This window comes from Mustelus asterias, chromosome 16 (genome assembly GCF_964213995.1).
Source record: "Mustelus asterias chromosome 16, sMusAst1.hap1.1, whole genome shotgun sequence".
Classification (NCBI taxonomy): Eukaryota; Metazoa; Chordata; class Chondrichthyes; order Carcharhiniformes; family Triakidae; genus Mustelus; species Mustelus asterias.
The window spans coordinates 93,544,281-93,616,369 of NC_135816.1; positions in this window are offsets into that span (position 1 = coordinate 93,544,281).

The window sequence follows — 72,089 nt, forward strand, 5'->3', positions numbered from 1 at the left end:
CCGAGTACTATTATATGCACTGGGTGATGGCCATGCATAAGCATGGCCATCACCCAGACTTCCACCCGACACACCTGCTACATTATCCATTTCCTCCCTTAAAATGTTCACGGGGCCTGGCGTTGCCGGTTGCGCCATTTTTTTTGCCGATTCTAAATGTCCGTGGGCCAGAATTGATGACGTTCTCCGCCATTTCAGAAGGCATTTAAGGCTCAACCGATTTGATGGAGTTACCTGTAGGCCAGACCATGTAAGGATGGCAGATTTCGCCTCTCCCCCCCGCAACGGACAATACCGAAACAAACAAGTTAGAAATAAGAAAGCAATTGAGTACGTCGAAATCAAAGATTATTCTGCAAGTGTGAAAACGGAAAAGACAGATAATCTTGATTTATGTAACATTTCAGTCCTTAAAAACACAACAATAACAGGTAAGTTATGCAGGAATTCCTCAGGGTTACCTCACTTTCCAGCTGCTTTCCCATTTTGGATGCTGGTAAGCGAGATGGTACCTCAGAAGGCTATAGCAAGAGCCATGGTATTGCCGCCAGGAATGGCACAGCTTGAAAGGCGGAGAGGGGGAAGAGTGGAACAGCTATGGTAGAAGGGAATTCCTTAGCTGGGGAACAGACAGGATTTCCTGCTGATTCAGATATGGCCCGAATCGAACTGGCAACACGGGCAGGAAAAGTGATGAAGTCCTGAAAGCTATTTTAGGTGCTGGGAAATGAATGAAAACCCAAGACCTGAAGAGCCGTGAGTTTAGGATTACTGACAGTGCAACGGGCCTTATTCGGGAAAGATTGGGCACTTAAAGACGTGCCTGGAGAAATGTAGTATGCAGGAACGCTTTAGAATTCTAAATAAGCTAAGATTTACTTATTAGTTACAAGTAGGCTTACATTCACACTGCAATGAAGGTACTGTGATTCTCAGGCATTGAGAGCGGTTCTCGACCCAGTAGCACTTGTATGAGAAGAGCGATTTACATCTTAACAGGTCTGGGGGAAATGTCCTCCCGTGATTTTTTTCTCGTGCTGTTGGAAGGGGGTTAAGCTAGTTTGGCAGGGTAATAGTAATATAAATTTAGAGAAGAGGGAAGACACACGGGCAGTGGGAAGTGATGAAGTATTAACTGCTATGGTGTTTACATCAGGGAGCAATATCCCGGTGAATGGGACACTTGTAGAGCTGAATGAATCTGGAATAGACAATAGTAAGTCATTAGATGGGTTCAGGCTAAGGGGAAATGTATCAGTCCAAATTATGATTAATGTGAATACAGGGTGTGTAATTAATAACATTTCTAAACTACACAAAGTGGAAGGGATGTGGAGAGACAAGTTTACAAAGCAATTACAAAAGTCTACAAGCAGAGAATAATTATGATGCAGGAATTAAATTATCGAAATTTCGACTGGATAGGAACAGTGCAAACGGTCAAAGAGGGACTGTGCTCAGGATATGTGCGCAGGTTAATTTCCTGCAGCACTGTGTTTCCGGTCCTTGGGTACTTGGGTAGTTGCTGTTGGACCATGTTTTGGGAATGGATTTAGGCTACGTGGGTTAGATAAAAGTGGAAGAGCACGTCGGGTGCAGTGACCATTTTATTGTAAGTTTCAGGCTGTGCATAGCAAAGAACAGGGAAAAATCCAGAGTAGAATTATTTAATTGGCGGAAAGGCAAATTCGATGGGATGAGAATGCATCTAAGATGAACGACTTAGAGCGAAATGCGGACAAAAAGGTCGATAGCTGACCAAGGGCTACATTACATCTGACACTACTGTAGGAAATGTTAAGGGGAATGGCTGGTCCCTCAACAAAAATAAACGATAGTACATTGGATCACGAAACCGATCGAGGTGAAGAAGAAAATGAATAATTGTCCGGATAACATACTAGGAAATGCATTCGAATTTCGGATTTAGAAGGACGAGTTCATCCGTTCATCCCGTATTGCGCCCGAGAAGACTTCCTTAGCAAATTCGCCCCTCCCACACTATGCATTGCACATTGCCCCTGACCGTTCCGGATTGTTTGCTCATTCGTCTCCATTGATGAGAAGGATATAATTCTTCATCGTCAAAACTTATCTCTGGTCGCGGTTCCAGCCAACATTCTCTCAGTAACAGCATGATTACTCTTTCTAGGAACGGCGTGTAATATTTATCTTGCTTCAGGGTGGTCATTTTTGAATGTCTGCTGTCTTCCTGGTGTTGATTTATTTTTTCTTTGCACATTGATTAAAATAACTCACTTCAAGTTTGCATTGAAAGCTGTTGTTAACAGTATGAATATTTATTGTACATTAATATTTCGTTTTTACAATTAACTCTGTGGCAACTGTGATCCCGTGCCGTGGAAAGTGCGGTCTCTCTAAATGCCTGACTACGCAGCTCGTGGCCATGTAGCAGAGGATCTCCTCGTTCTTTTCACTGCTTTCATATTAAGGCGTATAATTGATATTGGTTTCCAAGTTTCATTCTTGAGCATCAATACTACTTGTCACCTCAATGCAGTGTTCTCTTTGAAGTCACATAATCTTCAGTCTGGTTCACATTAGCTTTTACTTTCGATCGATTTGTGGCAATTTGTAGTCGAAAGCTGAAGGCAAAATATTACACAGACAAAATGGCGGCTGCTGCTCTTTGTGTATTTAGTGCGCTGAGCTTCTTACACAGCATTCCGTGGTATTTTGTATTTGCCTCTGAATTTAAAACGGACAATGCACCACGTGGATGTGTTATGAAGCAGGTCTTTATTTCCTGAACCGGCATGTGGAATATTCGAAATTCTTCACCTAATTTTAACCCAATGTGTACCGTTTATCTTGATTCCGATGCTTCGTGCTCTCGCCGCAAGGCACATTTTGTTAATAGTAGAGTGCGCATGATATCAAGAGCCATATTAATGCAGTGAAAAGTAAGGATCCGGAGATAGAAAATGAAAATAAATCAATCGCCTTACTCTTCAGTCTATCAGGCATATTCAGCTTTTTATGGAGCGCGGAAGTCGGGTATTTTACATCTCTAATGCTCAGCATTATGCGACCAGTGATATCGAAACAGTCAGAATAGTGATTCAGTTGCTTAGTACCTGTACCAACGCATGTATTTATAGAACCTAGAACAGGCCCTTCGGCCCACGATGTTGTGCCGAGCTTTGTCTGTAACCCAGATCAAGCTATTTCCTCCCTATCGTCCCGAAGTACTCCATGTGCCTTTCCAATAGCTTCTTAAATGTTCCTAAAGTTTCTGACTCCACTATCCCTGCAGGCAGTCCATTCCACACCGCAAACACTCTCTGAGTAAAAAACCTACCTCGGACATCTTCCTATATCTCCCACCATGAACCCTATAGTTATGCCCTCTAGTTACCGCTCCATTCACCCGAGGAAATAGTCTTTGAACGTTCACTCTACCTATCCCCCTCATCATCTTATAAAACTCTATCAAGTCTCCTCTCAACCTCCTCTGCTCCAAAGAGAAAAGCCCAAGTTCCCTCAACCTTTCCTCATAAGACCTACCCTCCAAACCAGGCAGCATCCTGGCAAATCTCCTTTGCACTCTTTCCAGTGTCTCCACATCCTTCTTGTAGTGAGGTGACCAGAACTGCACACAATATTCCAAATGTGGTCTCACCAAGGTCCTGTACAGTTGCAGCATAACCCCACGGCTCGTAAACTCGAACTCCCTGTTAATGAACGCCAACACACTGTAGGCCTTCTTCACGGCTCTATCCACTTGAGTGGCAACCTTCAGGGATCTATGGGTATGAACCCCAAGATCTCTCTGTTCCTCCACATTCTTCAGAACCCTACCTTTGAGCCTGTAATCCACATTTAAATTTGTCCTACCAAAATGAATCACCTCGCATTTGTCAGCGTTAAACTCCATTTCCCATTTTTCAGCTCAGCTCTGCATCCTATCTATATCTCTTTGCAGCCTACAACAGCACTCCACCTCATCCACTACTCCACCAATCTTGGTGTCATCAGCAAATTTACTGATCCACCCTTCAGCCCCCTCCTCCAAGTCATTTATAAAAATTACAAATAGCAGAGGACCAAGCACTGATCCCTGTGGCACTCCGCTGGTAACCGGTTTCCAGTCCGAAAAATTTCCATCCACCACCACCCTCTGTATTCTGTTAGATAGCCAGTTACCTATCCAATCGGCCAAACGTCCCCCTATCCCACACATCCTTACTTTCTTCATAAGCCGACCGTGGGGGACATTATCAAACGCATTACTAAAATCCATGTATATGACATCAACTGCACTACTTTCATCTACACACTTAGTTACCTCCTCAAAAAAATCTATCAAATTTGTGAGGCAAGACTTGCCCTTCACAAATCCGTGTTGACTATCCCGGATTAAGCAGCATCTTTATAAATGGTCGTAAATCCTATCCCTAAGGACCTTTTCCATCAACTTACCGACCACCGAAGTAAGACTAACCGGCCTATAATTACCAGGGTCATTTCTATTCCCTTTCTTAAACAGAGGAACCACATACGCCACTCTCCAGTCCTCTGGCACCATCCCCGTGGAACGTGAGGAGGCAAAGATCAATGCCAAAGGCTCTGCAATCTCATCCCTCTTGTTGGCTTATCCACATATTGTGTCGGGAACCCCTCCTGCACGCACTGTACAAAAACTGCCCCATCCGAACTATTCGACCTATAAAGGTTCCAATCAATATTTGGAAGGTTAAAGTCCCCCAAAACAACTACCCTGTGACCTCCACACCTATCCATAATCTGCTTAGCAATTTCTTGCTCCACATCTCTATTATTCTTTGGGGGCCTATAGTAAACTCCTAAAAACGTGACCGCTCCTTTCCTATTCCTAACCTCAGCCCATCTTACCTCTCTAGGCAGATCCCCTTCGACATGCCTTTCCGCAGCCGTTACACTCTCCTTGATTAACAGAGCCACTCCTCCACCTCTTTTACCAGCTACCCTACACTTACTGAAACATCTTTACCCCGGAACTTCCAACAACCATTCCTGTCCTTGTTCTACCCATTTCTCCGTAATGGCCACAACATCGTAGTCCCAAGTGCCAATCCACGCCATTTATGGTGTGGCCCAGAGAAAAAATAGAGAGGAGGTGAAGAATGATGAGGTTTCCACTGCAGTTAATTACAAAACTCGATAAAATATAGAAGATGATATTGACATTCATTATGTTATCATTGGCATCCAAATCGGAAACAGGTTCGCTGAAAGGGCGCAAACACTTGAAAAACAATAAGTAATATTCTATGTGGACTCTATAATTAGATGTTCGGATACACAACGGAATTCTTCTCACTTTAGCTGCAAATCTGTAACTGAATCAGGTGTAAAACATGCTCAAACATCGGGTGGTCAGCGGACCATTGTCCATAACTGAAACAATTCCCGGTGTTACGGCATTAAGGTGAGGATCCTGATCATTTGGAGTACCTATCTCAAGAATGAATCTAAGCGAGGACCTTGTTTAACTTGTTCAATCTATGTCCTCTTAAAAAAGAGTTCAGAAGAAGTTGTCTCTGCGTCTTGTATGCAATTGTTAATGAGCTGCGGGAATAAAAATTGAGACAATGAACTGAGGCTACATACTGAGATCCATAAAAGCAAACAAAAATAAAACATGATCGGCTCTCATTGATGATATGAACACATTTCTCTTTAACATAAAAACACGCTTTATTTGTGGATCTTTTACACAAGGTTAAATTGACTCACGTAATAGAACACAAAATGATCCAATCTTTTTTGAAAGTCATTTACGAATGTTTCAAACTGATACACCAAAAGCTCTGCACAAATATTGCAACTTCTCATTGAGTGATTGCGACTTAAGTTAAAAAATTTTACCCAACCGATTGGAAAATTAACTTTTCGCATTGCATTTCTGAAAATTTGTAGGAATTTAAAAACAAAAAAAAAGGTTTCCCTCTTTAATAAAATCCATATTTTATTTACATCATGCGATAGTGTAAATACAACTGGCACACTAGTCCTGCTACTCGCTTTGCAATTGCATCCGCTCCTCCAGCCGTATAACTTCAGGTGGCTGGCGGAGAGGGGGGCTGTGGACGCCGGGGTGACCAGAATCGGGGACGTGCTCGATGGCGGAGGGGCGGGCTGGATGAGTCCCCGCGTGCTGGCTGAGCGCGCGGGGACGTCCGTCTGGCGCGCATCCAAAGCCATCCTAGACCTTAGGACGGTCGTGCTCGGCCCCGAAACTGCACGCAAACTTGAGACGGCGCAGGCGTGCGGTGGGATCCCGCCCGAGCGTTCCCCTGTTCGGGCGGAATTCCGCATTGGCCCAAAGCCTCAGCCCCCTCTCCTGGGTGAGGTGCCCCACAGCCTGAGCCGCCTCACGGAAATGCCCTCCGTGCCTTTTTCTACCGCGCGGAGGCGTTTCCTGTGCGGGCTGCTGCTGCACACCCTCCACTACTGCCTCCTCGCCTGTCGCCCGGATACACCTTGGCGGGCCTTGTTGCCGCCGGGCGGCGGAGGTCCCCGCTGGAGGTCCCTCTACGGAGGGATCTTGCCCAATTACGTCGGGGACCTGGGGTGGAGGGTGTTGCATGCAGCAGTTCCGCACAACCGTAGGATTCACTGGTTCACGGGCTCCGAAGACTGCCCTTTCTGTGGCCTTGTGGAGTCCGTGGACCATGTCTATGTTGAGTGTCTTAGGCTGCACTCCCTTTATGTTTTCCTGAAGAACCTTTTATTGATGTTTTGTTTGCACTTCAGTCCCACGCTCCTGATCTACGGACACCCGGTGCGGAGAGGGGAGGGTCGGGATGGCGACCTCCTCGTGAACCTGCTCCTGGGCCTGGCGAAACGCGCCACTTACCGGTCCAGGCAGCGGGCGATCGAGGGGGCCGTCCATCCTGACTGTCTTCCCCTCTACCGCGGCTACGTTCGCGGCCAGGTGTCCCTGGAGAGGGAGCATACGGTGTCCACGGGCGAGGTTGACGCTTTCCGCGCCCGCTGGGCACCGCAGGGGTTGGGGCGCATTATTGACCCTAATAATCACATTTTAATTTGATGTTTTTAAGTTTCCTTTGTATTTTGATTTCTGTTCGGGCTGTTCCCCCTCCTTTTTGGGGAGCTGCCCCTTTTACTTTGTCCTGATTTAATCTGAGTTTGTTTACTTGGTTTGGTTTGACCTAAAAAGAGGTCGCTTTGCAATTGCTTCTATATTGAGAGCATCTTGCGTACTTCCATTAGCAATCACAGCCTTTCTCAGAGAAGCTGATGGAAGACTGCATTGCAGATATGTCGAAGAACATTTTGCCGTTGTGGTGATTGAAAATAAATCTTCTAACTAAAAGACCTTACATATACTATGCCAAAATCCCTCGCCGAAATACTTTTACTATTTTCCTCCATCAGCATCTCCATGGAAGATACCTCATCAGTGACGATTTCAAGTTACCTCATGATTCACAACGTTATCTGTTCACATCCCACTTCTTCACCGTTAATTCGCCATCAATAAAACCAAATACTCTGCAATCCAAATGTATGGCCTCACTCGCTGTGCAATCCCACATTTTGTTATGCAATTTCAACTCCCTACTCCTATCCAACTCCACTTACATTTATGGATATGCTGTTAATTTTAGCAGAACACACCAACTCCAATTTCTTGTCCTTCCCGCTTAGAAAAACAAAAGCAGCACTTTCCAAATTCGAGTTCAAATTTTCAGTTGGCATCATTATACCCACTATTGAACAGAACACCCATGAAACTGCGCCTATGCTAAATAATTCACCTACATTCAAATATGGTGTTCATTAAATTAATTGCTCTCTGCCACTGCGGTCAGTCCCTCTTGCTGACCTCCTGCACATTGACACCAAATGACATGCCAGTCTTCCATTTCCCGCTACTCGCTTTCGCAATTGCTTCTATTTTGAGCATCTCGCGCTTTTCGAGGCCAAGTTTCTGACCAAGTCCAATGGATACAACAAGAATGTATATAAGGAAGGGGCGGGCGGGGGTCTGGTTTCGCCGGCCACAGCCAGATCCAGGTCTGCCACGGAATGCATTGTTAGGTCGTTTTTCCTCTGCAGTAATGACACTCTCAATGTCTAGTGATGGTGCTGGAATGAAACTGATCCCCTATTTAAAGGCATCCATTTAAATCCTGTTCGAAATGTGATATTTGCTCCCTCAGGCCCTGCGAGAATATCATGCAATCCGTACGTAACTATACTGAGATCTTACATGCATTTCCTGTTGCTCGCCATGCTGCCCTTCTTCATCTATCCCACGGGTACAAATTTCTACGCACTGCTGTGCCCCATATGATGTTCGTCACGAGCTCACCTTTTTCATTATATCCATCCCCTATCCCCGCCCCACTATTCAAACTGACTTGTTAACTGACCAACATTCTTTTCTGGCTCCCATGTGAGATATTATTGATGGTATTCGCTCTCTCTCTAAAATAACTTTTCCACTCACCTTCAATTCAGCTGCCATTAAATATCTTCACAAAAGCAAACCAAAAATAACCGCGCTGATAACTTTATTAATACAAATGACCAGCACATAGACATACATTATTTCGTTTCCAAATTCTTGCAATTTAATAACGTCAGACTCTCAAAAATAATGGCCAGAATTACTCGGACTTCATGGTTGACGACCTCCAATCACTTATCTCTCACCCATGGCACAACAATGGAACTGCGATTGACTTTGATATCACATTTAAATGTGTTCTTATAACTAACAGCTAAATGACTCAGATTTTCTGGACTGCCAATCATCGGGAATGGAAGACACCCTGGACGATGCGCTGTTCAAGTCCTCAGAAGTCCCATCAAGCTGAGCCAAAGAGAATTAATTGGTTAATTTCAAGTTCTTATTGGGAAGTCCCCTGGTCGCCGGGGCGCTGTAAATAATTTACGTTGCTTCGTCAAATTTTGCAAATTTCTGATTTCATTAACTTGATAATCAAGAAATAAAAGTTAGCTAAAACAATATTGGTTACTCGCCTGGTTAACTACAGAAATGAAGGTTCACAACCCTCCTTTTGCACGAACGAACACTGACTCCCAACTCAACGTTACCACAACAAAAACTTGCCTCGGCTCAGATCAACCTCGTCACTACGTAACACACCAATCCACCACTGAAACTTGAACAAACATGTCCCAATCCCAGCAAATAATTCTGCGGACCTTGATCCCCAAACACTACCAACCAGAGGCTCTTTTGGCCCGATCTGACTAAACCCAACCACTTCACTACTTCACCGAATCATGAATCCCGTCTATCACCCAGACGCCGCCGAGTCTAGCTGAATAATCCTCACCACCTGTTTAACTCGTGGACAAGCTAACTCGTACCCGACACGATCCCATCAGTAGAATCCTCCTTGCCCTACCCCCAGCCCCCCACCCCCACTGTACCACTGCATCCCGAATGGACAATAATAATGTCCACACTGCTCGAACTGGCATCCCTTAAGGAGCCAACTCACTTGCTCCATCAAATCGATCCAGTCTTTCATCTTTCACTCTACCCACTTTCTCCACTGCACCCACCTAAATCTTCATATCCATGCCACATAAATTACGTAACCACATCGCCCTCTATCCATTTCAGTCACTTGGCAAGCATGATCAATCATATGCACGTACCACCCTGTCCATTTTCCAGCCTGCCACCCTACACATCTGCCACGTTAGCATGCCTCTTTCCTTTTCATTTGTTCACGGGACTTGGGCGTCGCTGGCTGGGCAAACAATTATTGCCCACCCCTAATTGTTCTTACACTTGAATCGATGACTTGCTCGCCCATTTTCGAGGGCATGCCTGGAGTCACATGTAGGCCAGATCAGGGAAGGATCGCAGATTTTCTTCCCTTGCAGACAATAGTGAAGCTGATTGTTTTAAATGACAATCGGTAATGGTTCCATCGTCACCATTCGACTTTTAATTCCAGACTTGTATGGAATTGAAACTTCACCAGCTGCTGATGTGTGATTGGCACCCGATCCCCAGAGAATTATGTTTGCCTCCGAACTTTACTCCAGCCTCAATATCACGATGTTACCGCCTTCCCATAACACACCTGCCATTCTGCCAAACTATCCCCCTTCCCCCAGAGATTAAGACATCTGTAATAGAATTAAACAGAGTGCGATAAAATTAGGTCGTGGTATTGTGAGACACAATGTGCCACATACAGATTGAATTAGAAACTAATCCGGTGGGAACAGAGATTATTGTGCCAGAGTCAGAAGGAGGATGTCAGATAAGGAGGTATTAGGGATTCTCCAGGAATTCCGAATTGGTAATGAGGATGTGTTAGAAAGACGTATTTACTTAACATTGATAAGATACGATGAGTGGCTGAGGTACATCGAAGGATACTGAGGGAAATGAGAGTGGAAGCTGCAGACACACTGCTGATACCTTCCAATCTTCCTGAGAAACATGGGTAACAGTGCAAGACAGGAGAATTGCCTTTGTTGCGTCCTTGTTCTAAAAGCATTGCATGGATTTGATGGCAACTACGAACCAGCCAGAATGAATTTAGTTTAGAGGCAATTCTGGGAACTACAGTTCGTGACAACATCAATAGTCACTCAGATAAGTGCCGGACATTTGAGGCAGCTAGCAAGCGAAAATCATGTTTAATAACTTGCTGGATTGCTGCGAAGGCAGCAGAGAAGGTAGATGAGGGCCATGCTGTTTATCAGCGCGTTTGGATTTTCAGAATGGCATTTGAGAAACACAACAGACTTGTGAGAAAAATTCTAGGCATGCAATAAGAGGGGAAGTACGCGCTTGTATAAGAAGATGGCTGAGTGACAGCAAACAGAGTCGTGAAAAATAGTTGATTTACAGATTGGAGGAAACTTTCAAGTGCAAACAGGGTTGGGACCCTTGCTCAGCCTTACACATAAATGTGGAGTGCAGGTTATGATCTAGAAATCTGTAGATGATTCAAAGGTTGGAGGTAATGGTCAACTGTGATGAGGTCAGCCTTGGTAGAAATAATTTAAACTGAAGAGGCCGGAGGATGGCCAGTTGAGCAGTGAGAAACATGAGAGGGAAACAAAGTTAGAAATAGAAGATAGGAAAATGGGTACAAAAAAGAAACTAGAGGAAACAGAAGCTCGCAGCAAATTGGGCTATCATACTAAAAGAATACCAAAATGAGCCGTCTCCAGGAAATTTATCAGAATGTAAAGAGAATTCATAATAAAACAGAACAAAAGTTCGACATGCATGTAAGAAGGGTGTGACAGCAATCAACGCTGACTTAGTCAACCTTCATACCCTTGGGTCCTAATTAAAAAAGGAGGGACGGAGAAAGCATGGACTTAAAGAGCTGATAGACTGGGAAAAAATGCCATGGATGTCGGTTATAACGAAAGCAATAATAGGACACTTAAAAGCTATCAACTGGGTTAGACAAATTCAGCATGGATTTGTGGAAGGGAAATCTGTTTAACAAACCTACTGGAGTTTCCACGACGTAACGAGTAGAATAGGCAAGGGTGAACCTGCGGATATGATGTATTTGTGTTTTTGGAAAGCTTTTGATAACTTCTTACATAAGAGGTTAGTTGGCAAAATTAAAGCACATGGGATTGGAGTAATTTATTGGTATGAATTGAGAATTCTGGAACGGACAGGAAACAGAGAGAAAGTATAAATAAACCGTTTCGAAATGGCATGCAGCTGCTTCTGGGCTCGACCAGTGGTTGGCTGCAGCGATTCACAATGTACATCAATGATCTGGATAAAGGAACCGCAAGTAACATTTCCATCAAAACAAAAACAGAAAATGTTGTAAAAATTCAGCAGGTCAGGCAGCATTTGTGGAGAGAGAATAGAGCAAACGTTTCGAGTCGGGATGACCCTTCATTAGTAACATGCCCATGAAAATTGGCTGAAAGGCGAGTGACGAGGAGTCGCTTCAGAAGCTTCGAGGGGATTTATACAAGTTGAGTGAGTGGGCAAATACGGGTCAGGTACGCCTTATAGTGGATAAAAGTCAAGATACCCACCTGGTATGGAGAAATAAAATTGCAGAGTATTAGGCAAATAGTGATAGACTGGGAAATGTTGATGTAAAAAGGAACCGAGTTGTAATTGTCGACGAGTAACTGAAAACCATCATGCTGATGCAGCAAGCAGTTAGGAAGGCAAATGGTATGTTGCCTTCATAGTAAAAGGACTTGATTGCAGCAGCACGGGTGTCATTACTGTAACATTGGTGAGATCAAAACTGGAGTATTTGGTGCAGTTTTGGTGTCCTTACTAGGAAATGATACACTTTCCATTGAAGGAGGGCATCTCCTCATGTGTCTTTTCCTCGGTTTCCGCGGCGGGCCTGGATCCTGCATTCAGCCACTTGGTATTTTTCCACCCAATTCCCCCCGCCCCCATCAGGTTTCGAAATAGCAGGTGCAGCCGGGTGTGGAGTCATCTGCCCATGAATAGTTCGCCGGAGCTATTCATGGGCAGATGACTCCACACCAGGCTGAGCCTGCTATTCCCAAACCTGAGGATGTAGGGTTGTCCTTTAATTATATACCCACTGGGAGAGATTGGTGTCCATTGACGTCAGAGGCTGTCTTTTCAGCCCAGCTTTTAAAGCCTGGACAGCTCTCTCTGCCAGCCGATTTGATGCTGGATGGTACGGTACTGCCTTGATGTGTTGAATCCCCTTCCACTTCATGAATCTGGTGAACTCCTGGCAGGTGAAAACCGGTCCATTGTCTAAGACTAACACCTTTGGAATTCCGTGTGTCAAAAACGAAGTGCACAGATTCTCGACCGTTGTTATTGTGTTTGTGGAGTTCATTTTGTAGATGTCCAATCATTTTCAGTGGGCATCTTCTATTACTAAAAACATGGACCTCATAAACGGGCCTACAAAATCGACGTGACGTCCTGACCTTGGTCTACTTGACCATTCCCACGGGTGAAGCCAGGCTGCCGGTGGTTCTTGTTGGCATTTGTGGCACCGTCCCACCACTGTCCTATATCTGCACCAGACTCGGCCACCAGATATAGCAGCTGGCCAGCATCTTCATTTTGGACTCTCCGGGATGCCCATGGTGTAATTCGGCGAGTATAGCCCGACGGCCTTTACCTGGGACTATGACCCGTACCACTCATAGCAATATCCCGTTTTGCACGGTGATCTGCTCTCGTCTGCTCCAATGGGGGTGGAATTGCGGCTGGACTGGTCATTCTATTTCCCCTGTAGTACCAGTGGTTTTGTACCATTGCTAACACTGGGTCCTTTTCTGTCCACAGGTGTATGTCGAGCGCGACCACCAGAAGGGTGACCAAGAAGTTCAGCATCATGACCGTTTCTTCTACTCTGGGTACCAACGATGGGGTGACCGGTAATGGTAGCATGCTTAGGGCGTCGGCATTTGCCACCCGAGTTCCCGGCCGTGCTCCAGGTGGTATTGATATGTTGCCAGTAATAATGCCCAGTGCTGGATCCGGGCTGTTGCTATTGGCCCAGCAATGCTTTGTGATCAGTGATGATCGTGAATTTTTCGCGAGGCCTGGATAGATTGGACGTGGAGAGGATGTTTCCGCTCGTAGGAAAATCTAGAACCAGAGGCACAAACTCAGGCTAAAGGGACAATCCTTTAAAAGAGAGATGAGGAGGAATTTCTCCATCCAGAGAGTGGTGAATCTGTGGAACTCTTTGCCACAGAACGCTGTGGAGGCCACGTCGTTGAGTGTCTTTAAGACAGAAATAGATAGGTTTTTGATTAATAAGGGGAGCTTTGTTTCTGGGGAAAAGGCAGGAGAATGGGGATGACAAAAAAATCAGCCATGATTGAATGGCGGAGCAGACTCGCTGGACTGAGTGGCCTAATTCTGCTCCTATGTCTTATGGTCTTATGGCTTCCGAAAAGGCTCCACAGGTGCTGCTATTTCCACAAACTGGACCAGTCTTATTATGCCTTCGTGCTTCAATCTTTTGATTTCCTTTTCCCTTAATGCGAATGCTACCTGCAGGGCCTTGCAGAATTTTTGGACTGTCTTTTTTGGACTTGCGGATAACAAAGAGCATTGTCGGGCAATACAGCAGGATATAGATAGGCTGGAAAATTGGGCAGAGAGGTGGCAGATGGAGTTTAGTCCGGATAAATGCGAAGTGATGCATTTTGGAAGAAATAATGTCGGGAGGAGTTATACAATAAATGGCAGAGTCATCAGGAGTATAGAAACACAGAGGGACCCAGGTGTGCAAGTCCACAAATCCTTGAAGGTGGCAACACAGGTGGAGAAAGTGGTGAAGAAGGCATATGGTATGCTTGCCTTTACAGGACGGGGTATAGAGTATAAAAGCTGGAGACTGATGATGCAGCTGTATAGAACGCTGGTTAGGCCACATTTGGACTACTGCATCCAGTTCTGGTCGCCGCACTACCAGAAGGACGTGGAGGCGTTGGAGAGAGTGCAGAGAAGGTTTACCAGGATGTTGCCTGGTATGGAGGGTCTTAGCTATGAGGAGAGATTGGGTAAACTGGGGTTGTTCTCCCTGGAAAGACGGAGAATGAGGGGAGATCTAATGGAGGTGTACAAGATTATGAAAGGTATAGATAGGGTGAACAGTGGGAAGCTTTTTCCCAGGTCGGAGGTGACGATCACGAGGGGTCACGGGCTCAAGGTGAGAGGGGCGAAGTATAACTCAGATATCAGAGGGACGTTTTTTACACAGAGGGTGGTGGGGGCCTGGAATGCGCTGCCAAGTAGGGTGGTGGAGGCAGGCACGCTGACATCGTTTAAGACTTACCTGGATAGTCACATGAGCAGCCTGGGAATGGAGGAATACAAACGATTGGTCTCGTTGGACCAAGGAGCGGCACAGGCTTGGAGGGCCGAAGGGCCTGTTTCCTGTGCTGTACTGTTCTTTGTTCTTTGTCTTCAGATCGACATGTAATGTCGCTTTTGCTGCTTTAATCGTTCCTAGCCCTTTTCAGAGAACTGTGTGTGCTTGTACAGGACTTCGCTCAGGCGACCATGCTCTACCTGGAAAATGTTTACCCAGCCTAGCTGGATCTTCTTCAGCCAATTTCGTCCCAATATGCTTGGTCAGGTGCCTTCCACTGCCGTCAAAGTTAGCCTAACCAGTTGTTTTCTTTAAGTAAAATGCATATGGGTCCTCTCCAACACTCGCAATGGTCCATCTGTTTAAGTCCTCAGTCTTGCCGTTGTCTCGTTTAGGGATAAGGGTTGAGGTCCATTGCAAATTTTGTTGAACGCTGTTTCTCCCATCACGGATGTGGCTGCGTCTGTGTCAACCTCGAATAATATTGCATGTCCGTTCAGCCTTATTGATAATTTAAGTTTCCTATTTGGTCATTGCTATGCATATTAGTTGTTCCTCGTCGGAGGTAGTTGGGGCTTCCAGGATGTGCATTCTCCTGTACCCCGGCCTACGTGTCCTTTTCCGAAATGTCGGTTTTTGAATTTTGTTTTTCTTCTCTGACTCCGAATACTGGCAACAGCTGCAATATCTTGCCGGGCGGACTCTGCATAGACTGCTGTCTGTCTAGTCATAATTCGGCCTTGTTTACGAGTGCTTCTGCAAGTCGGCCTAGCTTCCCTAGTCTCCGAATCTTTCCTGAAGACGGCTATATTTTTGCCTGCCCCACAGTCATAGTCCCTTAACTCCATTGTAATGGTGTGGGTGTCTACATCTATGAGAATACCTTGTAATTCATGTGCTCTGTTCGCCGCTTTTTCCAGAGACAAAGCCAGCTGTAATGCTTGTTGGCAGTCCAGCTGGACTTCCGCCAACAGACGTTTTTGCATGTTCATATTATTGGATTCGCACAGCAAATGGTCTCAGAGCATTTCATTTAACATCAACCCGATTTTGCAAACCTCTGCTAATTGTCTTAATGTCGTCAGGAAATTCGTGACCGACTCCCCCCTCTCTCGGAATGCGGAGTCGAACATGTATTTTCGCAGGAGGTGGCTTAGTTTCATAGTACTCTTTTACTAAGTTCTTCAATTCCTGGAATGCTTTTGTGTCCGGTGCCTCGGGAAAAGTGAAACTGTGCATAACAGTGAAAGCTGCTGGCCCACAACCCGTAGCAGGATGAACCGTTGCTTTTCATCTGGGACCATGTCGTTGGCTCTGAAGAAATACTTAATCTGCTCTACATATTGGGCCCAGTCTTCCACCGCAGGTCAAAATAATCTAATTTTCTGAGTAGAGGCAAGTTTGATAGGCAATAGCTTACACTCAATGTGTAGCAGCTGATAGTAAGAAGTTTCTTCAGGTCGTTCCTTTTTCTCATCGCCACTGTAATATGTCCTTGGAGGCAGAATTCCCTTCACCAAAATCTCTTCATTTACAAGTCTGACACCAGGACATAGACTGCGCTCAATTAGCAATCTATGCTCGGAGCCCCCGAGGAACTGACACTCCTAGTGAAATAAAAAGCAAGTGGCTCCCTGATTGGACCATCCATTTGGCCCTTAATCAGGGAGTTCATTTTCACACAGGCCAACCTCAATTGTCTAATCAAAGTCGTTAGAGGTATAAGCATGGCATCTAATATATTTTATTAGTAAGGACACTGGAGGCACTGCAGAGAATGTTAGACTTTATGGGATACCATTTCTGGCTTGTCTGGAACATTGCATCCAGTTCTGAGCGCCCTGCATGAGAAACAATGCCAAGGGGTTGACAGATTGCATAGACGAACACAAACAAGATTCGAGGAATTAAAGAAAAAATGCTCGCTATGATGAACAATGAAATGTTGTTCATTGGACAAATGAAGGCTGAGAGAAGACTTTGTAGATTAATTCAAGATTTTGAGGGTAAAGACAGGATAAATAGCGAATATACATTTTCGAGATTATTCTGTACCTTGTGCAACCAGTTTGGGAGCTTAACTAAATGAATGATTACACTGTTGTAAACATGATTAAACGAATCATATTGGCACGTAAGAAGTTGTTCCCATTCATAAATATGTCAATAAGCAGACGCATAAGTTGAAGTAAGAAGTCTCACAACACCAGGTTAAAGTCCAACAGGTTATTTGGTATCCCGATATTTCGGAGCGTTGCTCCTTCATCACGTGAGTCATGTGACTCATCCGATGAAGCAGCAGCGCTCCGAAAGCTTGTGATACCAAATAAAGTTTTGGAATTTAACCTGCTGTTGTGAGACGTATTATTGTGCACACCCCAGTCCAAAGCCGGCATCTCCACATCATAGATTTAAGACAAGTGGCAGGAGATTTCGAGGGCATTTAAGGGAATTCATTTTCACCCATGATTCCTAGGAATCTGCAGCTTATTGCTTGAAGTGGTGTTTGAAGCGGGAACCGTCACATCATATAAGAAACATTAGGACGAGCACTCGAAACGCCATAGCACAGAAGGCTACGTATCAATTGCAGGAAAATGTAATTATAAAATGTCGATACCTGAGAGCAGTTGCAGACAAGATGGGTCAAAGGGCTTCTTTATGCAGTGACATTATATGACTATTTTACACTCAAAGAAGAGAGGAGAAAATATAGAATTAAAGCTCAGCCATCCGCCAAACAAATATAAATCATTTTGTCGTGGCTTGTGGGGGTTTGGTACAACCCATGGTTGGGAAGTGGAAGACTGAAGTAGCCAGAAAAGTGTTGGGCATGCATTCTGAGAAATACGAGTCAGTGGTTCAGGAAGGTATAACCTGCTTGAAAATCTGAACATAGTAGCACCACTGTATTGTAATACCAATCCTAGGCATTGTGTAACTAGGAAGCTAAGCACACGTCAAAAATAATGCACCTTTTGAGGTTTCTTGAAGCTACGTTTCTGACCAAGTGGCACTGAATGTTGCGTGGTGGGCTTTTAGAACCAGTACATTTACCTCTTGTCTATTTTTTCTTGTCCCCGGCAGAATTTCAATTCTCCTGCTTTCAAGTCATGCATACAGTTTAACAAACATTCTTTTCGGATCCAAAGCAGTTCATTGGGGAGCAGAACAAGGTTCTTAACCCGCTCTCATACATATATCATGGAGCATTTTGCAGTTGTATTTCAATATTAGACCAATGTTTTGTTCTTTAAATCCAGGTTTGTACATTTATTCTTCAGGGGGATGTATTCACTTTACGTAATGTGTTGCATAAGAAAAACATAAAGTTCTGATTGTGCAATCCGTTCACTGACTGTAATTAATCAAAATGGTTGAAGGAGAGAAATGTGACCCTGGAGATTTTCCTTTATTTTAAATAGGCGTTCAAGGCAGCAGCTCCGACAACAAACCAAACCTTGGCACTAGTGATCAAGTTGTCTAATTACTTCGAGAAGGAGATGGGATCTTCGGTACTTGATGAAATAACAGCGATTTACTACCCGATTCTTGCAGCTGTTGGCGTTCCAGGTAACCGATTATGAACTGACAGTAATGACATAGTTCTGTTTAACTGTGTTGCTGTAGGTGCAGCCTATCCGGAAAAAAATATATATAAGAGATGCTTTTCTTTAACTCGTGCACAGTTGCATTTGTGTTGTCCGATCAACTTTAATATATTCTAAATAAAAATGTGGTGATTTCTTCAAAAGCGATCTTAGTAGAATTTCACATATTATTCTCCCCAATCAATGTTCATATTCTGTACATGATCCATTTATTCTAAACATATTTTTCTTTTTGTATATGGACACGAGTACATCGTTCACATCTGTGCTTGAACTGGTACGTTGGTAGCGTTGGTTGGAACTTAGTCATAGATTTATGGAGCTATACAGCTCTGGAGTCAGCACTGAATATTACTACCACTGAAGTCGCACTAACCTAATTTAAAAACACTTGGCCCATATTCCTGAATGTTATGACATCTCAATTCCTCATCCAAATACTATTTAAAGGTCATATGGTTTCCAGCCTCCATTAATTTCTAATGTAGTTAATTCTAGATTCCCACCCGCCAATGAGCCTTTTTTCCTCAAATCCCCAGTAAATCTCCTGGCCCCCACCGTACACTGATGCCCCTTGTGATTGACCCCTCAACGAAGGGGAACAACAACTTCACATTCACCCTGTCATTACCCCTCATGATATTAGATGCATGTTGTTCCCCTCAATCTTCTCTGCTCTAAAGATAACAACCCAGTACTATCCGGTCTCTTCCTAGAGCTCAAGTGCTCCATCCCAGGTAGCATCTTGGTGAATCCCTGCAGTGCGCCCTAAAGTGAAATTGCATTCTTCCCATAGTGAGGTGATCAGAACTGCACAGTAAACTCTAGTTGTTGCATAACCAACGTTCTGTACATAACCTCCTTGTTCTTATACGTGGTGCCACGACTGATAAAAACAAATGTACCATATGTCTTCTTAACTACCCTATTCATCTACTCTGCCGCTTCCAGTGACCTGTGAATAAGTGTTCCAAGATCCGTCTGTTAGTCTGAGCTTCTAAGAAACATCCTGAGATGAATTTCTTTCATTGACACTGATTAAGAATTATAATAGTATGGAACGATAATGACGATTGGAAACAATTGAGGTGAATGTTAGATTGTATGTCACTTTGTGATGAACGTGAAGATGATTACGTTTATGAAGAAAATTAGCTCATTACTCACGTTGGTAGAGTGTGTGTCGAATAACTTTCTTTCGCAGTAACCAGGATGCCTTCTTATCATGTATACAGCAGATTCTGTGGATGGAATACAAGTCCACTACTGTGAATTTCTAATAGGTTGGGTGCATAAAGGCTAGATTTAGCAAGTACACCTGAACAGGAACGTTACTGTTTGTTATTGTGTTGATTTATGTTACAGGGTTGTAATAACTCCACGGAGGAAAACGTCCTGTCACCAAGTTACTTTATTTACATCATACATCTGTAAACGGCCAGCTCTCCAGTTGGTCCCTGCTGAATGCAAGCTGGGAGTCTGACACACCTGCTTTAAAAAGGAAGCATGAGGCTCGTTGATTTAACCATCAATTAGGACTTATCAGGTAGTTCATACTCGAGCAAGCCAACCTCATTAACCTGGCTAAAGTAATCACATTCCTTCCATCCCAAAGCCCGAGGAGTCCCCTCGGTTTGCTTCCTTCAGGGTTCTTTTCCTCCGCTTGGGCACCGGGTCAGGATCCGCCAACTCAGCCTCTGATGTTGGCGGTGTGTAACGGTTGGGCGCCCGACTCGTCTGCCAGGAAAGCCAGAGGTCTCGTTCCTCGTCCCCTTCAGCTGTGGGGGAATCGCTGCAGCGTCATCCCCTGTGCCCATTTCGGACCCTGAAGTCACCTTCAAGGGCGCAGGGGAGGCGCTACTGGCTTGTCGAGGGCATTCTGCTCGTCCCCAGTGCTGCAGGGTGGACTCAGCTCCAGAACGAGTGGAGAACGTGAGGCCTGGACCTGGTCCAGGTGTTTTCTCACCACTGCCTTGCCTACCTGTACTTGGTAGGATACCGGTCCGGTCCTGGACTCGACTGTTCCGGTTACCCAGGCGGGTCCATTTGCATAATTTCTGACCCAAACTCTCTCCGGCTTCAAAATGCCTCTCTCGGTGCGTGTTGTAATGGCCCCTGCATTGGGCTTCCTGGTGTCTTTCCAGCTTTCCTCCCAGGTTTGGCAACAAAAGGCTCAGTCTGGTGTAGAGCCGTCTGCCCATCCGTAACTCTGCTGGTGCACTTCCTGTGGTGGCGTGTGGAGTAGTTCTATTGTCAAATAACCACTTTGAGAGTTTCGTCTCCAATGAGGTCGCTGGCTGTTTTTTTTCAAACCGGCCTTTAACGTCTGGACTGCTCTCTCTGCTAGTCCATTTGATGCCGGGTGATAAGGTGCGGACTTGATGCCATTTGATTTCATAGATTTTGTGAAATCTCGGCTGGTGAACACTGGACCATTATTGGAAACTAATACCTCTGGGATCCCGTGCGTTGCAAACGAGGTGCGCAGTTACTCAACGGTTGCCGTCGTATTTGCCAAGTTTAGTTTATAGATAAAACGGGCCTGCAAGACCGACATGGAGTCGTGACCATGGTCGGCTGGCCATTCCCACGAGTGCAGCGAGGCTGCCGGTGATGCCTTTTGCCCCTGTTGGCACTTTTGGCACTGTCCTACCAGTTTCGAAATGTCTGCATCCAGACCTGGCCACCAGACGTGGTTCTGGCCAGCATCTTCATTTTTGATACTCCAGGATGCCCATGGTGCAGTTTGGCCAGTATGTCCCGACGGCCCTGTCTTGGGACAAAGACCCGTGCTTCACATAGCAGTATCACATCTTCTACCGTGATCTGCTCCCTCCTGCTCCAGTATGGGTGGAACTGTGGATGGACTGATCTTTCCAGCTGCTCTGTGAGCAGCAGGTGCTTTACCTTTGCAAATACAGGGTCTTTCTGCGTCGACTGGCATATATTGTGTGCACCAACGGGTGGGTATCCATAAAGTTTAACGTCATCACGGTCTCCACCGTTCTGGGTATCAGTAGTGAGGTGTCCGGTAATGCTAGCCGGCTTAAGGCATCGGCATTTGCCACTCTAGTGCCTGGTCAGTTCTCCAATCGATACTGATATGCCGCAAGCAATAATGCCTAACGCTGGATCCGGCAGAAATGCTTTGTCTTCCCAGCAACGGCTATGATCTATGAAGATCGTAAATAATGGTGAAATGTTTTGACTGCGAAGATTACTGCCAGTCCTTCCTTTTCAAACTGGGCATATATTCGCTCTGCCATTGCCAGGTTCTTGCAGGCATACGCTATTGGCCGCTCTTGTCTGTTCTGCCACCTGTGTGCAGGACCGTGCCCACTCCACATGGTGGAGTACCAATTCCTTCTTGGGTCGTAATGTACCAACACATTTTCAGATGAGAGTTGCTGTTTAATTTTCTTGAAGACCCGGTCCTGGTGGGCCGACCATTCCCACGTTTGTCTCTTTTTTAGCAACTGGGGGAGGGGATCCAGAATGGAGGCCCCATTCGGTATGAATTTTCCATAGTATGTTACCAGTCCTACAAACGACCGTAGCTTCTGGATGGTTGTGGGAGCCGGGGCGTCTTTTATTCCCCACACCCGGTCCTCCAGAGGATGTAGGCCTGACTTATCCTCTTTGTATCCGAGTTAGGTTACTTGTGGTGCTAAAAATATGGATTTCTCCCTTTTCAGACGCCCTCCCGTTGCTGCAAATCTCCTGAAAACTTCCTCCAGATTCTGCAGATGTTCCGTCCTTGTTTTACCCGTAATGAGGACATCGTCCAGGTAAATTGCAAACTGTGTAACCCCTGCAGGATGCTCTCCATGGTCCTTTGGAATATTGCACAAGCTGACGAAACCCCGAAGGGCAATCTTTTATGCTGGAAGAGGCCATTCAGCGTATTTATTGTGGCAAATATTTGCGAATCCTCATCCAGCCGTAGTTGCAGGTATGTCTGTCTCATGCCCAGTTTTTGGAATGGGAGTCCTCCTGCCCACTTTGCGTACAGGTCCTCAATCCTGGGAGTTGCATATTTGTCCAGCTGAGAGTAACGATTTATCATCCGTTTGAAATCACCGCAAAGGCACACCGAGCCATCCAGCTTTAAGATTGGAACCATGGATGCTGCCCATTTTGCGAACTGGACCAGTTTTATTGTTCCTTCGTGCTGTAATCTTTTGATTTCCGCAACAACTTTTTTCCTTAACGCAAATGGTATCGGTCGGGCTTTGCAAAACTTTGGGACAGCCTCCGGGTCGACGTGCAAATTTGCCTTGACTCCTTTCATTGTCCCTAGGCCTTCCTGAAAAACTTCTGGAAATTTGCTCAGGGCCTCACTCAGGCGACCATCTTCCAGCCGGAAGATATTTGTCCAATTTATCTGGATCTCTTTTAGCCAATTTCGGCCTAAAGGGCTCTGTCCCGAACCTTCCACTACCATCAATGGGACACTAACTAATTGTTTCCCGTAAGCAACTGGCACATGGGTTGTCCTCATCACTTTCAGTGGTTCCCCCGTATCGGTCCTCAGTCTTGCCAAAGACTTGGTCAGGGCTAAGGGTTGGAGTCCAGTGCGTGTCTTGTTAAACACTGTCTCCCCTATGACCAATACGGCTGCACCTGTATCGACCTTCATTAAAATTGGACGTCCATTCAGTCTCACTGACAATTTGATGGGTTCTGATTTTGTCATAGCTGCACACAGTAGATGTTCCTCGTCAGAGGTAGGGTGAGCTTCCAGGTTGTGCAATCTCTTGACCCTCGGCCCACATGTTATTTTCGGCCATGTTAGTTTCGGAGATTTGCTTTTCCTCTGTGCATCCTGGCACTGGCAACAATAGAAATGTTGTGTCGGGCTCCACAGGAATTGCTGTCACTCTGGGCTTAACCTGACCTTGTCTAGGTGCGGTTCTATATGTGGACATGGAGTTCCCTCGTATCCGAATATTTCCGAACCGCCGATATGTAGTGGTCTGCCCCCTAGTGGTAATCTCCTTGGTGTTGGTCTCTACCTCCATCCGGATACCTTGGAGCTCATGCGCTCTGCTCGCCACTTTTTAGAATGACACGGCCAGCTGTAATGCCTGTTTCTAGTACAGCTGGGCCTCCGCCAACAGCTGTTTCTGTATAGTTATATCGTTAATTCTGCACACCAACCGGTCTCGGAGCATCTCATTTAGTGTCCCCCTGAATTCGTGAACCTCCACCTGACATCTGAGCCTTGTCAGGAAACTGGTGATTGACTCCCCCGCTTCTCTAAATGTGGCGTAAAAATGGTACCTCCGCAGGATCAGGTGTGGCTTAGGGCCATAATATTCTTGAACTAAGTTTGACAACTCTTGGAAGGGCTTTGCATCCGGTGCCTCAGGGAAAGTTGAGCTGCGCATAATCGCATAAACTGCTGGTCCACATGCAGTCAGCAGGATAGCCCTTTGCTTCTCATCTGAAGTTATGTCATTTCCCCTGAAGAAATACTTCATCCTTTCCACATATTGGGCCCAGTCCTCCAAGCTGGGTCAAAAGACTCCAATTTCCCAAACAGCGGCATGTTTTCTCAACAATGGCTTACCCTCAATATGTGTGATGGTTCAGCAAGTTCTATCAGGTCATTCCTTTGCCTTCATCGTCACTGTAATAACTCCACGAAGGCGAAGGTCCCGTCACCGAGTTACTTTAATTACACCATACATCAATACACACTCAGTTCTCCAGTGGCTTCCTGCTGAATGCAGGCTGGGATCCTGACACACCTGCTTTAAATAGGGAGCATGAGGCTCCCTGATTCAACCATAAACTAGGACTCATCAGGTATTTCTTTTCATACCAACCAAATAAACAAATTCAAATTATCCGAGGGACAAATTAAAAGGGGCAGCTCCCCAAAAAGAAGGGGAACAGCCCGAACAAAAAACAAAGTTGGAAGGAAATTTAAAACATTAAATCATAATGTGATTGTCGGGATCAATAATACACCCCAGCCCCTGCGCTGCCCAGTGGGCACGGAAGGCGTCAACTGCACCCATGGACACCGCATGCTCCCTTTCCAGGGACTCCTGGCCGCGAATGTAGCCGCAGTAGAGAGGCAGACAGTCAGGATGGATGACCCCGTCGATCGCCCACTGCCCGGACCGATTGATGGCGCACCTCGACAGGCCCAGGAGCAGTTTCATGAGGAGGACACCATCCCAACCCGCCCCTCTCTGCACCAGGTGCCCGTAGATCAGGAGCGTGGGACTGAAGTGCAAACAAAATATTAATAAAAGGTTTTTCAGGAAACCAATTAGGGAGTGCAACCTAAGACACAAAACATAGACATGGTCAACGGACTCCACAAGACCACAGAAGGGGGAGCTTGGGAGCCTGTGAACCGAAAGAACCTCCGGTTGTACGGAGCTTCTGCGTGCAACAACCTTCACCTCAGGTCACCAAGATAATTGGGAGTGATCCCTCAGTAGAGGGACCTCCCCTGCGGACCTCCGCCGCCCAGCGGCAACACGGCCCGCCAAGGTGTGTCCGGGCGGCAGGCGAGCAAGCAGTATGGAAGGTGTGCAGCAGCAGCCCACACAGGAAACGCCTCTGTGCGGTGGAAAAGGGCACGGATGATATTTCCGTGAGGCGGCACATGTTGTGGGGCACCTGACCCGGGGCTGGGGGAGGGGGATGGGAAGGGTCTAGGCTTCGGGCCAATGTGAAATTCCGTCCGAGCAGGGACACGCTCGGACGGGATCCCACCGCACGCCTGCGCCGCCTCGAGACCGCATGCGCATTCGGGGCTGAGCACGACTGTCCTAAGGTCTTGGATGGCTTTGGCCGCGCGACAGACGGCCAACCCCGTGCGCTCAGCCAGCACATGGGGGCTCACCCAGCCCGCTCCTCTGCCATCCAGCACTTCCCCGAACCTGGTCACCCCGGCGTCCACGGCCCTCCACTCTGCCAGCCACCTGAATTTATACTGCTGGAAGAGCGCATTCCTGAGCAGCGGCTCTCGCACGAGAGCCACTACTCGTGATGGGGGAGAGCTGCATCGCGAGGCGACCGCGTTCCTGACAGTCAGGAGGTCCTGGTGAACGACAGGCAATGCCTGCAAAGAGGTTGGAATACGCCCCAGATTGATATGCAGGAGCTGCATGCCATAATTCAGGCCATGCAACTGGTGGAAGAAATACGTCGTCAGGGCACACCATCATAGAGGAGGCTCGACGTAAAGGTATCACTGCAGGGTCTGGAGGCAGAAGGCTGTTGCCTGTATGCACAGGCACACGAGACCTTTGCTGCCCTCCTCAAGTGGGAGATGCAGAACCTTGGCAGGTACCCAGTGCAATCGGTTGTCCCAGCAGAACCAGAAGAGGGTTATCTGGATATTGGTGACAACGCCAGGGGAAGGGGTCAAAGTGACCAGCTAGTATCACAGCATGGAGGCGAGCAGCTGGCTTATGATGAGATCTCCTGCCCAGTAGGACAGCACTCGGAGCAGTCCTGTCCGACGAATCAGGCGAGCGGAGACTTTAGCCTCCAACTCCTGCTAGTTCGCCGGCCAGGATTCCTCGGCTGAGCAGAGATGGACCACCAGGTAGAGGAGGTTGGTCCTGCTCAAGGTGAAAGGCCTGAGCTCCTCCAGAAGGGCGTCCATCTCCCACCATCCGACCAGGATTCCGGAGCACTTGGCCCAGTTGACCTTGGCAGAGGACGCGGCGGAGTACACCGCCTGGCATTCTCGCATCCTTCACAGGTCAGCCAGTTCTGTGAACATGAGGAACACATCATCGGCGTAAGCCGACAGGACGACCCCTACATCCAGGCCACGTAGAGCCAAACCTGACAACCTCCTCCGCAAGAGGTGCAGGAATGGCTCCACGCATATCGAATACATTTGGCCGGACAAGGGGCAGCCCTGAAGTACTCCTCTTTGAAAGCGAAGTGGTAGGACTCATCAGGTAGTTCATATTCTATCAAGCCAACTTCATTAGCCTGGCTGAAGTCATCACAATCTTTTCCTTTGATGTACTCATCCACGGGAATGCAGACTTAGCGTCAGCCTACTTGCTTGATTATTCATAGGTCTTGGCGTACTACTGAGGTCTGGAGCCGGGGCCTCGCTACAGAATGTACTGATTTATGTGTATCCATTTATGGGATCTGGGCGTCACTGGCTGGGCCAGCACATATTGGCCATTTCTATTTGCTCTTGAGAAGGCAGTGGTGCGCTACTTTCCTGAACAGTTTCAGTTCGACTGGTAAACCTACAAAGCTGTTTGCGACGTAATTCCAGGATTTTAACTCTGAATGAATACGATATACTTTCAAGACGGGATGGTGATTGATTTTGAGGACAATCTCCCTGTTGTTTTTTCCTCCCAGATATATGCACCAATTGTGAGTTTGGAGGGTACTGCTTAAGTAACCTTGGTGCTTTCCATCCAGAGGACATCATTCAGAAATCAAGGAGGTAAATTAAGACTTGATTAACGTTGCAAACAAGAACAACAACAGTGTGTCTTGTATTTAATTCAATACATTTTAGATCATTTTGCAGGTACAATTGAATAAAGTGACATTTTAAGGTCAGGTTCACGGCATATCTTTCGGTATCATTCGAATGAACTCAAGCTCGTTCTTAAATAAAATTTTGGGCATCTTCTCTCAGTTTAGTAGTACGTTCAGAGTTCACTTGTGATTTGCTCGATTGCATAATGAATGCGCAATAAATGCTGACTAGATATGTTGGTAAGGATAACACAATTTAATACTTGACAAGTTGATTAACACAGTTTCCAGTTAAGACAATATTAAACTGCAAAAAATGACGGTGATTATTGTTTGCATATTAAGATGGGGTATCATACGAAGTGAAACGTAATGCCTGGAAGAGATATTATTTTAATTATAATTTTAACATACTTTAATTATAATTTTCTTCTGCATAATACACAAGGAACATTCGTTTCTGAACGATCTGGATAATAGCATAGAAACGAATTATTGAATTTTGTGAGCAAAGCATTCAATGAAAAATAAATAATTTTGCTCGATTAAATCTTGACACGATTACAATTGCTCATTTAGTTTCTCCTTTATATTCGTAACCAACAATGTTGCTGAGGTGCCATTTCTGACCATTGATTTAGCAGAAGGTTTTAGAGGCCTGGCCATGGACATTTTTAATGATGTTTTTTGACATAATGTTTGGTTAAACCATTAGCATAAGATGTATCAGTCAGACCGCAGTAAGGAGACGATATCCACACCATATTATCTTAATGACACAGTTTATTTCGGTAAATAATGGGTAAAACACATCCGGCAAAATATATTTGAATAGTCCAAGTTGCTACGTTGCGATTACTTTTTCTGTTGATACAGTCTCAACAGTCGATACACTACACCAGAGCGTTTAATCCTGCACTGGAGGTCAGTTTTGATTGCGCCTCTCAGTTCAGCACCAAATCCCGACAGCTAAGTTCTTAACTAATTCGATTAGATATTGGCCTGAGTCCTCCAGTAGCAGTCAATGCAAATACAAATCTATTGCACGCGAATAATCTCTCAGTGCTGATGCGCATTTCTTCCAAGACCTTCCATTTCCGCATTTGAAAGGTCATAGAAATCTTAGAAATCATAGAAACCCTACAGTGCAGAAGGAGGCCATTCGGCCCATCGAGTCTGCACCGACCACAATTCCACCCAGGCCCGACCCCCACATATTTACCCGCTAATCCCTCTAACCTACGCATCACAGGACTCTAAGGGGCAATTTTTAACCTGGCCAATCAACCTAACCCGCACATCTTTGGACTCATCTTTGGTCCCAGGGAAACTTGTTCGGAGTGAAGTAGAGATGTGAGACTTACACCTCTTTTGCGTCAGAAACTTTCGCATTCTATCTGATAAGTTTAAAGATCATGTATTTGGGTGTGGTTTCAAGAATAATGAGCGAATGGTTGAGCGACTTTGGTGTGTGAATGAGTGATTATATGGAAGAGTGAACTGAAGAGTGACTGGATAACCGAGTGAGGTAATAGCTAGATGGGTGTAAGTGGCTCAATTGAGTAGGTGGGCATTTGTGTGATTGGGTTCATGTGCAGGTGGTTTAAGAGTGAGTGGGTAGGTGCGTGATGCGTTAGGATACTAAGTGCCTGGGTTGGATTCGTGGGCGTGTGCCTGATGTGTGTGAGGTGAGTAGAAGGCGAGGGATGCGAGGCCGTGTAGTTAGTGAGCTTCTAGGTGGGTATGTGTGTTAGAATGATGATCTGGGTGAGTGCGCAGGGTGGCAGTCATTTATTACAATAAAGGCCTCTTTCAACCTGTGGCAAATCCCAAAAAATGGGACGAAATAATATTGCATAAATGTGGAATAATAATAAGCACACCGTAGAAATAATAATAAGCACACCGTAGAAATTCTCAACCGGGATCATTTGTGTCAAGCAGAGAATTAATATTATTTGATTCGCATTCCCTGAAATGCTCATCACTTATTTTAGAAATTTCATAATTAGCTAATAAATTGAAATACGTTAACACTGAGGTGTCATAAACCCGATACATTTCCGTTTAATTTTTAAAGGATTATAAAAAAAACATTTTATTTGCAGAAATGTGCCATTCAACCCGCTTACCTACCAGGTCATTGAAATAAACTGTTAAATTTTGCTTTATTTAAAATGTTAGGTCTGGATCGGGAGATGGTCTGTATTGTTCGGAGTGGGTACCAGTTTCGATGCGAGTGGCGCAGCCAGATCAATGAATAGTCATAACTTGTCTAGTCTGATAGTCCATGTAGGACTACAATCAAATGATCAGTTCGGGTGTGATGTTTCTTCAGGCGAAAATCATTTCCTGTCGGAGCGCATAACTGGCTCAATGAAAGTCGGTCATCTCGGAGAATCGTTTAGTATTGTGTTTCTTCGGTCCGGGAAGCGGGTAGTTAGGTGCTTGTGGGGCGATGAGTTCGAGAGGATAGCTATTTCGAGGGGTGAGGGGTAGTCTGGCCTAATGAGCGGTTTAGTCAGTTCGAGGCGGTTTATCTGGGTGAGTGTTAATAGTCACGCCCGGGCGGAGTTAAACAGACGGGTGAGTTACTGAGTCAGGGGGATTGCTGTTGTTGTGCCTTTTGCTTTTTCAATTATTCAGGTGCGAGGCTAAGATTTAAGCTGCCTGCCATTTTCCAGCTTACTATCCTGGCACAAGTCGCCCATTCTAGTGCAGGGTCATGAATATTCAGACTGGTTTATATACCTCGGGAAAATATCTATATTTATGCTTCCGGGACAATTCGGACGTTGCCTTCAGTAACAGAACATGTATCGATTCCTTGCGCGTCCAGTCCCTTCCCATGTGTAGCTTGGAAGTTTTGGCGACTGTCTGTGCTTCGTGTGGTCTCATGGCCTGCTGAAGGAGACGAGAGGTGCTGAAAGGCCGAGGTATTTTTCACATTTTCTGAACGAAAACAATGGTATAATATTTAAATCATTCTGTCTGCCTTTGTCTTCAAGTCGCTAATAATGGATTTGTCTCCGTAAGTCAGCATTGTGTATTCCTTTTCTCTCTTTCCCTTTCTCTCCTGATAAGAAAGGACTCCTTCCTTTCATCTTGCGACAAATCCCAAATAATAGGACCAAATAAAACGGCATGAATCTGAAAATAGTAATAAAAAATAGCTCTAGAAATTCTCAAGCGGCCTGTGTCATTGGTGTGGAGGCAGCGAATTCAAATAATTTAGAATCGTAGAATCCCTACAGTGTAGAAGGAGGCCATTCGGCCCATCGAGTCTGCACCGACAACAATCCCACCTAGACCCTATCCTCAAGCATTTGCCCTGCGAGTCCCTTGACACGAAGGGCAATTTAGCATGGCCAATCAACTGATCCACACATCTTTGGAATGTGGAAAGAACCCGTAGCACACGGAGGAAACCCACAAAAACACGGGGAGAATGTGCAAACTCTAGACAGGCAGTCACCTGAGACCGGAATTGTACCCGGGTCCCTGGAGCTGTGAGACAGCAGTGATAAGCAGTCTGCCACCGTGCTGCCCATAAACGATTGAGGCACTGCTGAGATTTGTTTTCATTCCATGAATGGCTCGTTGCTCATTTGGGACATTTCATAATTAACTGCCATATTGAAATACATGAACGCTGAGACTTCATTAATCCGTTTCATTTCCGTTCCTTTCTACGAAGGGGAATTACAAAAAAAAGACACATTTTATTTGCAGGAATGTGCCTTTCAAACAGACTTGCTTATTCGACCCATTGACATAAACTGTTAAATTTGGCTTAATATAAAGTCAATTTCCAGACTTTGTTCCAAATTTATCCCTGAAAACCAAGAATAGTACAGGCATTTCAACCCTACAAGCTCCTATTTTCACATAATCCGGAGCCATGTTGCAAGATATTTTAAAGTTCTATGACTTCTCGGGTTAAAAGGTGCTTCCTGATTTCACAGCTGAACTACACAGCTCCGTACCTAAGTTTATAACCCATCATGGTTACTTCCTGCACCAGAGGAAATGCAGCTCTATATAACTGAATGCAACTGAAGAATCTATAATATGGATCTCCCAACTAATCATTGTCGTCATGTTGTGGAACTGAAATAAAACATTGCCATGTCTTTGCGAAGGTCCCAGTCTCAAAGGGCGGCAATTGAGGGTTGACTGTTTATTGTAATACAAATTTTTGAAATCAAGTCTGTCATCACTTAACACAATGGTTGGCCTTTGCAAATTTTTGATATCTTTTCGTGAATTACCTGCACGAAAGCGAAAATCTTATTCCTCCTCTGCAACTTTTAGTTTCTCGTCAGTTACAAACTAGGCTCTGTACTTTATTGAATTTAGTTTGGTTGACAGCATTTTTTCCTGGTTTGTGTTCGATTGGCAATAATTCTGCCCATTCCAGCGATATGAAGAAGCTATATTTTTGCTGTCAATATCAACAAAATACTGTAAGCGGAAGATACTTTGAAGATTCACAGTCCTAAAATGAGGTCTATTGCATTCGCAATCTTTGGTAACTGAGTAATGTAAGGATGGAAACTGTGGAACTGCTGGTTACAATACAACTTCTGTAAGAATTTACTGCTGGTACACGGAAGGATTACTCTGCTTAAACAAAGGAAAATTGAATCATAGGATGCCTTCAGTGCAGAAGGAGGCCATTCGTTCTGTCCAGTCTGCATCAACTGTACCACAGAGCATCTTACTCAGCACCCTCCCCTCCGCCCCCCCCCCCTCCCCCGCCACACACACACACCATATCATTGTAAATCTGCGCATTTGCCATGGTTAATCCACCTAATGTACACACGTTGGGACTCCACAAATGCATGATACCGTCTTAAATGGGTCAGACCAGAGAATGGCAGGAAATAGAACACTTCAGGAAACAATAATGGAAAAGAATTGTTTAACTCTGGATAGATATGAGCTAATAATTGAACGTCAAATTTTATGTAAGAAATAAATGTTAATCAACTTGATTAATCAAGTTGCCTGTTGATGTCCCGTAAGTTGCTGAAGGTTGTGTGATAGGTATCATTTCGGTGGGCTGTCATTTACTTAACTTAGACATACAAACGATGATCTGATAGTGCACAGATGATGCACAGTTTGGAAATGCAGCTAACAAAGAGTAAAGCAGATATCAGGCCTCTGCAGGCAAGTCAGAAAATGGATAGACTGCGTGAATATAAAAATAAAACCATGAGGAATAAACTGATGTATTTTCATCGGATGAATGAATTCAAACAATTAAAAATAACAGCTCAGTTTAACAAATAAATTATGATAATATTAATGTTAGTGATTGCATAAAATACTCGTAAGTTGGAAGAAAAAGTTATGAAGGCAGATAGAATGCGTTTCAAATCAGTGAATTTATGAATATGGGTAAGAATGCAAATACAGTGAAGTGAAGCTGAACACTATTTTGAAAATACAAATTCGGCATCACCTCAATTAAGCTGTTCAATTCCAGGAATCGAATTTCTGGAGCGTTCCCAATCTTGGAGATGGTTCAGAGGAGATCATCTGCAGAAGGAGCAGAGAATTCGATTTTTTTTTACATGATGCATTGGCAAAGCTGATGTTCGCCTGTAATTAACAATTGAATGGGATGTTAGCCAGCATTTCTTGCTCATCCCATATTTATTCTGAGCAGAATGCCTTTGCATATTTACCCCACCACATTATTCATTGAATATTTATCCTGACCGTTCCACATGGTCGTGCATTCCTCTCCATTGCTAAGGCAAAGATATAATCCTTCGAGGTCAACATTTGTCTCTGGCCGCAGTGCCTGCCTACATTCCCTTCGGAACTGTATTTTTTGTTTCTTTTAGATATGGAGTGAAATATTTCTCTTGTTTCAGGATGGCTAATGAATTTTAATAGCTATGGTCTTCCTGCTTTTGATGTAGTTTTTAATTGCATATTGATGTAAACAAAGGTTTTTAAATTTGCATTAAAAATGTTGTGAACTTTTGATGAAATATTTCTCATACATTTATCTTTATTTTTTACAGTTAATTCCGTGGCAATTGTGATCCTGTTGCGTGGAAATTGCGGTCTTTCTAAATGCGTAACAAGCTATCTCGTGGCCATGGGAGCAGCGGATCTCCTAGTTGTTTTCACTGATGTTATATTAAGAAGCATAATTGGAACTTATTTCCCAGTTTCATTCTTGACCATCACCACGATTTGTCGTTTAAACGCAGTCTTGATTTTTGCAGTCACAGAATCTTCAGTCTGGTTCACAGTAGCTTTCACGTTCGATCGTTTTCTGGCAATTTGTTGCCATAAACTGAAAACAAAATGTTGCACCCACAAAATGGCAGCTGCTGGCCTTGTTGCATTGAGTGTGCTGACCTGCTTACATAACATCCCGTGGTATTTTGCATTTGGCCCGATATTTATCATGGACAAAGTACCTCACGGTTGTGTTATTAAGCAGGCCTTTTTCACTGAACCAGCATGGGGAACTTTGGAAATTCTTCACGTTGTTTTAACCCCCTGTGTACCATTTCTCTTCATTCTAATGCTCAATGTTCTCACCACAAGGCACATTTTGGTGGCTAGTAGAATCCGCACGGCTCTCAAGAGCCACAATAATGTAGTGAGAGATAAGGATCCTGAGGTCCAAAATCGGAAGAAATCCATTGTTTTACTCTTCAGTATATCAGGTACATTCATATTTTTATGGAGCATGGAATTTTATATCTCTATATGTAACAGATAATCAACATTATGGGACCAACGACATCCAAACAGTCGGAATAATGCTTCAGTTGCTTAGTACTTGCACAAACGCATGCATTTATGGTGTGACCCAGAGAAAGTTTAGAGAGGAGCTGAAGAATGGAATGAAGTATGTACTGCAGAAAATCGCAAAACTGGGTCAAATATGGAACATGATATTGATTTCCAGTATTCTGTCATTTGCCATTTCTAAGTGCAAAATATAATTACATATTAGGGTCCTACGAGAGTACTTTCACTTCAACTACAATGCTGTCTTTGAATCCGGTGTAAAACATGTTGAAGATCTCAGGTTATCAATTGACGCTTGCCCGTCAGACACAATGTTCCGGTGGAATGGAGAGCCCATGAGAATCTTATTATTGGGGTACTTCTTTCAAAAATGAATCTATAGGAGAGCCTTGTTTACCTGGTATGATATGTTTCCTCCCTGAAAAAAGGAGTTCAGAAGAACAAATTGTTTCTTCATCTCTGTGCGCCATTGATAACTAACAGCTGAAAACATAATGGAGCATCGAACTGTAGCTCTATACTTTGAGGTAAGAAGGAAACAAAAATAGAAACTGATGGGCTCTGAATGGTGATACGAGCACTTATTCGTGTTATCATAAAACAGACTTCATGCAGTGCACTTTTTATGCAAGTCTCAGTTGGATATAATTTAGCATCATTCAAACCTAATTAACTTCAAGCCCTCTATAAATATTACAACTTTGCACTCAGCCGTTAACTTTTAATTTAAAACATTTATTGGCCGGACCAATTAGAAAATTAAATTTTCCAATTGCATTTCTTCAAATTTTTCAGACCTTTAAAACCACGGCAAGCTATTTACCTCTAAAATAACGTGCATGCTTTTTTAAATTCAATAAATTCCTTGCACTTTTTAACTTAGTAACACGCTAGTCTTCAATCTCCCAGTTCTCGCTTTGCAGTTGCTTTTATTTTGAGCTTCTCACGTTGTTTCCATGATCAATTACAGCCTTTCCCATAGGAGATGATGTGAAGGTATATTGGTGAGAATTTTGGCATGGTGGTAGCAAACCAATTATTCTAACTTCAAGGCCTTCGAAAAGTCATGAGAAATCCACTTTAATGCTCACTTCCTTCAGCATTAGACATTACTATGGTAGAATTCAGTGTGCAATTAGAGAGGGAGAATCTGAAATCAGATGTGACGGTGTTACAGTTGATTAAGGCAGCTGCAGAGGCATGAGGGAGGAGCTGGTCAGAGTTAATTGGGAGAAGTGCCTAGCAGGAAATATAGTGGAACAGCAATGGCAAAGGTTTCTGAGAGTAACTCAGGAGGCACAGCAAAACTTCATTCCAAGGTAGAAAATGCATACTAATGGGTGAACGAGGCAACCATTGCTGACGAGGGAAGTCAGGGGTAGCATTGGAGCAAAATAAAAATAAAAATACGCCGCAGCGAAGAATTCTGGGAAGCCAGGAGACTGGGCACCTTTTAATAACTAATAGAGGACAACTAAAACTAAAACTAGGTGCATTGACCGGAACAGTGTGGCATCTTGGGGAATTTCGCAGTAACTTAATTGCAGCGTTAATGTAAGCCTTACTTGTGACTAATAAAAAAAAACTTTAACTTTATATTCTTATCATTGCCGTTCGTGTCTAATTAATTTGGGCCGGGATCAGGCATTTCCTATTTTAAGCAGAGTAATGACAGGGTAATAATCGTCTGGTTAAGTATTAAAAATACCATGCAGAATGCCAGTTATTACATTATGACCAATGGTCCTTACGTTTTCGGTCTTACCTTCTTATGTTGCTAAAGACAGTCCATGCGGCATTTTGTATTTGAGGAGTGTCAATTCTCAAATAATTTTCTAGTAACAACATTTTGTTCTAAACTTTAGCAACATAAGAAGGTAAGTCCGAAAACTTTCGGACCATTGGTCATAAAGTAATAACTGACATTCTGCATGGTATTTTTAATACTGTAAGACATCCGTGCGATATTTCTTCTTTGAGGAGTGACAATTTTCTAGTAACCACATTTTGTTCTAAACTTACAATATTTCTAATTGGGCGCAGCCGACGAAAATACGGCATTTTCAGATCTGTTGAATAGGCAACAGCACTGCGATGCGAATTAGAAATGGGAAAGTAGTCCGTCAGCCAATTTGAACTCAAGGAAACATAACGGCATATTTTGTAATTGACAAGAAACTCGAAGCTCCAGATCAACAATGAGTTTTGGGATTACGTGGAGGCAAATATTTGCAAAGGACAACCACTGTGTTAAGTGATGCCAAACGTGATTTCGAGAATGTGCAGATACATTTTTCAAGATGTGCTACCAATTACCCATGCAAAATAAACTGAGGGTCATTAAGATAATATGGTGTGGGTATGGATTATTTACTGCTGTCTGACGGTTACTTATGATGCTAATACTGCAACCAATTATGACATTGATAAGCGCAGTTAAAGGAAAAGCAATGGCTAGACCACTGAAACTTTATGCTAAATCAATGATCCGAAGTGACAGCTCAGCAATAACGTCGACTATGCATATTAAACGGAAACTGACTGACCAAATGTAAGAGACTCAGCATTCAATGAAACTATGTTGATTATTTTTAATTGAATCTACTGATCAGAAAATCAGCAGATTTATAATAATAATTCATAATCATTTATCCAAATGATTCAGTGATCATTAACGTCAGACCATTATGCAGAAAAGTATGTTATTAAAGGAGAGCATGTTATAAAATGTTTCAGACAGAACTGCAAACCCTCTTGATATATCAACACAAATCACCGACATCTTTTGCATATCTGGGCTGACTCGATGAGGTACACCATTAATCCTATTGTGAAGTAGTCAACTGCAAGAATTGTTGCTGCAAATAGTTATAGTTAGCAGAATTGTTGATTGTGCAATCTAGCACGAGGAAAAGCAAATCACAAATTAACTCTAAAAAGACTACTAAAATACGAAGTGATCCTTAAAGATTTTGGATTGGAATTGATTGGATTGGAATTCTTAGAATGATAATGAATGATGTGACATGAACCTACTCTTAAAAATATATACTATCCGACGATGCGATCCGACGTTTTCCACAATGGATTGGCTTAACTCCAAGGGACACGATTGACGTTATTGTTCGCAATGTTAAACAGGTCTTAATTTACATCCGCGATTATTGAATGGTGTCGTCTGGATATAAGGCACCAATGCTCCTTAGGAAGCACCTTCGAAACTTACGAAGGGACCAGATGCCTGGGTACAAAAGAACATGAAGGTCACTCACACGTCACTCACCTTACTAACTTGAAAATATATCACCGTTTCTTCACTGCCGCTGGGCAAGTACCTTCTCAAAGGCCCTCTGGAAATGTAAATAAATAACATCGACTGCTTCCCCTTATCTAACCTGATCGTTACCTCCTAAAGTAATTCTAACAGATTTGTCAGGCATGACTTCCCCTGAATGAAACCATGCTAACTTGGCCCTATATTTCCATGCATTTCCAATAGACTGAAATCTCATCCTTTATAATGGACTCTAAAATCTTACCAAAGATCGAGGACAGTCTAACCGGACAGTAATTTCCCCCCTTTTACTTCCCTCCCTTCATAAACAAGGATGCTACCTGAGCAATTTTCTAGTCCTCGAGGCCCACCTGGACTCTAGTGATTCCTGAAAGATCATCGCTAATGCCTGCACTATCACTTTAGCCATCGCCTTCAGAATTGTGGGGTATAGTCTATCTCGTCCAGATGACTTATCCACCTTCACATCTTTCAGCCTCACTAGCACATTTTCCTTCGTTCCGGCCACCATACTCACCACTGCCCCCTGACTCTCTTCAGTTTTTGGTATGTTGTTGGTGTCTTTCAACGTGCAGACTGACGCAAAGTACCTAATCAGATTTTCCGCCATTTATTAGTTCCCTATTATTACTTTCCGCATCATTTTACAGCGGTCCAGTGTCCGCACTTGCATCTCCCTTACCCTTTATGAATCTAAAACATAAACTCCTGCAATCTTCTTTTATATTACTGACTTTCTTACTCTCAAGTATAAGAAACATTAATGGGGGAAGATTGCTCCCCTTTGGATAACTGTGAGTTAATTTATGAACGACAATATTGATATGTTAAATGGTAGTTTACTCAATTGAGGTTGTTAATATAATAGAAGTTGCTGAGGCTAGTTTGGGTGATGTCATTCAAGTAGTCTGTCATTGAAGTGGACTTTCATTTATTTATCGTGAAATCACCAATCAACGATGGTTAAGCGCACAGAACACACACGATCAGGAATCACAGCTGAAAAAAAGGAAAGAACCAGACTTGGAAAGCCGTAAAATGGGTGCGCAGTGAGCAGAAGTAAACGCCATGAAGAATACCGTGATATATGTTCACACGAAGAATGAAGCGAAACAAATGCAATAAAGATTTCCCTTCAAAATATAGATCATTACAACACTAATGATGTCGAAGATATAAAATCCTCCCTTTATGGACAGAAATGTTTGAAGGCGGTTAAAATCATATCACGTCAGTGAATGCTTGAATAAGGAAGCAGAATACAAATGCAGCGAAGTTACTGAAACTATCTTCGTAAATAAACGTTCGGTCTCAATTGAATTCTTCTGTTCAAATCTGGGCATGGAGACTTCGGAAACTTTCCAATCTTGGAAATAAGGCAGAAGAGATTGGCAGGAACGAGACAGGAAATTGGACCTTTTTTTGTCCGTCATGGATTGCGAAAGTTGGCGTTGTTCCCCTGCATTTCATTATTTAATGGGATGCAAGCCAGCATTTTTTTGCTCATAATATATTATCCACGGGATCACCTGATTTGCATATTAACACTACCCTCAGTTGCATATTTAACCTGTCTGTTTCTCATTGTTCGTACAATGATCTCCATTGATTTGGCAAGGATATAAATCTTCCACCTCAACATTTATCTCTGGGTGTAGTGCCGGTTTGCATCCCCTCAATGACTCAATGCTTCATATTTTTAAGTAAGGGATTACGCATTTCTCTTGCTTAAGGATGGCCTTTGGTTTATCAATGCCTATGTTTTTGACGTTATTATTTGTCCTTGAATATTGATTTAAGCAACTGTTTTCAGGTTTGAAGTGAAAAATCTTCTTGACCGTTTGATAAAAGATTTCCCATATCGTTTTCTTTGTATCTCACGGTTAACTTTGTGACTATTGTAATCCTGTCCAGGAAAAGTGCGATCTCTCTAAATCCGTGACCAGGTACCTCGTGGCCATAGCGGCAGTAGATCTCCTCGTTATCGTCACTCATGCCATATTGAGATGTATCGTTGCTATTTATAGCGCAGTTTTATTCTTGACCATCACCACGACCTGTCGTCTGATTGCAGTCTTGCTTTTGGCAGTCGTAGAATCTTCAGTCTTTTTCACAGTGGTTTTCACTTTCGATCGATTTGTGGCAATATTTTTTCAAGAGCTTTAGGCAAAACATTGCACCCACAAAATGGTGGATGCTGTTCGTGGTGTACTAAGTGTGCTGAACGTCTTACACAGCATTCCGTGGTGCTTTGTATTTGACCCCGAACATATCCTGGACAGTTTGTATTTGACCCTGAACATATCCTCGCGGTTGTGTTATGAAGCAGGCATTTTTCACTGAACAACAAGGTGAACATTTTAGAAATTTCCGTTTATCTTGACTCTGCAGCTGAATGCTCTCACCGCAAGGCACATTATGGTGGCCAGTAGGGTCTGCATGGCACTCAAGAGCCATATAAATGTACTGTCAAATAAGGATCCTGAGGTTTACAAAAATCGAACGAAATCAATCATTTTACACTTAAGTAAAATGAGCACATTCCAATACTTTTAAAGCAGAGAAACGGCGCGTTGGCACAGTGGTTAGTATTGCTGCCTCACAGTGCCAAGGACCCAGGTTCAATTCCGACCTCGTTTGACTGTGTGGAAGCGCTCCGATGTCTTCCCACTGTCCAAAGATGAGCAGGTTAGATTGATTGGCCACTTGGTGTCAGATAAATTAATGGGATGAATGCGTGGGGTTATGGGATGGGGCCTGTGTGGTATTGTTATTGGTGCAGGCTCGATGGGCCGAATGGCCTCCTTCTGCGCTGTAGGGATTCTATGAAATCGGATAATTTATACCACTTCATGTAACAGAATCTCAACATTATATCATCAGTGACATCCGGAATGATATTTTAGTTGCTCAGCACATGTACCAACGCATGAGTTTATGGTGCGAGCGCAGTAAGAAGTCTCATAAAACGAGATTCAAGCCCAACAGGTTCATTTCGAATCACGTTTGTAGCGTTGCTCTTTCCTTACGTGAGTGTCGACTTGATCGGGTTGGTGATCTGTAGTCCTTTCAGGATCTTATCTGCTTTCTTGCATCTTTGTAGAAACTTGATATCTGTGTCACTATACACAATTTTTCTTGGAGATCGTCTCCACTTTGAGCTGGCCGTCTGTGGTGTCGATTCTAGCCATGATGTGGAGATGCCGACGTTGGACTGGGGTGGGGACGGTAAGAAGTCTCACAACACCAGATTGAAGTCCAAGTTTATTTCGAATCACGAGCTTTCGGCGCGCTGCTCCTTCATCAGGTGAGTGTCGACTTGAGTGGGTTCATGATCTGTTGTCCTTCCGGGATCGTGCCTGCTTTTCTGCATCTTTGTAGAAATTTGATGTCTGTGTCGATTTGTGCAATCTTCTCTCACCTGATCAAGGAGCAGCACTCTGAAATCTTGTGATTCCAAATAAACCTGTTGGACTTTATCCTGATGTTGTGAGGCTTCTTAATGTGCCCACCCCAGTCCAACGCCAGTATGTCCACTTTGTGGTGTGACACAGGGAAAATTTAGAGGGGAACCAAAGAATGGGATGATTTATCCGCTGCAGATAATTGCAAAATTGGCTAAATTATAGGGCATAGTATTGACTTTCACAATGCCGAGATTGGTCATTAAAAGCGGAACAACAATACTGAAAGGACAAAATCCATTGAAAAGACAATGCACAATGTTCCAAGTGCGAATCACCATCAGCTAATAAGAGATCCTATTTTTTTAACTTCAATTGCAATGCAGTAACTGAATCTGGTACGAAATATGCTCTGAGGGTTAGAAAATCAATTGAGTTGGAAGACTCGGGATATTGAGGCCCTGGTCAAGAAGAAGGTAGAGGCACATGACATGCATAGGCAGCTGGGATCAAGTGAATCCGTTTGAATAGTAAAGGGGGTGTAGGAGTAGAGTTATGAGATAAATTAGGAGTGCAAAAAGGGACATGAGATTGTTTTGGCAGATAAGGCAAATTAGAATCCAAAGAGTTTCTACAAATACTTAAAGTGCAAAGGACTAACAAGGCAGAGAGTAGGGCCTCTTATGGATCAACAAGGTCATCTATGTGCGGATCCAAAAGAGATGGGTGAGATCCTAAATGAATATTTCTCATCAGTAATTACTGTTGCGAAAAGCATGGATGTTACAGAACTTGGGGAAATAAATAGTGATATCTTGAGAAGTGTACATATTCCAGAGAAAGAAGTCTTAAAGCGCATCAAGGTAGATAAATCCGCAGGACATCATAGATATCATAGAAACCCTACAGTACAGAAAGAGGCCGTTCGGCCCATCGAGTCTGCACCGACCACAATCCCACCCAGGTCCTACTCCCATATCCCTACATATTTACCCAACTAATCCCTCTAACCTATGCATCTCAGGACACTAAGGGCAATTTTTAGCATGGCCAATTAACCTAACCAGCACATATTTGGACTGTGGGAGGAAACCGGAGCACCCGGAGGAAACCCACGCAGACACGAGGAGAATGTGCAAACTCCACACAGACAGTGACCCAAGCTGGGAATCGAACCCAGATCCCTGGAGCGGTGAAGCAGCAGTGCTAACCACTGTGCTACCGTGCCGCCCCAAGTGTATCCCAGGACATTGTGGGAGGCTAGGGAGGAAATCTAGCAGAGATATTTCAATCATCGATAGTCACGGGTGAGGTGCCTGAAGATTGGAGAGTGGCAAATGTTGTGCCTTTATTTAAAAAGGGCTGCAGGGAAAAGCCTGGGAACTACAGGCCAGTGAGCCTCACATCGTTGGTGGATACGTTGTCAGCAGGTATTTTGAGAAAAAGGATCTACAAGTATTTAAAGATACAAGGACTAATTAGGGACAGTCAGCATGACTTTGTGAGTGGAAAATCCTGTCTCACAAATTTGATTGAGGTTTTTGAAGGGGTAACCAAGAAGGTAGATGAGGACAGTGTAGTTGATGTTGTCTACATGGACTTTAGCAAGGTCTTTGACAAGGTACCGCCTGGTAGGTTGTTGCATAAGGTTAAATCTCACGAGTTCCAGGGTGAGGTATCTAAAGGGATACAAAATTGGCTTCTTGACAGAAGCCAGAGGGTGATTGTTGTTCAAACTGGAGGCTTGTGACCAGCGGTGTGCCTCAGGGATCAGTGCTGGGTCCATTGTCATTTGCCATTTATATTAATGATTTGCATGAGAATATAGGAGGCATGGTTGGTAAGTTTGCATATGAAACCAAGATTGGTGGCATGGTGGAAAGCTATCTCTGATTGCAACTGGATCTTGATCAATTGGGCCAGTGGGCTGACGAATGTCAGATGGAGTTTAATTTAGATAAATGCGAGGTGATGCATTTTGGTAGATTGAACCAGGGCAGGACTTACTCAGTTAATGATAGGGCGTTGGGGAGAGTTACAGAACAAAGAGATCTAGAGGTACATGTTCATTGCTTCTTGAAAGTGTAGTGACAGGTGGACAGAGTGGTGAAGAATGCATTTAACATGCTTGGTTTCATAGGTCAGAACATTGAATACAGGAGTTGGAACGTCTTGCTGAAGTCATACAAGACATTGGTAAGGCCACACTTGGAGTGCTGTGTACAGTTCTGGTCACCCTATTATAGAAAGGATATTATTAAACTAGAAAGAGTGCAGAAAAGATTTACTGGGATGCTACTGGGGCTTGATGGTTGGATTTATAAGGAGAGTTTGGATAGACTGGGACTTTTTTTCTCTGGAGCGTAGAAGGCTGAGGGGTGAACCTATAGATATAGGTAAAATAATGAGGAGCATGGATCAGCTAGGTAGTCAATATCTTTCCCAAAGGTAGGAGAGTCTTAAAGTAGAGGGCAAAGGATTAAGGTGAGAGGGAAGAGATACAAAAGTGTCCAGAGGAGAATTTTGTTCACACAGAGGCTGGTGAGTGTCTGGAACAAGCTGCCCGAGGTAGTAGTGGAGGCAAGTACAATTTTGTATTTTCAAAAGCATTTAGTCGGTTGCATGGGTAAGATGAATATGGAGGGATATGTGCGAAATGCGGGCAAATGCGGGCAATTGGGATTAGATTAGGGGTTTACAGAATGGGCGGCATGGACAGGTTGGGCCAAAGGGCTGTTTCCATGCTGTAAACCTCTATGACTCTATGACTATTGCGTGTCACATACACTGTTCATGGCGGTATGGGGCGGTGGTGACTATGGTGCTCTGTCAGGTACCTCTTTCAACGGCGAATTCGTACATTGTTAACTGCTACAATAAATTTCCAGTGCAAAAGGTCTGCTCAGAAGGATAACATTTTTTCTGCGTTTTGGCACAACATTGATTCCTAACTGAAAATAAATACCTGACATCTTACTATGGTTGTATACTCATAACTATAAAAAGGGGAAGAAATAATCAGAAAGTGAACGGCTCCAAAGGGTGACATTCGCACATACCTCTGCATCATAAAAACACTCTTTATGTTGTGCATCATGAATTCAATTTTCCATTGAATAACCTCAAATAACAAAAACTTGATTCCGCTTGTCTTGAATATTAGCAGCACTTGAGTCTGATTCATGACATGCGCACCATAAAGATTCCAACTTTCTCAATCAACCATCAATATTTCATTGAAAACGTTTATCGTCTGTAATGGTGGTAAAATGAACTTTTCCTATAGCATTTATTGATCTTTTACAGGACATATTTAAAATTAAATTCAATGAGCAACTTACCTGTAAAATAGCACTGATACGTTTCATTTTCCAATTCAAATAATGGCTTGCACCTTATCAGCAGAAGATAATCTGGTCTTCACTCACTCCTAATCATTTCAGCATCTGGATTTTTTTTTCTGTTTCTGGTCATCACCTTCCCCGTAGATGATGGTGGACAAAGCAGTGTAGATGCCCTGCTGACAGATTTGGCGAGCTGCTGGGTTGGATGACTTAGTAACATTCTAACTGAAAAGCCTAACTCCACTGCTTTCTTTCCTCAGCTTCACCGCTGACAAACTTCGCATTGTTGAGAATTGCACCTTACATCTTCATTCGAAACGCCATATGTGCTATCAGTTCGCTTCCCACCTATCCTGGTTTAATCGTGCCTGAATACATTAATCTCTCCAATTTAATGACCTCACTCGCTGGGCCGAATTTTACGACCTCATCGTGCCCATTGTGCGACGGGAAAATGTCGTAAAATCGGGAGGGAAGCGACTTGTAGGAATGGAAACCGTTTGTGCGCTCATTTTTCCACACCAAGAAATCGGCGAGATCGGGACTCCTCCCAAAGCGGGAAAAACATTAATTTGCATGGATCTGCATTCATCAGATTGCAAGCAACGAGCTTCACTCCAAATCGTCCATGCTCACCGGCCTTACAGGTAAGGACCTGTTCAAGCCCTGACTTTGGTCCTGACTTTACCGACATACGTCCGAGGCTCACAGAAAGGCATTCTCCATTGGCCTCGGGCGCGACCTTGCAAGTCTCGGGCGGGCGTGCCAGTAAAATGCCGGCCGCATACAAGTCACATTCACGTGCTTGAGCAATGATGCTAAGTGAGGAGGTAAGTCTCTGCTTTCAAACTGCTCCTTGCTGTTCCGGGTGGGGGGAGGAGGGGGGGGGGGGGTGGGGGGTGTTGCTTCATGGCGGCCATTTTGCGTTTTGGGTCGGCAGACCTGCTGATGTATTGGGGGATTGGGCATGTTATTGTTCACGGGGTATGACTTACGCCTCTGAGCACGGATCCGGTTCTGAGCGTTGACCTTTGGTCTTGGCACTGACTCTGAGTCATAGTGCTAGTAACATCAAGCAATAATGCTGGTGGGGAATGGGCTGGCAACTCTCAGAAGTAGCAACGCTGCAGTCTCTGGACATCTCAAGCAACACGGTTTGGGGCAAATACTGCATGAGCTCTGGGTGTGTGTTTGTGAGTTGGAGGGAAATTTTGGGGTTGTGTTGCCATTCTGGGGACTGTGTGGGGATATGAGGGGTGTGCTTCACAGGGGTGCTGTGGGCCTGGGCATCTGGGCAGTGTCTGTTGCTGGGCTGGGGACGACTTTGTTCTCTAACCTATCCATCCGTCTTTCGCCTTGCTCAACCGCACCCTCCCTCTTCAGATTGGCGAAATCGCTTTTGCAGTGCAACCCATTGATTTTGTACTTAGTTTGGTTGCTGGGCACAGGAGGCCCAGACCTTACGATTCACAGGAGGAGGGGGAAACGGCCGCCGGAGACAAGTGTCCTTTGAACAACTGTCGGACATCGCGTGCTGCTGATGGTTCTGGCTCTGAACGGGGACAGTGTAATAACTGTGCCATTTGTGGCATAATCCGGCACCTCGGGGCATAGGGGTATGTGTGGGGTGGTGGAGGGGTGGGGGCGGGGTCGTGTGTGGGGACACCACTCTGTGTTTTTGAAAGAGACAGCCTCTTTAAACTTTTAAGGCAGCGGGTCGATCCAGACTGCCAGTGGATACATTTGTGGCATTACACAATCATCCGTCAACAAGTGTGTGGAGGAGGTTATGAATGCCGTATATGTCTCGGCTGGCCAGTTAATTAAATTTGACCTGGACCTGGCCCAGTATGAAGGCCGGGCTGCAGGATTCTCGGCCATCACGGGGATATGAAATGTTAATGGGGCTATAGACTGCACCCACGTAGTTTACAAGGCTCCAGTGAACAATTCTGAAACATTCATGAACAGAAAGCTCTTCCATTCCATCAATGTGCAGTTGGTGTGTGCACATCAGCTGCACAACATGGGATCATAGAGTCCTACAGTGCAGAAGGAGGCCATTTGGCCCATCGAGCCTGCACTGACAACAATCCCACCCAACTCCTATCCACGTATTTATCGTGCTACTTCCCCGAATCCATAAACTCTTGCGACTCTAACGGGCAATTCAGTATGGCCAATCAACTTAAGCCCTACTTCTTTGGGCTGTGGGAGGAAACCAGAGCACCTGAAGGAAACCCAGACACAGAGAGATTGTGCAACTACCACACAGTCACCTGAGGCCGGAATTGAAACCGGCTCTCGTGTGCTCTGAGGCAGCAGTGATAACAACTGTGCCACTATGCCAGGCATATGCTCATGCACACCTGTGCCAGCCACCCCGGAAGCATGCATGTCAGCACAGATATTTCGGAGGTTTTTGAGCAGGAGCCCAGGGTGCAGGGATGGCTCGTGGGCGACATGGGGTACCCGCTTCTGGCTTGGTTAATAACGCCTATGCAGAGGCCTGAGACTGAGGTGGAGACACGATTTCATGAGCCCACATTTCCACCCAGTCAGTAGTGGAGCAGTGCATAGGCTCCTTAAAATGTGGTTCGGATGCCTGTCCAGTTCTGGCGGGGCCCTCTAATATAGGCCTCTGATATCATCCAGCATGGTGGTGGTCCCCTACACAAGCTGGCGCTGCAGCGAGATGACCTTTTGGAGGAGGAGGACGTGAAGGCTTATCAGCCGAGCGTCGCTGAGGAGGAGGCCACTCACGAGGATTAGGAAGAGGAGGAGTGAACAACACCACCCAGGTGCAGTAGGGTTGGCAGCAGCAAGGGCCAGGCATTGGGAAGGCCCTGAGGAAGGCCCTCATCACCACACGCTTTGGTCACTAGGGGCCTGTGTTGTCACATGTGGATTCCAACACACCCCCACCCCAGTGCAATACTACAATCTGCATGAACGTTGTATCACCAGACTGGTGGGCTGGGGTACGCTGTGTTATCGAGTTTCTGTGGTAGGCAGGAGGGTGATGACAACTCACTATACGTCATTCTGAGGATGTCCTGGTGGAAACTGCTCTGACTCCAAGCTGAGCTCCACATGAAGAGTTGCACCTGACCCACATCTGGGAGGTGGGTAGAGGAGCATTAAACACCCATGCACAGCATCGGGGCAGATGGATGGGTGGAGGGGTGTTGGAACCCATTGGGGAGAATGAATCGCTCCTGGGTTCTTGGATGCCATGGCAGCTGCTGTAAGTTTCTGCCAATGGGTGCTTTCTGCTGTGGCCGGTGAAAAATTTGAGCGCCTTGATTTTCACTGTAGCAGTGCGATGTGGAGCCTCCCTCACTGACATCTACATGCAGGATCACTCCAGTGACTGTCAGGGTAAGTGAATTCCTGTTAGAGATAAATTAATCCCAGGTGTGTGTCGAAATAGCATATTTCTGTGTGAATACAGGTACCTTCAAAATAAGTGGTAATATAAAAAAAGGAGGAAGTGAGACTCTGAAGTGACTAAATATTCTAACAAACTTGGATTCTACATCACCCGTGCCTTGTTGGTGCTGCTGCAACTTCATAACCTTACATGGCATCCCAGGACGTTTTGGTGTCTTCCCAGGATGTACATCGGAGGTGGAGGTGTTCAGCTGCCCTTCGCGATTGTCCTCTGGAGACTGGAGGGACTGGGCCTTGAGGGCTCTGGTTGGCTTCCAGGTGTATCGGACGTACCCATGCCAAACACTTCAGTCGCTGCCCCTGAGGTGCCCCAGGGTCAGGGAGTGGGTGGGGGGGGGGGGGGGGGTAGGGAGGGGGGTCTGAAGTTGTAGCCACTGCAGCAGTCTCCTGGGTGGAAGGCCCCAGCACGTGGTCGAGCACTTCCTCCTACCTTCCGGTTCCTGTGGGCGCCTGTGTCACTCCGTGGAACGGTGGTGCTACTGCAGTGCGCTCCAAAAGAGCCTGCGTCACCTGGCTGTGCAAGTTCTGGAGGACCACTTGCTTGCTTGCCATGATGGGTGAGCCCACGGCGAAGGCCCTCTGAGTCGGGGACACATGTCAATGTCAGTAGCAAGTGCCCTTTGAGACTGGGCGTCGATCTGCAACCCCGCAGCGGTGACTGGGCCACGTACTCAAGGGTTGCTGCAAAAGCCTGATGTGCCTTGTCGCTGTTCCATTTGGTTCTCTATAAGCTCGCGAACCTCTCAGCAATAGGCCGGAGAATGGTCATAAACCTTTTGACGCCCTCAGCTGTGGCATGCTGCGACTCCCGCCCCCCCCCCCCTCCCCCACCGCCGGCCCCCCGCACCTCGGGCCCTCTTGCCCCCCCCACCCTCTCGCCCCCCCGCCCTCGCCCTCTCGCCCCCTGCGCCTCGCCTCCCCGCCCTCTTGCCCACACGCCATCTCGCACCCCACTCTCGCCCCCCGCCCTCTCGCCCCCCCCTGTGTACCACATCCAGATCTCTTTGCCTCTCAATACTCTTAAGGGTTCTGCCAGTTATTGTATATTTCCTATCTGTATTAGACCTTCCAAAATGCATTTTCTCACATTTGACCAGATTAAGCTCCATCTGCCATCTCTCTGCTCAAGTCACCAACTGATCTATATCCTCCTTTATCCTCTGATGGTCCTCATCACTACCCGCAAATCCACCAACGTTTGTGTCATCCGCAAACTTTCTAATCAAACCGGTTACATTTTCCTCCAAATAATATATATATATATTACAAACAGCAAAGGTCACAGCACTGATCCCTAAGGAACACAACTTGTTGTAGTCCTCCATTCAGAAACGTACCCTTTCACTGCTATCCTCTGTCTTCTTTGACCGAGTAAGAAGTTTAACAACACCAGGTTAAAGTCCAGCAGGTTTATTTGGTAGCAAAAGCCACACAAGCTTTCGGAGCTCCAAGCCCCTTCTTCAGACTCACCTGAAGAAGGGGCTTGGAGCTCCGAAGGCTTGTGTGGCTTTTGCTACCAAATAAACCTGTTGGACTTTAACCTGGTGTTGTTAAACTTCTTACTGTGTTTACCCCAGTCCAACGCTGGCATCTCAACATCATTCTTTGACCAAGCCAGTTTTGTATCCACCTTGCCAGCTCACCTCTGATCCCATGCGACTTCACTTTCTGCACCAGTCTGCCATGAGGGACCTTGTCAAAGGCCTTACTGAAGTCCATGTAGACAACATCCACTGCCCTACCCTCATCAATCATTTTCGTCACTTCCTCGAAAAACTCGATCAAGTTCGTGAGACACGACTTCCCCTTCACAAAACTATGTTGCCTTTCACTAACATGTCCACTTATTTCCAACTGGGAATAAGTCCTGTCTCGACGAATCCTCTTCAATAATTTTCCTACCACTGATGTAAGGCTCACTGCCCTGTAATTACCTGGATTATTCTTGCTAACCTTTTTAAACAAAGGAACAACATTGGCTATTCTCCAATCCTCCGGGACCTCCCCTGTAGCCAGTGGGGATACAAAGATCTCTCTCAATGCCCCAGCCATGTTCTCCCTTGCCTCTCTCAGTATTCTGCTCTATATCCCATCAGGCCCTGGGGATTTGTCTACCTCAGATGGCAAGGGTTCTGATACTCTCAGGGGAAGGGAAATGCTTGGGCGTCAGGGGCAGGCAGCATTAAGGGTGCTTCTGCAGGGTGGAAATGGGAGAAATTTAGTGGGAAGATGTTAGATGAGGTTAAACACTCAACCATGTTGCCCGGCTTAGTTCATTCAGTTTCTTGTGGTACTGCCGTCCTGTCCACCCGACAAGTGCCCTTGCACTCACGCATGCTACCACCACCTTTCTATCCTTTCCTTTGTGGTGGCGTATTCCAGGGGGAACACGGTGTCCCCCTTGCGTCAAGCCCCTCCAGTAACTGGCAAGATCTGCAGCAGATAACCTGGGAGATTTTTTCCTTGAGGCCATTTCTTCTTGCACTGCCTGCCTGTCTGTCATCCTTGGGGTTTTAATGCAGTTCTCCCTTGTTCGAGTAGATCGGTTTCAGGCAGTTGCGGTGAGTCACGAGCCCGTTGGATTCTTCCAGCGAGTTTAATGCAGTTTTCCTTGTTACCATGGAGTGGAAGCTAAGTCAGCACTTGCAGGTGTGCTGATGGGTGGGGGAGGCGGGGTGGGGGGTCGAGGGAGGGTGGATCATGCCTCTGTGGTTATCGGGGGCAGGGGAGAAAGAGGCTCATGTCATGATGCAATCTGTGCTGGGGAGTGAAGACGGTGAAATGTGCTAGACGGTCCTGTGGGGCTAAGGGGGTCAGTAATGTTTGGGGGGTGGGGGATCTGCGATGCCCCTGGGAGGGGGGGGGGGGTGGTGGGGGGAGCGGTTGGCTGTATCTGACCCGAATGTTCTTTCAGGAGAGCTGCTGTTTTGTGCTTTGTGCATGCACAGTTTGTGGTTCCGATATAAGCTGCAGGCTGGCCGGCGAGATAAGCACTGTCCACTGGCTCTCGTGCATGGGAACGGTCTAGCCCATATTTTCAATGACAAAATGCATAGGATTGGTAGTGTAAGCTCACCCGAAAAAAATATCAGGAACTCATGCGAGCTGGAAACTTGGATGAAATCGCGTAAAATTCCGCCTGCTGCCTAACAACATGCTTTTCTGTGTAATCACAGATCTCTGCTCCCATTAGACGCGACTAAGCAATAAGCACACTTCTCATAACTTCAGAAAAGCGGTTCTTGAACTAAAACACCTGTTGGTGGGGCTTTCGAGGTTGCCAGGTACAGTCAGAATTTTGAGACAATACAAGACTCACGAGGCCACTGTCTCAGTTTAAAGACGTTATTTTGACCAACGGCCCCTCGGAGAAATTATCGGGGCAGCACCTGAAATGGAGCAGCAAGACTTCTCCAATCAATTTTAAAATATACAATTCAAAGTCGATAAATTGTAGATTTTCTAGCAATTACTGCCATCTTTCATTAACTTTAAAAAAATCATCTTCAATATATATAAATCAATAATAATACCTGTCATATGCTTTAGCCAATCACATCTTACCATTTAGGAAATGGGAATTCATTAGTCCTTCGAATCAGGACGCTTCCTTCCCTGTTGGCTAAATCAGCTTCCTGTTTGCCTCGTAACCTCAGATACAAGCAACAATATACAAAGTGAACGTTCCCAAAGGTTCCCCTACAGGTCTCTGCCAAACTGACAAATACATGATTCCACGTCTGGGCATGGATCCATTTTATCTAGACAGTGAATAAAACCTCTTCGTCAGGTTTGATTAATTGTTCTGAATGCTGTTACCATTAATAACTCTGCTGATGAAATCTTACATAATTCCAAGTTTTCAGTATACCCTTATAAAATGGCTTTGCCCTAATTCCCTTTGCCACAATGCTTTGCAGCAACCTGACTTTGGCTAAGTGAACAATAACTTAAAAAATATCTATTAACACATTCAAGATATCAGCATATTTGTTGGTAAATCATAATCACTTGTTTAAATCTCGTGCTGCACTTCACGTCTCTGTAAACTGCTTTCTTGTTCTCTTATAAGTCTGCTTTAAAGTCATTCAACTCGAGGCTAGCAGTGCTGTCAGTGTCTTAATATCTAATGGTTTAAAAGTCTTTTCTAACCTATCTGGATTTCTTCCCCTTAGACTCCCCAACTCCAATTCCTTGCACACCCACGATTGGAAACAAAACTCTTCCCAAGCCAATTTGAACCTGACATTCAATTGTTCAGAATCTCAGCATTCGCCAGCAATTCAATACTAGAGTCGTGCAACCACACATATCTGCTTGGTAGTTCACTTGCATTCACAGATGATACGCTGTGCTCCATCAAAAATTGTAGCTCTCTGCGACTCTGCTCGTTCCCCCTTGACCACCGGACAGATTTAACGGCCTCGCCTGAATCTGTGCAAGGTCAACGGACACTCCCATGCTCTACCCCTCGCCCGCTCTTAGCCCCGTGGTGGACGGGCAGTAAAATTCCAGCCCATGTCTTCATTCCAACGAACGCAGGTAGTAGAAACCTGCTTTCAGCTGACACAGCCAGATATGGGTCCTCCAATTTTTCTGCTATCAGCCAATTTTGCCCTCTGCAACAGAAAACGCTCGTAACTGAAGACCTTAAGGAAAAAACGAATAAGAGGAGAACATTAGGCCCCAGACTCCTACACCTCATTCACTCGCATGATGGCTAATCTCACATTCCTCACGTGCACTTCTCTGCCCTTTTCCCCATAACGCTGGATTCCCTGAGTAATGAAATATCTATCGATCTCAGCCTTAAATATAGAAAAGGATTCTGCCCAAGACCGCTTTTTGGCATGCAATTCCAAAGACTCACAGCAATGAATTTGGAGGAATTCCTCCTCATCTCAGTCTCAAATTGGCTCCATTTTATTCTGACCATGCTCTCTGATCTTACACTCTGCCATGAGGGGAAGCATCCTCTCAGCATTTGCTGCCAAACACCTGAGGAATCCAATATGTTTCAAAGAGATGACCCCTCATTCTTCTATATTTCAATGGTTACAGACCCAATCTGTTGAACTCTTCCTCAAAAGACAATTGCACCATACAAGGGATCATTCGAGGGAAATTTTTCTGAACTACCTCAAATACAACAATAACTTTATTTAAATAAGTGGCTTAAGTAAGGGGACCAAAACGTCTCACACTGCTCCAGATGTGGTCACACCAGCACGCTGCACAGTGGCAGCAAGACGTCCCTACCCTTAGTCCAACTCCCTTTATGTAAGGACCAACATTGTTACATATGGCTGCAGTTGTGGGCTAGCTTTTTGTGTTTCATGCAATAGTACCCCCAAGTCCATTTTGCTGTAGCTTTTTTCATTTGTTCTCCATTTATATAATACTCTATTATTTTGTTCATCCCGTAGAAAATGAAGAACGTCACATTAAACCACTATTTGGCAGGTTTTCACTAAAACTGTCTTCATACATTGTTTGCAGCCGTCTTCCAACTCGGCCTGCCACCTAATTTGCATGGTTTGAAAATTGGCTGCAGCACATTCACTTCCTTCCTCCATGTTATTAATATATATTGTACAGTCGCAGTCCCAGAATTGATCCCTGTAGAACCCCACTGGTTACTTGTCGCAAAACTGAAAAAATTTTTTTTTGACCACTTGCTGATTCCTGCCCATTAGCCAATTCTCTATCCATGCCAATTTGCTATCTTCAACACCACGGGCACTTATCTTCTTAATTAACCTTTTGTGTGGTACATTACTGAACGCCTTCTGGATGCCCAAATTAAACTTATCTACTGGCTCCCCTTTATCCACTCTGGTTGGGACCTTCTCGAAATACGCAGACATGAAATCCATTGAGTGAAGGTGAGATTACGATGTTACAATTGTGCTGCTATTAACTCATGAAGGCATAGAATGCCGACAATGCAGAAGGAGACCATTTGGCCCATCGAGACAGCACCGACAATAATCCCACATAGGGCCTATTCTAGTTAGCGCATAAATTCAGCCTGCTACTCTTCCTGACAATAAGGGACACTTTATCATGGACAATCAACCTAACCTGCTCATCTTTGCACTGTGGGAGGAAACGGAATCCACTGGAGAGAAACCACATAGTCACGGGAAGAACGTGCACACTCCACACAGTCACCTGCATCCAGAATTGAACACGGGTCTGTGGTGCTGTGAGGCAGCAGTGCAAACCACTGTGCCTTGGGCGGCACTGTGGCACAGCGGTTAGCTGTGCTGCCTCACAGCGCCAGAAAGCGGGTTTGATTCCTGGCTTGGTCATTTTCTGCACGTTCTGCCCGTATCTGCGTGGGTTTGCTCAGGGTGCTCCAGTTTCCTCCCCAGTCCGAACGACGTGCTGGTTAAATGCATTGGCCATGATAAAATTTCCGTCACTGTCAGGGGGATTTGAATGGTAAATATATGGGGTGACGGGGATAGAGTCGGTGTCAGATTGCTGACAATGCAGGCTCGTTGGGCCGAAATGCCTCCTTCTGCTCTGTATGGATTCTATGATTCTAAGATTCTATGAGTTAATTGATTCCAACAATTTTCAAGAAAAATATGTGAGGTGAATCTGTCTACAGTTGCTCACTTTTTGCTTTCCTCTCTTCTTGAAAAGCGGCCTCGCAATGATACTTTGCCAATCTTGGGGTTATTCTCAAAAATCCATTTTTTTTGAAAAAAAAGTACAACCAATGCATCCACTATCTCTGCAGAAATATTCTTTGTAAGATCCTCGGTTGCAAGCCATCAGGTTCAAGGCACATATTTACATTTAGCCCCATTATTTTTTAAGGTTATATTCTTAGATATGGTAATGGTAATTCCTCCCCCATATTCTTGAGCATCATATAATCATAGACTCTCATGCTGCAGAAGACGCCCTTCGGCTCCTCAAGTCTTCAAAGTCACGTGAAGAACACATGACTTGCCACCTATCAAATTTGTAAACAGTTCGCCTTGAAGTCAGGATGTGTGGCAGAAAATAAGTTACGAGATAGAAAAGGCATATAAAAAACGCAATATTGCAATAACCATGGGGACTTCAATATGCAGATAGATTGGGAAAATCAGGTAGGTAGTGGATCCCAAGAAAAGGAATTTGTGGCATGTCCAAGAGATCGGTTTTGGAGCAACTTGTGATAGAGCCTACTAGGGAACAAGCATTTCTGGATTTGGTGATGTGCAATGAGGCAGACTTGATTAGCAACTGAAGGTGAAAGAACCCTTAAGGAGCAATGACCACAATATGAGCGAAATTACACTGCAGTTTGAGTGGGGGAAGCTGGAATTAGATGTGACGACATTACAATTCAAGAAAGGTAACTACAAAGACATGAGGGAGGAGCTGGCCAGAGTTGATTCGAAAGGGAGCCTAGCAGGGAAGACAATGGAACAGAAATGGCAGCCGTTTTTGGGGGTTATTCGGGAGGCACAACAGAAATTCATCCCAAGGAGGACGACACATGTTGAGGGGTGGAGGATGCATCGGTGACTGACAAGAAAAGTCAAGAACAGCATGAAAGTAAAAGAAAAAAGGAGACAAAGTGGCGAGGATTACTGGGAAGCCGAAAGATTGGGAAGCATTTAAAAGCAAGCAGAGTACGACTAAAAAAAGCAATAATGGGGGAGAAGATGAAATATGAGCGTAAGCTCGATAGTAATATAAATGAAGATAGGAAGAATTTCTTTCAATATATAGAAAGTAATAGAGAGGCAAAAATAGACATTGGACCACAGGAAAATTAGGTTGGAGCAGTAATAATAGGAACCAATGAAATGGCAGAGGAACTGAGTAGTTACGCGCCATTAATCTTCACAGTGGAAAATACCAGTGGGATGCCAGAGCTCCAGGAGAATCAGGGGACACAGGTGAGTGTAGTGGCCATCACTAAGGAGAAGGTTATGGGGAAACTGAAAAGTCTGATGGTGGGTAAATCACCTCGACTGGATGGATTACACCCCAGGGTTCTAAAAGTGATAGCTGAGGAAATTGTAGAGGCATTGGTCATGATCTTTCAGGAATCACTGGAGGCAGGGAGAGTCCCAGAGGCCTGGAAAGTAGCTAATGCAACACTGCTATTTAAGAAAGGAGGGAGGCAGCAGATGGGAAATTATAGGCCGGGTAGCCTGATTTCAGTCATTGGCAAGATTTTAGAGTCCATTATTAAAGATGAAATCGTGGCGTATTTGGAAGTGCATGATAAAATAAGATTAAGTCAGCACGGCTTCGTCAAGGAGTGGTCATGTCTGACAAATCTGATACAGTTCTTTGAGGAGGTAACAAGGAATTTGGATAAAAGGAGAATCAGTGGACACGAGTTATTTAGAATTCCAGAAGGCCTTTGACAAGATGCCACATCGGAGACTGTCTAATAAGGTATGAGCCCATGTTGTTAAGGGTAAGATCCTGGCAGGGATAGAGGATTGGCTAATTGGCAGAAGGCAGAGTGTGGGGATAAAGGGGTGTTTTTCAGGATGGCAGCGGTGACTAGTGGTGTGCCTCAGGGGTCGGTGCCGGGACCCAAATCTTTCACAATATACGTTAACAATTTGGAAGGAGGAACTGAAGGCACTGTTGCAAAGATTGCAGATGATACAAAGATATGGGGAGGGACAGTAGTATTGTGGAAGCAGGGGGGCCTGCAGACGGACTTGGACCGGTTAGGAGAGTGGGAAAAGAAGTGGCAGATGGAATACAATGTGGAGAACTGTGAGGTTATGCACTTTGTTAGGAGGAATGGAGGCATAGTCTATTTTGTAAATGGGGAAATGCTTAGGAAATCAGAAACACAAAGGGACTTGGGAGTCCTTGTTCATGATTCCCTTAAGTTTGACGTGCAGGTACAGACAGCATTTAGGAAGACAAATGTAATGTTAGCATTCATGTCGAGAAGACTAGAATACAAGAGCAGGGATGTACTTCTGAGGCTGTATAAGTTTCTGGTCAGACCCCAATTGGAGTATTGTGAGCAGTTTTGGGCCCCGTATCTATGGAAGGATGTGCTGGCCTTGGAACGGGTCCAGAGGTGATTCACAAGAGTGATCCCTGGAATAAAGAGCTGTCACATGAGGAACGGTTGAGGATTCTGAGTCTGTCCTAGTTGAAGTTTAGAAAGATAAGGGGGGATCTTATTGAAACGTACAGGATACTGCAAGGCCTGGATAGAGTGGACATGGAGAGGATGTTTCCACTAGTAGGAAAAACTAGAACCAGAGGACACAATCTCAGGTGAAAGGGACGGTCCTTGAAAACAGAGATGAAGAGGAATTTCTTCAGCCAGAATGGTGAATCTGTGGAATCCTTTGCCGCAGAAGGCTTTGGAGGCCAGGTCACTGAGTAGCTATACCAGAGAGATACATAGGCTCTTGATTAACAAGGGGATCAGGGGTTATGTGGAAAAGACAAGAGAATGTGGATGAAAAAATATCAGCCATGATTGAATGACGGAGCAGACTCGATAGGCCGAGTGGTTGTAATTGGGCTTCTATGTCTTATGGCCTTACATATGTTATGATTTTCCAAGAACTCCTCCAGGTACTTATTAATTGATCTGAAACAATTCGCTTCTACCACCATCCTAGGCAGCACATGCCAGATCGTCAATACTTTATGGCTAAAAATATTTTTCCGACCATCCCCTTTAAACGTCTGCTCCTTACTTTGAACCTATATCTCCTCCATGTCTAACCCTTCAACCAATCGAAAGAGCTGCTCCTTATCCACTCTGTCCCCTCATAATGTTTTACATCTTAATGAGGTTGCCTCTCGGTCTCCAAGGTCTGCAGTATCTTCTCTCCAATAGGTTCCGACGAAGGATCAGCCACAATCGGCTATATTCTCTCTTGACAGACCCTGTCAGACCTGTTGCGTTTTTCCAGCATTTTCTATTTTGTTGACGCCCCCCAGTCTCTTCTGCTCCAACTTCTCTTCATAACATAAATGTTCTATCCCAGGCAGCATCCCTCCCTCCAATGTGATCACATACTTCCTATAATTTGACGGCCAGAACTGCACATAATACTCTATCTGAGCCTCAAAAAGTTCTATACAATTCCAAAATGACTTCATTGCTTTTGTAATCTATGTCTGGAAAGATAAAGGCCTTCAGATATCGATGAACAGATAGACCAAGGTCCCTTTGTTCCACAGAACCTTCTAATGTCATGCAATTTATTGAATATTTCCTTCTCAAATTACTCCATCCAAAGCGTATCACCTCACAGATTTCAGGCTGAAATTTCATCTGCCACTTATCTGCAAAATTGACCAAACAATCTATCTCCTTGTAACCCAAGACACACAGCCTCACTCATAATCACCCGGCCAATCGGTGTGCAATCCACAAACTGACGTATTCTACCCCCATAGATTCACATATGCTGTTTATAAAAATGATGAGTATTAGGGGACCCAGTACAGAACCCTACGATACACCACTGGCACTGACTTCAAGTCACTAAAGCAGCCTTCTGTCATCACATTCTGTTTCCACAATTGAGCTAATTTTCCATCGACTTTATCAAATTACTCTGTTTCCCATGCTCGTTTCCCTTCTTTACATGTCTCCAATGTGGGCCTTGTCAAATACTTTGCTGAAATCATGACGTCCCACTGATGAAGGAATGCTGATGATCCCTCATCCAGATTTATCTCTCCAAATGGAGATAGATGCTCTCCTTCAGTGTCTTCTCCAATAGTTTCCATACCACTGACGCGAGGCTCACTGGTCTGTAGTTCCTTGATTTATCTCTGCAACCATTCTGATGTAGAGGAACCACATTAGTTGTTCTTGAGTTTTCTCGCACGTCGTCGTGGTCAGAGACGAGTTAAAACTTGGGCGAGAGCTCATGCTATCCCACCCTCCCTACCCCCACCCTTGACTCCCACAGCAGCCAGGGACTCAATTTATCCGGAACTGGAGATGTACGTTTTTAAGCCTGCTAACACCGCCAGTACCTTCTTCTTCCCTGTATCAATTTGCTCAATAATTTGGCAGTTTGTCTCTCTCTGAACTCAGAATCTTCATTCGCAATCTCTTTGTTGTATTCGTTCAACACATTTAATGGGATATTTGAAGTAACTTCCAGCATGAAGCCGGCCCAAAATATCTCTTTAATACCACTGCAATTTCATTGTTCCCCACAGCCGTCTCCCCTTGTTGATTTTCCACAGGATCTGTGTTCACGTTGACCGCTCTCTTCCATTTTATACATTGAAATTAACTCTTGTTGTCAATTTTATTTAATGCTGATGGTTTGCAGTCATAACTATTTTCACTCTGGTTATGATATTGTTCACCCTCATTTGCTAGAATTTACATTTATAGAAACAGAGCCACTTAGAAAATACGAGCGAGGGCAAGGCAGGGCACTTCAACCTTTCGAGCATGTTCCACCTTTGGTTGTGATCATGGCTGATCATCCAACTTCATATCCTGATCGCACTATCCCCCATGTCCCCTTCGCCTGAAGTGCTTAACAGCTTCTTCAAAGCATACAATGTTTTTGCCTGACCTATTTTTTTGCAGTTGCGAAAAACACAGACCGACCACTCATTGGGTGAAGGCCTTCCTCCTCATTTCTGTCCTTATCAGTGTACCCTGTATCTTCAGGCTGTGACCTATGACTCTGGACATCCCAGCCATCGTGAACATTCTTCTCGCATCTAACCTGTTAGAGGTTTATAGGTTTTGATGATACCCCGCTACCCCGCCCCCTCCCCCGTCATTATTCCAAACGCCAGCGAATACAATTGTAAGGGACTCAATCTTTCATCATATGTTTGTCCTGTCATCCAAAGAATAGTCTAGTATACCTTTGCTGCACTGCCGCTACAGCAAAAACATCCTTCCTCAGAGAAGGAAACCAAAACTGTAAACAATATTCTAGTTCTCGTCCCACCAAAGCCAGGTATAATTTATTCAAGTCATCCCTCTCAATGTACTCTAAATCTCTCTTTACTGAGGCCAACGTACCGTTTGCCTTTGCACTTACATGCTTACCTTCAATGACTTATGCACTCGGACATCCTTGTCTCATTGCACATTCCCCTCTCATAAATTTATGGCCAATCACATAGTAATCTGCCTTGCCTTTTTTGCTACCGAAGAGCATAACCTCACATTTATCCAAAGAATCTTGCATCTGCCAATATTTGCCCAGTCCGTCATCTGGTCTAAATCACACTGATGGGACTCCGCATCCTCCTCACAGCTTCCCCACCCAGCGTTGTGTCATATCGCAGCCTTCCTGCCATCACTGATTTTGCCTCCTCATTTGCTTGATCTTTCATGTTAATACTCTGCTGACCTTTCTTGGTTAGCCCTAGTTGGCGTTTACATCCCTTAGAATCTTTCTTTGTTGCTGAGATATATTTTCACTGAGATTCATGAATAACCTTCTTAACTACCTGCCATTACTTTCTCACTGCCTTTCATTCTAATCTAACTTCCCAGTTAACTGCAGGTAACTCTATCATCATTTCACTGCAATTCCTTTCATTTAAGTTAAACACAGTTGCTTCTGACCTAAGTTTCTCAATTGCAAACTGACTGTTACATTTCACGTGTTATGATCAATACATCCTGAGGGTTCTTTTACTCTGAGGTCATTTGTTTTATCTGCCTCATGACCTATTAACAGATCCAACGCAGACTGTTACCTGACTTGCTCCATGACATTGCTCGAAGAAAATATCCCTAAAATACCCATGAAATTGTTGTCGCAGCTACGCTTTCCAAATTGATTAATCCGATCAACATGAAGATTAAACTGACACATTATTATTGCTCTTTTCTTTTTATTTGCTCCTATTATTTGTTGCTTTATCCACTTTCCTGCAGTGTGCTACTATTTCTTGTCTAGAAACTAATCCGACAAATGTGTTCCTTCCTAACTGTTTGTTACATCCACCCAAATGGAGTCCATGTCATCCGAGGTTGGATCATAAGAACAGAATAACATAAGAACTAAGAGCAGGAGTAGGCCATCTGGCCCCTCGATCCTGCTCTACCATTCAATAAGATCATGGCTGATTTTTCGTGGACTCAGCTCTACTTAGCCGCCCGTTCACATAACCCTTAATTCCTATACTGTCCAAAAATGTATCTATCCTCGCCTTCAAAACATTAAATGAGCGAGCCTCAACTGTTACACCGGGCAGGGAATTCCACAGATTGACTACCCTTTGTGTGAAGAAGTTCCTCCTCAACGCAGTCCTAAATCTGCTTCTCCTTATTTTGGGGCTCTGCCCCCTAGTTCCCGCCAGTGGAAACAACTTCCCTGCTTCTATCTTATCTATTCCCTTCATTATCCTATATGTTACTATAAGATCTCCCCTCATTCTTCTGAATTCCAATGAATATAACCCCAGTCTACTCAGTATCTCCTCATAATCTAACCCTCTCAACTCCAGAATCAACCTAGCGAATCTCCTCTGCACCCCCTCTCGTGCCAGTACATCCTTTCTCAAGTCAGGAGACCGAAACTATACACAGTATTCCAGGTGTAGCCCCGCCAGCACCTGATACAGCTGCAACATAACCTCGCTGTTTTTAAACTCCATCCCTCCAGCAAGGAAGGACAAAATTCCATTTGTCTTCTCAATTACCTACTGCACCTGCAAACCAACTCATTGAGATTCCTGCACAAGGACATCCAGGTCCCTGTGCATAGCAGCATGCTGCATTTCTTTACCATTTAAATAATAGTCCATTTTGCTGTTATTCCTACCAAAATGGATGACCTCATATTTACCAACATTGTCCTTCATCTGCCACACCCTCGCGCTCTCACTTAGACTATCTATATTCCATTGCAGATTTTCAGCGTCCTCTGTATTATTTCCTCTGCCACCTATCGTAGTGTCATCTGCGAATTTTGACACACTACACTTCGTGCCCAACACCAAATCATCTTTGTAAATCGTAAACAATTGCGTCCCAACACTGATCCCTGAGGCACATCACTAGTCACTGATCGCCAAACAGAAAAACACCCATTTACTCCCACTCTTTGCTTTCTGTTAGTTAACCAATCCTATATCCATGCTAATATATTACGCATAAAACCGTGCACCTTTATCTTATTTAGCAGTCTTTGGTGTGGCACCTTGTCAAATCCTTCTGAAAATCCATATACACCACATCCACAGGTTCCCCATTGTCTACTGGACATGTAATGTTCTCAAAGAATTCCAACAAATTAGTCAAACATGACCTTCCCTTCATGAACCCATGCTGCGTCTTACCAATGGGACAATTTATATCCAGATGGCTCGCTATTTCTTTCTTGATGATAGATTCAAGCGGTTTCCCTACTACAGAAGTTAAGTTAACCGGCCTATAGTTACCCACCTTTTGTCTACCTCCTGTTTTAAACAGTGGCATCACATTTACTGTTTTCCAATCTGCGGGAACCACCCCAGATTCCAGTGAATTTTGGTAAATTAACACTAGTGCATTTGCTATTTCTCCCGCCATCTCTTTTAGTACCCTGGGATGCATTCCATCAGGACCAGGAGACTTGTCTACCTTTCGCCCCATTAAGTTGCCCAACACTACCTCTTTCGTGATAATGATAGTTTCTAGGTTCTCACCTGCCATAGCCTTCCTATCATCAATTTCTGGCATGCTATTTGTGTATTCCACTGTGAATACCGACACAAAATACCTGTTCAATGCCTCAGCCATTTTCTCATTTCCATTATTACATCCCCCTTCTCATCCTCTAAAGGACCAATGTTTATTTTAGCCACTCTTTTTCGTTTAATATATTTGTCGAAACTTTTCCTATCTATCTATATATTCTGAGCTCATTTACTCTCATAATCCATCTTATTTTCCTTGATAGCTTTTTTCGTGGCTTTCTGTTGACCTTTAAAAATTTCCCAATCCTCGAGGTTCCCACTAATCTTTGCCACTTTGGATGAAATTTCTTTCTATTTGATACCCTCCTTTATTTCCTTAGCTATCCAAGGCGGATTATATCTGTTTCTATCATCCTTCCTTATCACTGGTATATACTTTTGCTGAGCACTGTGAAAGATCACTTTTGAAAGTCCTCTACTGTTCCTCAATTGTCCCACCATAAAGTTTTTGCCCCCAGTCTACCTTAGCCAACTCCTCCGTCATCCCTTTGTAGTCTCCTTTGTTTAAGCACAAGACACTGGGATTGGATCGTCTCTCACAACTGACTTAATTTAATCACTTATTAGCAATGCTATACAACTACCTTTTCCTTGCCTCCTGCCTTTCAAAAAAGAAAATCCCTGCATATTAAGTTCTCAGTTTTGACTTTCATTCAACCACATCTCCATAATGGCTATTTTCCTTCGTTCATGCCATCAGTTGAACTCTATTGTATTTAAATGCTTGCTGCATTAAAATACAAAGCATTGAATCTTGCCTTTTTGCCATTTTTAATCATGTTAACATTTATGTGTACTGTGTGCCTATTTTCCCCTCGTTCTTGATTATCGTATCTACTATTTTTGCATTTCACTTCTCCTTCTTTTAACGCTATTCACAACAAGTATCTGACATCTCAGATTAAAGGTGGCCCTATCAAGCACATGAATCCTCCCTGAAACACAACACTCCCAGGTCAAAAATAATCCAGTCCCAGCACTCGTCTCCCGTCATGATCCCTGACTACTCCTGATGTAACGAGCTTCGAATCCACACTGACTAAAACTAACACCCAAACTCCTCCATCGAATGCAAAATCCCATCTGATATTGAGTTTCCCCCTTTGCTACCTGAATAATGCACACGATCTGGCGACCTCGCTCGACCAACTAACTAGCCTCCACCTCTCTCCATCCGACATGACCAGACACAATAGAACAAATCCAACTTTACCACCGCCCAAACAGAACGGACTATTCGCCAGCACAATATTTAACCCATGCAGACGCACCTCTCGCCTGCATGAGAGCCATACAAGCACACTCAATTATGTCCAGACCCACCTAAACACTAATCCATCCTCCATTCTCTCTATTTCACCTGCATATCCCAACTACACCTAACATACATGCCAGCTATTCTCCTTGTGCATTCCATTATGCTACCCAACACAGCCAATTTCCATACATCCTACTACCATCATATGAACTTGGCACCCTGTCCATCTACTGGGCTGTCTCTATGGCTAACTGGCACACATTACATTTGCCACACTTACAATCTGCCTGTCTTGCACACTCCAACTTTACCCACCTGATGCTATACCAGCTTGCCATGCTAGCCACCTATTCCCTATGCTGAAATCCTATCCACCTATCATTGTATGTAACTCCCATTTTTGCTACCTGCCACCCTTTGTATCTACGCATTTACCACTCTTTCACCTACTTCTCTTTGTAGATGACACTCTGCGACTGTACCATTTGACACCCAGACACTCTTCCACCTTGCACGTATACTAACTTGAATCGCACCCACTTGCCAGTCTACCTCCAAATACAACATAGAAAATTACAGTTCAGAAACAGGCCTTTTGGCCTTTCTTGTCTGTGCCGAACCATTTTTTGCCTAGTCCCACTGACCTGCACTTGGACCATATCCCTCCACATCCCTCTCATCCAAGAACCCGTCCAAGTTTTTCTTAAATGTTAACAGTGACCCCGCATTTACCACTTTATCCGGCAGCTCATTCCACACTCCCACCACTCTCTGCGTGAAGAAGCCCCCCGCTAATATTCCCTTTAAACTTTTCTCCTTTCACCCTTAACCCATGCCCTCTGGTCTTTTTCTCCCCTAGCCTCAGCGGAAAAAGCCTGCTTGCATTCACTCTATCTATACCCATTAAAATCTTATACACCTCTATCAAATCTCCCCTCAATCTTCTTCGCTCCAGGGAATAAAGTCCCAACCTATTCAATCTCTCTCTGTAACTCAGCTTCTCAAGTCCCGGCAACATCCTTGTGAACCTTCTCTGTACTCTTTCAAACTTATTTACATCCTTCCTGTAACTAGGTGACCAAAACTGTATACAATACTCCAAATTTGGCCTCACCAATGCTTTATATAACCTTACCATAACACTCCAACTTTTATACTCGATACTCCGATTTACAATGGCCAATGTACCAAAGGCACTCTTTACGGCCCTATCCATCTGTGACGTCACTTTTAGGGAGTTCTGTACCTGTATTCCCAGATCCCTCTGTTCAACTGCACTCTTCAGAGTCCTACCATTTACCCTGTACGTTCTACTTTGATTTGTCCTTCCAAAGTGCAATGTCTCACACTTGTCTGCGTTAAATTCCATTTGCCATTTTTGAGCCCATTTTTCTAGTTGGTCCAAATGCCTCTGCAAGCTTTGAAAACCTACCTCTGTCCACTACACCTCCAATCTTTGTATCATCAGCAAACTTGCTGATCCAATTTACCACATTATCATCCAGATCATTGATATAGATGACAAACAACAATGGACCCAACACCGATCCCTGCGGCACACCACTAGTCACAGGCCTCCACTCAGAAAAGCAATCCTCCACGACCACTCTCTGGCTTCTTCTATTGAGCCAGTGTCTAATCCAATTTACTACGTCCCCATGTATACCTAGCGACTGAACCTTCCTAACTTACCTCCCATGAGGGACCTTGTCAAAGGCCTTGCTGAAATCCAGGTAGACAACATCCACCGTCTTCCCTTCATCCACTTTCCTGGTAACCTCCTCTAAAAACTCTTATAGATTGGTCAACCATGACCTACCACGCACAAAGCCATGTTGACTCTTACTAATAAGTCCCTGTCTATCCAAATATGTGTAGATCCTATCCCTGATCACACCTTCCAATAACTTGCCCACCACCGACGTCAAACGTACTGGCCTATAATTTCCCGGATTTCTTTTGGAACCTTTTTTAAACAATGGAACAACATGAGCCACCCTCCAATCATCCGGCACCTCCCCCGTGAATACTGACATTTTAAATATGTTTGCCAGGGCCCCTGCAAGTTTAGCACTAGCTTCCGTCAAGGTCCGTGGGAATACCCTGTCCGGTCCTGGGGATTTATCCACTCTGATTTGCCTCAAGACAGCGAGCACCTCCTCCCCTTTAATCTGTAAAGGTTCCATGACCTCCCTACCTGTTTGCTCTATTTCCGTAGACTCCATGTCCGTTTCTGCAGTAAGTACGGATGCAAAAAAAACATTTAGTATCTCCCCCATCTCTTTTGGTTCCATACACAGTCTACCACTCTGATCTTCAAAAGGACCAATTTTATCCCTCAGTATCCTTTTGCTCCTAACATACCTATAGAAGCTCTTTGGATTTTCCTTCACTCTGTCTGCAAAAGCAACCTCATGTCTTCTTTTAGCCCTCCTGATTTCCCACTTAAGAAGCTTCTTGCACTTTTTATACTCCTCGAGCATCTGATCTGTTCCTTGCTGCCTGTACATTTCATACAATTCTCTCTTCCTCTTAACCAGTGTTACAATCTCCCTCGAAAACCAGTGTGCCTTATTCCTATTTACTTTGCCTTTAATCCTGACAGGAACATACAAACTTTGCACTCTCAAAATTTCTCCTTTGAAGGCCTCCCACTTTCCATTTACATCCTCACCAGAGAACAGCCTGTGCCAATCCACACTTTTCAAATCCCTTCTCATTTCATCAACTTTGGCCCTTTTCCAGTTCAGAACTTCAACCCGAGGACCAGATCTATCCTTATCCATGATCAGGTTGAAACTAATGGCATTATGATCACTGGATCCAAAGTGTTCCCTCACACTCTCATCCATCACCTGCCCTAACTCATTTCCCAATAGGAGATCCAATATCGCATCCTCTCCAGTTGGCACCTCTATATACTGATGTAGGAAATTCTCCTGAACACATTTTACAAACTCTACCCCATCTAAACCTTTAACAGTATGCGAGTCCCAATCTATATGTGGAAAATTAAAATCCCCTACTATCACAACTTTGTGTTTCTTGCAGTTGTCAGCTATCTCTCCGCTGATTTGCTCCTCCAATTCTCGCTGACTATTGGGTGGTCTATAATACAACCCCCTTAATGTGGTCATATCTTTCTTGTTTCTCAGCTCCACCCATAGGGCCTCTGTAGACAAGCTCCCTAATCTATCCTGCCTGAGTACTGCTGTAACATTTTCCCTGACAACAATGCCACCCCTCCCCCCTCCCACCTTTTAAGCCTCTGCCTCTATCCCGCCTGAAACATTGGAACCCTGGAACATTCAGCTGCCAGTCCTGCCCCTCCTGTAGCCAAGTTTCACTAATGGCTATAATGTCATATTTCCATGTGTCTATCCATGCCTTCAGCTCATTTGCCTTCACCACAATACTTCTGGCATTGAAATAGACGTACCTCAAATGATTATTTCCACCACACTCTACACTTGCATTTGTGATTTTGCTTGAACTAACCTGTCTTTTTACCCCTGCTCCCCTGTCTGCTCTGTCACTCTGGTTCCCACCCCCCTGCAAATCTAGTTTAAACGCTCCCCAATAACACTCGCAAATCTCCCTGCAAGTATATTGGTCCCCTTGTAGTTTAGGTGTAACGCGTCTCTCTTGTACAGGTCCCACCTGCCCCAGAAGAGGTCCCAATGATCCAAGAATTGGAAACCCTGCCCCCTGCACCAGTTTCTCAGCCACGTGTTCATCCGCCCAAGCATCCTACTCCTGCCCTCACTGCCCTGTGGCTCAGGTAGCAAAGCTGAGATTACTCCCCTCGGGGTCCTGCTTTTTAACTTCCTTCCAAGCTCTTTGTACTCACTCTTTAGGACCTCCTCACTCTTCCTTCCCACGTCATTGGTACCGATGTGCACCACGACATCTGGCTGATCACCTTTCCACTTTAGAGCGCTGTGCACACGATCAGAGACATCGCTGACCTTGGCACCTGGGAGGCAACAAACCATGCGGGAGTCTCTGTCCCTACCACAGAACCTCCTGACCGTACCTCTGACCCTTGAGTCCCCTATCACTACTGCTCTCCTCTTCTTCCTCCCACCCTTTTGCGCTGTATAACCAGACTCAGTATCAGAGTTCCGGCTGTTGCAGTTTGTCCCAGGTAAAGCATCTCCCACAACAGTATCCAATTCAGTATACCTGTTGTGGAGGGTTATGGCCACAGGGGAACTCTGCTCTGCTCTGCCTGTCCTTTCACACTGCCATTTCCTCTCCTTACAGTAACCCAATTTCCTGTGCTCTGCTGCTTAGGTGTAACTATCTCCCTAAAGCTACTGTCTATATACTTCTCATTCTCCCGAATTAGATGGAGGTCATCAAGCTCCTTCTTCATTTCCCTAACACGCTTTGCTCGCAGCTGCAGCTGAATGCATCTTTTGCAGGTGCTGTCGTCAGGGACACCAGAGATCTCCCTGATCTCCCACATCCTGCAAGAGGAGCATTCCAACATCTTGCCTGGCATCTTTTTTAACTCTAGGGAAATACAGGAATAAACTTTCTGAAAAAGAAAAAAAAAACCTTCCTTCGCCTCTGCCTATTCTCGCCGAAGCCCGTTTTGAGCCAAAGCCCTTCAGCTCTCACTCTGCCCCCTGCTCACTCTGCTGCCCGCTAACGACGCTGCCCGCTCAAAGGTGCGGCCTCCTTTTAAACCCTCCAAAGCCTTCCCAGGTTGCTGCTGGGCCTACTTCCTGTTTTGAAAAAAAAGCTCCGATTTTTTTCACAAATTTAACGGAAAAAATAAATAAATAAATATAATGCACAAACAAGCTCCCTTACCCTCAACTCTTCCCTATCCATTGGTACTTTAACGAGCTATCATACCTGCCAGTCTGCAACTATGCCACCATACTACACTGTCACCCTGCTACACTCCCAAATCAACGCCCCATCCAGTTAGCACCGTATTCATCTGTCACTGTATCACTCTATCGAACTTGTACGATTCCCACCTCGGATGCAGAGCACCTAGAATCTTAACCACTTATCACTCTTCACACCAGCCGCTGTATACAACTGCCCACTTGCTTCACCAGCCATTCACTGTTAGCCACAATTTCCCCTTCTGCAGCTTAAGTCGTTCCCAACCCTAACTTTTACACGCTTACTGTCACTCTGTAGCTTTGCAATAAAGGTTTGGGCCATTTAAACCCTTTACTTAAAAGAGTACGACAGCTGGTCCCGTATAAAAAAGGCAACAAACCCGAAACCTGCACTGAAAGCCTTCTTTGGACTGGGCTCTTCACATTTATGGAAACGCATCGATGGAAGACCCGTCAGTAAATGCTAAAGCTCAGAGTGGAAAGTGATACTTGAAGCATCTGCCAGAATGATTTTGTAATTGTATATTATGAGGGTTTGCGAAAAAAATACGTTCCAGATCCAACTACGCTGGGAAACAATTATTAACATAAAATAAAGTGCACTTAAATGACGTAACACGTTGACACATTTTAAAGGAAATTTCAAGCCTTGCTGCACAGAATTTGTCTTAAATAACTCTGGACAGCTCCTTTCTTTAAAGGGCAACATTCCTGGTAGATTTCGATCCCATGAAGTACCAATAACTTATGCACACAGTGCCCTGTGACTCTTACAGTTTTCTTCGAAGCTAACAGCAAAATAGCCCTTGTCCACACGCTGTCCTTGTTGAGATAATGTCAATCACCACACCGAATAATCTTCAATGTTTTCTTGAATCTACTTTCCTCCATACATTGTAGAAGAGTCACTTCGGCCCTTTGAGTCTGCAACGGCATGTGAGAAGCACATTACCTCCTACCTAACACCGTTTCACAGTACTTGGCCTCACCCAGGTAGTGGTACTCTTAAAGATGTAGGAACATTCGCCTCGACCACTGTCCCAAGCAATATATTCCACACCATCACTTCCGTCTGTACAAAAAAGAACCGTTTTCTTCAAATCTCCTGTAAACCTCCTACCCATCACCTTGTAACTTTGTCCCCTCCCGACTAACCCACCAACTAAGGGAGCAGCTTCTCTTTATCCAATCTACCATTGCCCCGCTAAATCTTGTGCATCTTGACCAGGACGTCGGTCAGTCTTAACGGCCAAAACGAAAACAACACAAGTCTTTTCAAATTCCCTTCATAACTTAAATTTTTGAAGTCAGGCAGCATCCTGGTCAATCTGCTTTGGAACCCCACCGCCATTCGCCCGCCCGCTGCCCCCACCAGTGCAATCCTATACTTCCTATAATATGGCGCCAAAACAGCACCAAATCATGTAACTGTTGCCTCTCTAATGTTCTATGCAACTACAACATGACTTCACTGCTTTTCTAATCTATGCCTCGATTGGTAAATTGTCTTTTGCACTACGCTAATAGCATGTGCATTCCGAGATCCAAGGACAAACATGCTGAGGTGCCTTTGTTTCACGCAATATCCCGCCATACCGTTCAGTCAGTACGTCCTTGCCAAATTACTCATTCCAACTTGTGCCACCTAACATATTTCTTGATTCAATTCCAACTGGCAATCATCTGCCCATTTGAGCATCCTGTCAGTATCTTCTTGTAGCCCAATACATTCAACCTCACTGTTACCACCCGGTCATTTTTTAATGATCCACAAACTTACTTATTCTACCGCCCACATAGTGATCTATTTTGCTTATGTACACGATTAATAATAGTGGAGCCAGCACAGATCGCTGCATTACACCACTGGGCAATGCCACTAAAGCAGCAGTTGTCATCCTCTTTCTGCCTGTCGGTCAGCCAATGTTAAATCCACTTAAACACGTTATATTGTATCCCATGTGCATTTATCTTTCACTTAAGTCTCCACTCTGGGATGTTGTCAAAGGCTCTCCTGGAAACCATGTAAATTATCTCACCTGTACTACCCTCATCTACACATCTGTTCAACCCCTCAAAAAAACGCTCATATTTGTTAGGCATGACATTCCTTTGGCAAAACCATGTCGGCTTTCACTGACCAAGCCTTGTCTCTCCAAGTGGAGATAGATGCTCTTGTTTAAATGAATCTCCAATAGTTTCACTATGGCTTCGTGAGATGCACTGGTCTGCAGTTCCTTGGATTATCTCTACAGCACTTCGTAAATAACGGGACTACATCATCTGTTCTCCAGCCCTCTGGAACCCCCCACGTCGCTAGAGAGGAAATAAAAATTTGGGCCAGTGTCTATGTAACCTCATCCCTTGCCTCCCACAGTAGCCTGAGACATACTTCAGCCGGATCTGGAGATTTGTCGACAGGTAAGCCTGTCAACACCTCCAATAAAATATTATTGACTCTGGCGATTTGCTCAGGAACATGGCATTCCCTCTCCCTGAATTCCACACCGTGGTCCTCATTCCCTTCAATGAACAAGGATATGATGTATTCTTTCAAAAATATACGAATGTCTCCTGGTTGTGAGGAAATTGATGGGATTGAAGGGAGACGTATCTCCAGGGTCTGAAACAAAAATGTATTCACTGCTGGTAATTTTCCAGAATTCTTTTTATTCTGGAATATTTCCTAAGCGTGGAGGGTAGCTAATGTAAGCTCAGCATTCAAATAGGGAGAGTGATATAAAACAGGGAACAATTGATGAGTGAGCCTAACGTTGTTAGTCAGAACGTTGCTAGAGTCCACTTTCAAGGGTTTAATGGCAAATCATTTTGAAAGCAGTAGTATAATCAAAAAAAGGATCAGTATGGATTTACAAAAGGGATAACATGCTTGACAAATCTACTGGAAATGTTTTGAAGTTGTGACCAGTAGAATTTACCACGGAGAAGCGGTGGATGTGGTTTATTCAGACTTTCAGAAGGCTTTGGACAATGTCTCACATTAACAAGTTGCAATATAAAGTTAAAATGCAGGAGACTACGTGGAGTGTGTTGAGATTAAAGCTGTTTAGCAGACAGGAAGCAAATAGTTAGAATAAATGCTGTTTTACTGATTGCCATGGCAGTTTCCACTTGGGTATCCCAGGGATCTGTGAGGGCCCCAACTATTCACATTATATATTACTGATTTGAATGAGGGAACCAAATGTATTTTCTCTGCAATGGCAGCTAATACATTGTTTGTGGGACGGTAAGCTGTGATGAGGATGCAGAACTTCTTCAGCGTGATTTCAACAGCCTGAGTGAGGGGCAGACGCATGGGTGAAATTGTATAATGTGGATAAATGTGAGGTTACAGTTACATAGCAAAAAATAGGAAGGCACATTATTATTCGAATGGGTGTACATTGAGTGATGTGGATACCCAGGGAGATTTTATGTCCTCGTGCATTAGACTCTTAAAGTAAGCACGCAGATACAAGATGCAGAAAGAAAGGCAAATGGTATGTTGGCCTTCATAGCTACAGGATTTGAACATAGGAATTGGGATGATTTACTTCAATTGTATTTGGCATTGTTAGGCGACACCTGGAGCTTGTGTGCAGCTGTTGGTGTCCTTATCGGAGGAAGGATGTTCATTACATAGAGAGTGTGCAGAAAAGGTTTACCAGGCTGACTCCTGGATTGCACGACTGTCATACGAGGAGAGTCGAAATCGGTTCAGATTATATCTAGTGGAGTTCAGAAGAATGCAAGGGGATTCACATAAATTTCTAAAATTCGAACAGGATTAGGCAGGGCAGTTTAAGAAAGATTGTTGCCGATGGTGGGGAGTCCAGAACTTGGGGCCAGACTTTGAGCATAAGAAGTAAGCCTTTTAGCACTGAGGTGAGGAGGAAAGGTTTTCACCCAGAGACTGGTGAATCGAAGGAATTCCATTCCACCGGAAGTAGTTGAGGTCAAACCGTCTGATGTCAATAAAGCATGAGGCATAGCACTTGGAGTTAACGGCATCAAGGGATATGAGGGGAAGGCAGAATCAGAGTATTGGA